Below are 72,089 nucleotides of genomic sequence, written 5' to 3'. Positions count from 1 at the left end.
TTTTACATGGGAGAAAGTAACTGGTGACAAATCGTTTGTATATCTGAACGGTCGCCTCAATTATTCACTAAACTCATAAATAACAGCTAATCTACATACCCCAGTTAAAAGTTTAAGTAACATAATAGGGGCTTAATGTTACAAAGAAATATTGATGGATTAATTCAAATTGTTTTTAATGATTAGAACCTTGGCAATGTGGAAGTCCAAACATATTAAAATATATTAATCAGATACAAACTAAAGAACATTCAGTTTCTTGGAATAATGGCCTTCATAACTCAAGGAATAAAGTAGAAATGTTTTGCTGGAGCATTGCGAGTGGTGAGATGGCTATACCTGAACTGGAAGAGGACCAATGTCATCGTGAGCAGGTTTGCTAGAGCTGTTGAGGAGGGTTTAAGCTAAGTTAGCAGGTGAATGGGAATTGAGTGATGTCAGAGGATGGGGCAGTTAATATAAAGGTAAGTACAATGTGTAGAGAGACTGTGGGGACGGATAGGCAGTGGATAGTGCATAAGTTGCCAGGTGGATGGGCTGAAATCTGTCAACCTTAATGTGAGAAGTATCAGGAAGAAGGCTGATGAGCTTAGAGCATGGATCATTGGTATATGGAACTACGACATTGTGGTCATTACAGAACCTTGACTGTCACAAGAGCAGGAATGGCTGACCAATGTTCTGGGAGGGAGGTAAAAGAAGTGGGGAGCAGCATTGCTAATCAGGGATAGTATCACAACTGCAAAAAAGAAAGATGTCATGGAGGGATTGTTTGCTGAGTCAGTGAGGGAGGCAATCAGAAACAGGAAAGAAGCAAACACTGTATTGGAAGTATTCTATAGGCCCACCAAAGGTAACAACAACACTGAGAAGCAGATCGGTAGGCAGATTTTGGAAAGGTGCAGAAATAATAGGCTCCTTCTCATGGGTGACTTCAATATCCCTAATATTGATTGGCACCAATAAAGACAAGGGATGGTGTTGATAAGGGGTAACTCTTTGCGTGCAGCTCTGAAGGGAATCATCAAATATTCCTGTACAGAACCACTACGGCTGAAATCCATGGGCAGTATTTCACTAAGCAACATCATTTCGAGGCATTTAAAAAATCTACTGATACTCAGAATTGATGGATCCCGGACTGCAGACTCAGGATGCCCCCGCCATTTCAGACACAGTGTGATGGCATCACCATTCTCCAGAAAGACAGATCAGTCTTTTAACGGTAGAGGAGGTGGAGTATTCTTCATGATTAACTCATCATGGTGCATAGACGTGGCAATTCTGTCTCAGTCCTGCTTACTCAACCTGGAACACCTAGTGGTTAAGACTCATCCATTTTATCTGCTGAGGGAGTTTTCTGCCATCATCCTGGTAGCAGTGTACATTGCACCTCAGGCCAATGTCAAGCAGGCACTGAGGGAGCTAAGCTCCATGATCAGCAGTCTCGGAACAGTGCACACTGATGCCTTCCCTATCAATACACCATCGTACCCTCAGTATTAATCAACAAGCTCCAAAACCTGAGCTCTGTACCTCCCTCTGCAATTGGATCCTTGACTTCCACACCGGGAGACCACAGTCATCTCCTCCTCAACACTGGCACAGCCCAAGGACGTGTGCTTAGTCCACTGCTCTACTTTCTCTAAACCCACGACTGTGTGGCTAGGCACAGCTCAAGTGCCATCTATGAGTTTGCTGACAGCACAACTATTGTTGGCAGAATTTCAGACGGCGATGAGAAGGCATACAGAAGGAAGATAGATCAACTGGTTGAGTGGTGTCGCAACGACGACCTTGCAACCGGCGTCAGTAAGACCAAAGAACTGATTGTGGATTTCATGAAGGGAAAGTCGAGGGAACACACACCAGTCCTCCTCGAGGGTTCAGCAGTGGAAAGAATGCAGTTTCAAATTCCTGGGTGGCATCATCTCTGAAGAATTATGCTGGGCCCAACACATTAATAAAATTACAAAGAAAGCACAAAAGCAGCTATATTTCATTAGGAGTTTGAGAAGACCTGGTCTGGCACCAATGACGCTTGCAAATTTCTACAGATTTACCCTGGAGAGCATTCTAACTGGTTGCATCACTGTCTGGTATGGAGGGGCCACTGCACAGAACTGGAAACAGCTGCAGAAAGTTGTAAACTCAGCCAGCTCCATCATGGGCACTAGTCCCCCCAGTATCCAGGACATCTTCAAAGGTGACGCCTCAAAAAGGTGGCATCCATCATTAAGGACCCTCATCGCCTAGGACATGCCCTCTTCTCAGTTCTACCATCAAGGAAAAGGTACAGGAGCTTGAAGACACACACCCAATGTTTCAGGGATAGCTTCTTCTCCTCTGCCTTCTGATTCATGAATGGACAGTGAACTCATGAACTCCACCTCACTATTTTTAAATTTATATACACTACTTACTTATTGTGTGTGTATATATGTGTGTGTGTGTATATATATATATATATATATATATATACACACACACACACATATACACACACATTTACAGTATATATACAATATGTATATGCGTAGGTGTGTGTATTTATTTATATAGTTATTGTATTATTAGTTTTATTTGTTATTATATATTGCATTGTACTACTGCCACAAAAACAAATTTCACGACATATGCCAGTGATATTAAACCTGATTCTGATTCTGATTCACTTCCTTAGTGCAAAAGCTTCAGATGAGGCAGAATTTGTTAGGTATGTTCGGGAAGGTTTCCCAACACAATACGCTGACAGGCCAGCTGGAGAAGAGACCATGTTAGATCTAGTACAAGATGAACCTGGACAGGTGATAGATATCTTGGTGGGTGAGCATTTCAGAGACAATGACCACAACTCCCTGACCTTTACCTTGGCCTTGGACAGGTAGGGGTAGACAGTAAGGGAAAGTATTTAATTGGAGGAGGGCAGATGATGATGCTACTAGGCAGGAATGTGGAAGCATAAATCAGGAAGTGAAGTTCTCATGGAAATGTGCAACAGAAATGTGAAGAGGGAGCACTTGCATGGAGTTCTGGATAGGTTTGTACCATTGAGGAAAGGATGGTAGGATGGAGGAACCATGGTTGACAACAGAAGTGGAATATTTAGTCAAGAGGAAGAAGGAAGCATACTTAAGGTTTAGGAAGTACGGATCAGATGGGGTTCTTAAGTGCCATAATTGTAGACAGGAAGGAGTTTAAGATGGACCTGGGAGAGCTAGAAGGGGACATGAGAAGGCCTTAGTGAATAGCATTATGGAAAATCCCAAGATATGTGAAGAACAGGGAGATGACTAGAATGACCAATCAGGAATAAGGTGGAAACATGTCTGGAGTTGGAGGAGATATGGAAGGTCCTTAATAAATACTTTGCTTCAGTATTCACCAATGAGAGGGACTTTGACAAATGTGAGGTCAACTTAAAACAAGCTGATTGTCATGGTCCGGTTCTGGTCCATGAAGTCCGCATTCTGGTTCACGGTCTGGTCCATGAACTCAGGACTCCAGGTCTCCCAGCTGTCCCTTGTTTTGTTTGAGTTAATCATAGGCACCTGATTCCCATCTTGAGGCTTGGAATATAAGTAGCCTTGGGTTGAGTGTGGACTACTGGTTTGTCTTGTCAAGATCCCCTGGGAGTAATCTGCCAGTGGAAGGCTAGAGCGGCAACCTACCATCTTTAGGCCACATTGGGAAACCATCCCCTCATGGAGCCTTGCTGTCAGTAGTCAGAGCTGTCTTTGCGGTATGGATTTGGCCATTTCCCGGGCCAGCTGAGTGGCTGTCAGCCACTCCAAGCTAGCTAGGGATCTGGCTGTTTCCGTAGCCAGCCGAGGTTGCTGGCCATAACTGTTACTCAGAGCAAGTCCGATGCAGAGATGGAACTGTCTGTCGTTCTTTGGTGTTTATCTCTTCTTGTCCTCGCCTCCATGGGGTAAGTCAGGCTGTTCTGCTGTTGCCCTGCGGGGAGACTGGTCTTGTCTTGTCCTCGCCTCCGTGGGGTAAGTTAGGCCATTCCGCTGTTGCCCTGCAGGGGGACCTGTCTTGTCTTGTCTTTGCCTCTGTTGGGTAAGTCCGGCCGTTCTGCTGTTACCCGATGAATGATCCTGTCCCACCTTGGTGTGGAGAAGAAGTTGAGTCCCGGCTTGTCTAAGTATAAGTCCTGGCTCTATGTCTATGTACTGTCCTGTCTCATGTTAGTATCGTGTTAAAGATGAGTCCCGGCTTTTTGAAGGATAAGTCCCGGCTCTATGTTGATGTACAGTTCCCAGTCTGTCTCTGAGCTCCAGCCTCAGAGTTATCAGCCTCCGCATTTCAAGAGCCAAGACCCCAGCCTGCAAGCCTCCAGAGCCAAGGCCCCAGCCTGCAAGCCTCCAGAGCCAAGACTCCAGCCTGCAAGCCTCCAGAGCCAAGACCCCAGCCTGCAAGCCTCCAGAGCCAAGACCCCAGCCTCAAGCCTCAAGAGCCAAGACCTCAGCCCGCAACCCTAAGCCTCTAGACCCCAGCCACGTCCTGTCCTGTAGTCATGTCATGTCCTTGCCTGGTTCTGGGGCCCCAGCCTGAGGCAAGACCCAGGTTCTGGGTCCTTGTCCAGTCTCTGGCTTGGAGCCCAAGCTCAGGCTCCTAGTCATAGTTCCTTGTCCGGGTTCCCTGTCTGGTCCATGTCCTAGCCCAACTCTGCATTCTTGTCCCTGCTCCTTGTCTGTATCCTGTCACGTCCCTACTCTAGTCAAGTCTTGTTCCTTGTACTTCAGTGTCTGTGTCTTGCATTTGGGTCCGCCATCAATGCCCCTCATTGTGACACTGACAGGCTAGAACATGTCAAGTTTAAAAAGAGGATTTGCTGGAACTTTTGAAAAACATTAGAATAGATATGTTCCTGGGGCCATTCGGTATATATCCCAGATTAATACAGGAAGCAAGAGGAGAGATTGCTACACCTGAGTACTATCAGATGATTGGACGGTGGCAAATATTACTCTTTTGTTCAAGAAAGGTAATAAGGATAATTCTGTGGATTACAGATCAGTGAGTCTTATTTCAGTGGCAGGCAAACTATTGGATAGAATTCTTGAAGACAGGATTTATTTATGAGCATTTGGAGAAGCATGGTCTGAATAGGGATTGTCAGCATGGTTTTATGAAGGGTAGGTCATGCCTCATGAGGCTGATTGACCTCTTCAAGAAAGTGGCAAAGCAAATTGACAAAGTTAGAGCAGTGGATGTGATGCATGTAGAATTTAGTAAGTTCAGCATGGTAGGTTCCTCAGGAAGTCAGGAGGCATGGAATGCAGGAAAAATAGGATTCGGAATTGGTTTGCCTACAGAAGGCAGAGGGTGATAGTAGATGGAGCATATTGTGCCTGGAACTGGGAGTCTAGTAGTGTTCTACAAACATCTATTCTAGGTCCTCTGTTATTTGTGAATTTTATGAATGACTTGGATGATGAAGTGGAAGGGTGGGTTAGTAAGTTTGCAGATGACATGGTGTAGTTGTGGATAGTGCAGTGAGTTGTAGGTTATGACGGGATTTTGATAGGATGCAGAGCTGGTCTGAGAAGTAGCAGATAGACTTCAACTTGGAAAAGTGTGAAGTGATTCACTGTGGAAGATTGAACTTGAAACCAAAAAGTACAAGGTTAATGGTAGGATTCCTAGCAGTGTAGAGGAACAGAGGGGCCTTAAGGTCAGTGTTCATAGGTCCCTCAAAGATGCCGTGCAAATTGATAGGGTGGTTAAGAATTTGTATGGTGCGTTGGCTTTCATTAGTCGGGGGAGTGAGTTCAAGAGCTGTGAGCTAATGTTGCAGCTTAATAAATTGTAGTAAAACCAGACTTGGAGTATTGTGTTTAGTTCTGGTCACCTTATTATAGGAAGGATGTGGAAGCTTTGGAGAAGCAAATCCAAATACTCTACCTCATTACCACTGATCAAAACCCATCTTGAAGGGTGCAGAGGAGATTTACCAGGATGCTACCTGGATTAGAAAGTCTGTCTTAAGAAGAAAGATTTAGCAAGCAAGGGCTTTTCTCTTTGGAGTGAAGGTAGATGAGATGTGACTTGATAGAGGTGTATAAGACGACAAGAGCAATAAATCAAGCGGACAGCCAGATACCTTTTCCCAGGACAGAAATAGCTAATATGAGAGGGCATAATTTAAAGGTAATTGGAGGAAGGTATTGGGGGGGGGGGGGAATGCCTGAGGTAGGTTTTTTACAGAGAGTGGAAGGTGTGTGGAGCTCACTGCCAGGGTTGGTGGTAGAGGCAGATGCAACAGGGACATTTAAGAGACTGTTACATAGGTACATGGATGAAAGAAAAATGGAGGGCTTTGTGGGATGGGAGGGTTAGGTTGATCTTGGAGTAGATCAGTGTAACTTTGTGGACTGAAGGGTCTGTACTGGTCTACGTTCTACCCTGAATTTGAAAATATGTGAGGGAGGAGAAGATGGTGGCGCGACGGCAGCGCGCGCGGCCTGTCCTGCGATGAATATCTGTTATCTGTCAAGTAGGGGACCGTGCACAATTCTGATTTGTTGGAGACGGACGTGAGAGTACGGAGGAACATCTGGAAAACTTATGAAATGCCCGCTTCGCTGCCGCTGCTACTGTGTGGTAACCGGAATCTCCGGAGCAGAAGGCCCCGAAATCCTCAGCTTTGCTTGTTTCAGTGGCTGGGGTGAGGTCGAAGGTGCTCGGCAGAGGATGGCGCTCAGGAGGCTGTATCGGAGGGGCTGGTCGGAGGCTTGAAGTTTTCGGACAGATGGACTCAGTGTTGGCTGTGGTCGGCTGCTTCCAAGGCATCGGCAAGTTGATGGTGCCTGGAGGTTTATGGCAGGGAGTTTCTCCCTTTTGACGCCTGCTATCGGGGACTCGGGAGTCGATCGACTCGGGGACTTTGAGACTTTTTTTTACTGTGCCCATGGTTTGTTCTTCATCAAATTATGGTATTGTTTTTCACTGCTGTAACTATATGTTATAATTATGTGGTTCTGTCAGTGTTAGTCTTTGGTTTGTCCTGTTTTCTGTGATATCACTCCGGAGAAACATTGTATCATTTCTTAATGCATGTATGCATTTCTAAATGAAAAGAGCACTGAGTGTTCTCATAATCTAAAGTACAGTTTTTAAAATTTATTAGTAACCCAGTTTCTATTCAGATTCTACCAACCGTCAGCAAGAAATGAAACCAATGGCTCTTCACTTAAAAATGGTAGTTTTCAATCATTGTTTGTTTGATGTCTCTGTTTCTTGAAATAATTTTTTAAATCTTTATTGGTGCTGGAGACTAGGCAGTAGTTTGGTCCCACACCAAAAACAAAAGCCCATCAATGATTTTAAAACATTTAACGATTTACAAATTAAATAAATTTTAGTTACTATAGCAATACAAGTTGAAGGCCTGGAGTTTGGGGTCAAATCAGCCGCTAGTCTGGGGGCTTGATAGCAAACATCAAAGTCCGAAGGCGATCATAAGTCTGCAAGTCAAAGCCTGATGGCTGAAGCCTGGATAATGGAGGCCTGTCTTGCAGTTGGAGGACTGTCTGAGTGTGTGGGCAGATGGGAGGGAGGAGTGAGAAAAGAAAGAGTCTTGTTTTGCCGTTGTTTTTTTGTTGCTTGTTGTGTTTTGTGTCGTTCTGCCAAGCTTTGAAGGTATGTTATGTTGGCACCAGAACGTGTGGGCTCGTGGGCTGTCCCCAGCACATCCTTATGATGCATTTCACCGAGTGCTTTATGATACAGTGCATCTATGATGCAGTATATGATAAATGAATCTGAATCCCATTCACCACCACTGATCCTCTGCCTGATACTGCTCTACATTGGTTGACAAGGTCTATCTGTGCAGGATCCGTGGACTTGACCAGCAGTAGGGAGGTGGGTGGTTTGTTCGAGCCATTAAGCACTCCATCTGCTATTTGCAAACGGCCTCCATGTATTCCCATCATAGAGACGCTTACTGCTCAATCTCCTACTAGATGCTACTTCTCCATTTTGGGCAAGCAAGTGCTAAGGGCTCCCCCCCAAAAAAAGATGTTAGTGCTACTTCTCCATTTTGGGCAAGCAAGTGCTAAGGGCTCTCCCCCGAAAAAAGATGTTAGATTGTTTGACAGAAGCTCTGAGAATGTTCCTTGAAGCATTTTCTTTCTCCAGGAAATCTCTCACCTAAAGGAGCTTGGGGTGGAGAGCTTACTTTGGTAATCTGGTGTTGACAATGTGGTTGAATGTGCATGATAATATGGATGGGTGATGTTGGTCTAGGAGAAGGTGTAGTCATTGGTTTACCTACCATGCCAATGGATTGGGCGCGTTTACCAGGATTTGTGTCGATGATATCTCACTAGTGATATGAGATGCCTACTGTAGGTTGTCTGTGAGTTAGAAACATACAGGAGAGCAGGTAGCACTGTTGCTCTGAAGACTATGAGCTTCAGTGCTCATTTTAATGTTCTAATCTCCAGAAGCTTATTCTCAGTTGGCCAATCGTTCACTGGAGGCAGTGGTGGATTTTGCCCTCAGCTGAAGGGTAAAGTAGGTGATCCACCTTTTCCAGGGTCCAGACATGCTTCTGACTGTTTGGGATCAACTAGTAAAAGGCCACTGCCCTTCAGAATATTTAATAGCCATTCCTTCTTCTATTTCAGCAACAGGGTCAATGATGACATAGAGCTCTGTGCTGCATGTACACCAACGCAAGTAGTGTCTCTGTACTAATGTAGGGCTGATCTTGGTTTAGAATAGAGTAGACAGATTGAAATAATAGTCCAGCCTTGCTTGGCTCCAGAAAGGACTAGGAATAGTGATATAATTGGTGAGAAGTATAGTCTGCACCATTTAGCAGAGAAAAGCAATTAATTTCTAAGTACAGTCAAGTTTGAAAAGGATTCTTCATGATTGCTCTTGATTTGAGGAATTGATAAGGTTGAGAAAGGCACGATTCATGCCGTACGTTTTTTCTTGGATTTCTCATGCAGTCAAAATCATGTCCATTGTATGTCGCAATAGATAGAATCTGCATTGCAATTCTGGGAAGAGTTCTCCAGCCACTGGTCAAAGGTGTTTGAGGCCAAAACTTACCACGACTTACCCATTGGTATTTAGTAACCAAATTGATGTAGATAGCAGATTGACTTATGCGGTGGTTCGACTTACCAAGCGAGTACTCCACTCTGACCCTGACTACAGTTTACACCACCAAAGGCAGATGTCAAGCTAGCACTCGATCTATCGAGTGCCATGATTAACAAACAAGAAAAGGCCTATCCTGAAGTCTTCAACATCCTTTCCAAGGACTTCATTCAGGCTTGCTTGAAGAAATCTCTGCCCAGTTACCAACAGCACATCATCTGCAGCACCAGAAGACCCAACACACACTAACTGCCATCAAGAATGCCCACTTGTCCATCTCTCGGGAAATCTGACCATCTGACTGTTCTCTCGTACCCATATATAAGTGGAGACTAAGTAAGGATAACAAAGAGATGGTCATGGGAGGCGGAAGAGCAGCTTTGAGTCAGTGGACTGCACCATGTTCAAAGACTGATCAGAGGACCTGAATGAGTATGCCATGGTTGTCACAGACTTTATAGACACTCATGTGTGTCTCCACAAAATCATTCAACGTCTTCCCAAACCAGTGGCAATTCCAAACTAAACTTGAATCACCGAAGGATGCTCAACAGCTGTGGCAGGGCTTGATTGCCATCACCTCCAAAAAACAAAATCAAACAACATAAATGACAACAAGGTTTTGCTCCCATTGTGAGCTTAATGTCTTTTCTACTCATTTTGACTGACAGAACATGGTGACATCTTCACAAACTCCCACAGCCCCTGGTGACTCTGTGATTTCAGCCTCTGAGGCTGACATGAGAGTCTCCTTCAGCAGGGTGAGCCCATGGAAAGCATCTGCCAGACAGTGTATCTGGCTCAGTAAGACCTGTGCTAATCAACTGGCTGGAATGTTTATGGACATCTTCAACCTCTTGCTTCAGCTGTCTGAGGTAACTATCTCCTCAAGCAAGCCTCAATCATACTGGTTCCCAAGGAGAACATGGTATTGTCTGATATCATTTACATCCACTGTGATGAAGTGCTTTGAGTCATTAGTCATTAGACATATCAACTCCTGCCTGAGGAGTGACCTGGGTCTGCTCGAATTTGTCTACTGTCACAACAGATTAGCAGCAGATGCCATTTCATTGGGCCTTCACTCTGCCCTGGACACTAGGATAATAAAGATACATACATCAGGATGCTTTTCATTCAACACTATCATCCCTTCCAAACTAATCAATAAGCTCCAAAACCTGGGCCTCAATAGCTCTCTGTGCAACTGGACACATGCAGATTGTTCAGATTGGCAACAACATCTCCTCCACAATCACCATCAGCACAGCCCCCCGATCTACTTGCTTTGTACCTATGATTGTGTGGCCAAGTACAGCTCCAACGTGATGTATAAGTTTGCTGATGACACCACTGTTGTTGGCCGAAATGAAGGTGGGGATGAATCAACATATTGGAGGGAGATTGATGGTCTGGTTGAATGGTACCACAACAACTACTTCTCACATCAGCAAAACCAAAGAGCTGAATATTGACTACAGGAGTAAGAGGTTGATGGTTCATTAGCCAGTCCTTATTAGGGGATTGGAGTTGGAGAGTGTCAGTAACTTTAAATTTCATCAGAGGATCTGTTCTGGGAGCAGCACGTAGGTGCCATCACAAAGAAAGCATGACAGCACCTCTACTTTCTTAGAAGTTTGTGTAGATTCAACATGCCACCTAAAACTTCAACAACTTCTATAAATGCGCAGTGGAAAGTACTCTACCTGGTTGCATCATGGCCTGGTATGGAAGCACCAATGCCCAGGAATGGAAAAGCCTACAAAAAGTGGTGGATACAGCCCAGTCCTTTGCAGGCAAAGCCTTCCCCAACATTGACCACATGCACAAGGAACGCTGCCACAAGAAAGCAGCATCCATCATCATGGAACCCCACCATCCAAGCCATGTTCTCTTTTCGCTACTACAGTCAGGCAGAAAGTACAAGAGCTTAGGTCCCACACCACCAGGTTCAGGAACAGTTCCACCTTACAGCCTTCTGAGCCGGCATGGATAACCTCACTCTCCTCAACTCTGAATGGATTCTGTAATCTATCGATTCACTTTCAAGGACTCTACAACTCACATTTAGGTATTATTTCTGTACTTACTTTTTATTTGCACAGTTTGTCTTCTTTTACACGTTGGTTGTTTGTCAATCTTTATTTATATATATATATATAGTTTTTTCATAAATTCTATTAAATTGCTTTGTTTTCTTGTGAATGCCTGCAAGAAAATTAATCTCAAGGTAGTAAATGAGGTGAGAGGAAAAAGATTTAAAGCGAAGCGGGGCAAGTTTTTCACATGGAAGGTGGTGGGTATGTGGAATGAGCTGCTATGGAGGTGGTAGGGAAAACAATCACAATGTTTAAAAGACATCTGGACATGGATAGGAAAGGTTTAGAGGGATCTGGGTGAAATGCAGGCAAATGAGAATAGCTTAGGAAGGCATCTTGGTTGGCATGGTGGAGTTGGGGTAAAGAACCTGCTTACATGGTATATAATTCTATGACTCTCTGATGAGTACTTTTTCCACGGAACTATTTGGTAAGGCACCAGTAGTTCATGATGGGGAGACCAACTGCATGACAAGAGTCCAGCTGATTTGACTCACATGTTTGCTTTGTAGGCCTGGCGTAGGTGAGGAAAATGTGAATGCATGCTAGCTGTTGTTCACCATTAAGCTGTAAAAAGGTCTTCATCAGGGCACATCTACTGTGCTCACTTCTGTTCTCCGTAGCATCCAGGACATCTTCAGGGAGCAATGAGTTAACAGGGCAGCTTCCATCATTACGGTCCCCCACCACCCAGGTCATGCCTTGTTCTCAATGCTACCAGCAGGAAGAAGGTACAGTAGCCTGAAGGCACACACTCAATGATTCAGGAACAGGTTCTTCCCTTCTGCCATCCAATTTCTGAGTGGACATTGAACCCATGAACTCTACCTCACTACTGTTTTATTTCTGTTTTTGAATTACTTATTTAATTTAACTATTTAATTCAAATTCCTAACTGGTCGCATCACAGCCTGGTATGGAAGCAACAATTCACGTTTTTTTTTCGATTAATATGTACTACGTTGTACTGCTGCTGCAAAGTCAACCAATTTCATGATTCATACTGGTGATATTAAACCAGCATTCTGATTCTGATTTGCACTGAAATGAACCCCCTAGAATGTTATCAGGGTTACTAGTGTAAACATGGACACACTCCCCCTCATTTGCCCCATTACTGGAATGTTCCCACGGCCAGTGATCTCTCTTTCAAGGACTCATTATCTCATGTTCTCATTATTTATTGCTATTTATCTATTTGCATTTGCACAGTTTGTTATCTTCTTAACTCTGGTTGATCTTTCACTGATCCTGTTACAGTTACTAGTCTAGCGATTTGCTGAGTATACCCACAAGAAAATGAATCTCAGGGCTGTATACGGTGACATAGGGTGTACTTTGATGATAAAATTTACTTTGAACTTTGAAATATTGCACAAATAGTTTTGTATTTCTGGAAATTCCAGGTCAAGTGGTGATAATCTTGGAACTTGTTTTTTTTTGTCAATAAGGGTACTGTGGAGGGATTAAACAGTCAATGCTTTAGGCTGAGACCCTTCGTCAGAACTGGAAAGGAAGGAGGAAGAAGCACTTCCATTCCAGTCTTGTGGGTTCTGAAGTGGCTGACGATGCCAATGTAGAAGTTTTCCACATGTAGTGTCCTGGTTCACATCTTTACTGTTATGCTGTAGGTATTTCATTTAGCAGTTCCGTAAGAGCTGTTTGTTCTGCCTTCAGCCTGTTTGGGTTATTGTTGAAGATGAGGGATGATGTGGAATGCGTGCCATCCAATTAGTGGGAGGTTTTCTTGGTGAGGGACAATAATGTTGGGCTCGGGGCTTTTGCTCGAGAGGAGATGAAGAGAGAAGATGCTGGGGAGAACTGGCTGTAGCATACAATCGGGTGGGAGACCCGTGTGTTCGAGATGGATTGTGAGCGACGTTCAGAAGGTGATGTGGGCATTCCCGTTGACCGAGGGTCCAGTGCTTGAGTGACAGAGAAGTTCAAGATGAGCTCCAACTTGTGCACGTTTGACTGTTTAATTAGCATGGACCCTTTCCTTTTTGTTATTCTTTACTAACCCTTTAGTTAAGATTCATAAATACAATTCCTTTAATCGCATGCAGTGTACTACCTATTATTTTGTGGCATTAATTTGTAACAGGGTAGTGAATTACACAGCATCCACACAAACTGGGGGTTTGGGAGAGGGAACTCGCACCTCAATCTCACACATTTGGTGGGGTGGGGCCTAGATTGTCTTCCGTAGACTTAAGCAGCTGAGACACCAGCATATTTCACACATGTGGGACAGAATGTGGCTAATGGGATGGGCATGTGAGTGAGTTTGTGGTCTACTTCTTACACCATTGGATTGAACTTCTGTGTGCTTGGGTGCATGGCCCTGAGGGTCTTTCTCAGTATCATTCTGAATGCTGCACTTTGAGGCTAGAGGCACCAAGAAGTCAGTGGGCATGTTGTGTTTCTTCAAGGAGGTTTTGAGCATATCCTGGAATCTTTCCCTCTGTCCACCTAGTTACCACCTCCATCAAAGAGCTTAGAACAGAGTATCTAGGGTCATCTGGGAGTCTAGGGTCATCCAAGCAAACAAATTGTTCTGCTCTGTAGAGTCTTGTGACAGTAGCCGAGGCCCCAATGCTTTAGATATTGGTCTGGGAGAAGATACTAAAGCTGGTTTGCTTGTCTGTTTTTAGCACCTCCATGAGGGGCAGAGCCCTCCCTACCATCAAGGACAACTTGAAGTGCCAGGGCAGGGGTTGTCCATCACTACCACCCTCACCATCTGGGATATGCCCTCTTCTCATTACTACCAACTGGGAGGAGGTACAGGAGCCCAAAGACCCAAACTCAATGATTCAGGAACTAACTCTTCCCCTCTGTCATTAGATTTCTGAACAGTCCATGAACCCATAAACAGTACCTCCTCATTCCTTTTTGTCCACAGCATTCTAAAGGGTGATGGTGAGCAGCCAAAAGCAGTGTTACTTATTGATACCAGCGACACAGGTAGGAAAAGGGATAAGGTCCTGAAGAGGGAATATAGGAAGCTAGGTAGAAAGCTGAGAAGCAGGATCTCAAGGGTAGTAATCTCTGGATTGCTGCCTGTGTCACACGCCAGTGAAGATAAGAATATGATGATTTGGCAGATGAATACATGGCTGAGGAATTGGTGCAGGGAGCAATGTTTCAGATTTCTGGATAATTGGGATCTCCTCTGGGGAAGGTATGGCCTGTACAAAAGGGATGGGTTACACTTGAAACTGAGGGGGACCAATGTCCTTGTAGGCAGGTTTGCTAAAGTTGTTGGGGAGGGCTTAAACTAATTTGACAGGGGAACAGTGAACCGGAGCAATAGAGCAGTGGATGGGGCCGTGGGTACGTCAGTAGATGCAGCATATATTGAGACTGTGAGGAAGGACAGGCAGTTGATAGAGCAAAATTCCAGTTAGTAGTATGGTTTAACTACTACTACTACGTTGACTCAGGCCTAGGGGGCGGGTCAGGTCAGGGCCTTGCCTTGCTACTGGTACCACGTAGCCCAGTACTACCTGTCTTGGGTCGGGTTGTCGGCAACTCAACCGGCACACCCCCTGGTGCACTTTGGTTAACCAGGGAGGAGGGTGTGTAGGCACTCAGCAGGACTGAAAACAAAACCTGTCAAAGGGCAGATGAACTCTTTGTGAGTCAATGGCTACCTACTGTCTGTGTGAGGAGTGGTGCGCCACACAGTCTTTCGTTTCGCACCTTGTAAGGCAAGTGTGGTTTGAAGTGTGTCTTTAAACTAAATGGGGGGGGGGGTTTGTGTGTGTGTGTGTGTGTGTGTGTGTGTGTGTGTTTTCAACAGTTTGAAAAAGTTATGATGAAATAAAAGGAGAGTGCTGGAAAGGTTACAAAGGTTTCCAGAATAAATAACTAGATAGATAGATAAACCAATAAATAGTTTAGAAAGGAATAAAAATTTAACTTCTGGTAACATGGAGGCAAAATTGAAAATGGTGATGAATACAGAACTAAAAGTGTCATATTTGAATGCAGTCAGTATATAGAATAAGATAGATGATCTTTCAGTGCTGTTAGAAATTGGTAGGTCTGACATTCTGGCATCACTGAGTCATACCTAAAAGAAGATCACACTTGTGAGCATAACATCCAAGGATACACATTGTACTGAAAGGGCAGGCAGGTAGGCAGAGGGGGTAGGGAGGCTCTGTTGTTAAAGAATGAGATCAAATCCTTAGAAAGCAGTGACACAGGATAAAAGATGTAGAATCCTTCTGGGTAGAGTTAAGAAACCACAAGGTGTAAAGACCCAAATTGGAGTTACATTCAGGCCTCCAAATAGTAGCCAGGATGTGGGGCACACATTACAATGGGAGATAGAAAAAACATGTGAAAAGGGCAATGCTACAGTAGTCAAGGAGGATTTCACTTTGTAGGCAGATTGGGAAATCTATCCACATATCCTCAGTGTATGTAGCTGAGCATCAAGGGCATTACTGATTATGCAGGGGAAAACAGGATTGGCTGTCCCAGTGATGCCTCCCTCCCTGACGTTCTAAACAACTTTTATGCACATTTCAAGCCATGCAACAAAATGGGGGCCACAAAAGCTGCTCCCCTCCCAGGTGTGCAGCCGCTGTCTGTAATAGCAGCACACACGAGAAGGATTCTGCAGAGAGTCAACCCCCGCAAAGCAGCCAGGCCAGACAACATTCCAGCCCAAGTACTCAGATTGTGTACACCAGCTCACTGACTTCTTCACCGACAGCTTCAACACTTCACTCATCCAGGCATGCTTCAAACCAGTCACCATCATCCCCGTATTGAGGAACTTTACATTTTCAGAACTAAACGCCTACTGCCCGGTGGCACTGACACCAGTCATCATGAAATGCTTTGAATGGCTGCTAGTGGCACATATCAAAGACTCCATTCCTGCCACCTTGGAGCTCACCAATATGCTTCCCCACAGAACAGCTCTACAATAGGCGCCATAGCATTTATTATTCACCCAGCCCAGGCACACCTAGAAAACAAAGACGCATGTCAAAAAGCTACTTCTGGATTTCTTTTCGGCATTCAACACTATTGTCCCTGCAGACCACGCTGAACAGATTCCTGCTCCTCGGTCTAAATGCACCATTGTGCAACTGGCTGTTGGACTTCCTAAAGAAAAGACGTCAGACAGAATGCATAACTGCTCCTCCCTCCCCATCATCCTCAACGTGGGCACCCCAGGGCTGTGTGCTGAGCCTACTGCTGTACACAGTGCTCACACATCACTGCACGGCCAAACACCCGAGCATTCGTAGCCATCAATTAGTTCAGTGGCAAGTCTGGCTGTTTAAAGGCACACTTAACTGAAACAACAAAACCCAACGGTTGTTGTTAAAATTTTCCTGCAACTGGTCTGAAAAGAAAAATGAGAAAATTTCGAAGGTTATATTTAATTAAATAACCTTGTATTTCAAAGTAGCAGCTGTTTTAAGCAGTTTTATTTATTCTTTCTTTGAAATGAGAAGACAATTCTATCAGTGTGAGAGGGAGCTGTGGTTAATGAAATATTCTGTAGGGCAGAATAGAAAAAAATGCAAAAGATCCTCTTGGTTAATTCAGCTTAAGAACAGGGAAGATACACAAGTATGAGCAACAATTGTCCAACGCTAATCATCTCCCGCATCCCAGAAGTCCAGAAGTTCCCCGAGATGATAATCAGAGACCAGATCTGGGATGCCAACCAGTAAACCTGTATGACAGATTATCTGTGTCTCACCTCAATCTCCGGAGGGCCTCTCTAATCCACCCCAGAAGCAACCTGGTGACTTTAGTCCGGGGAGCAGCAGAGAAAGAGAAAGAAGAAGAGTCCTTAGAGAATGATACAGAAGGCCTCCAAATGAAGTCAACCAAAATCACTACAGCAATCCCCTACATGAGCAGACCAATGGCTGTCACTTGTCTGGTTCTGAATATCATCGTCCCCGGGACAGGTATGCATTTCTGTTTAAATGTATATCAAGGTGCACTTCTTTATTGAGAACTTGTTTTGTAATTACATGAATGGCTTTGTTTGCTGTTGGAGTGTTGCATTCAAAGTGAAGTGCTTTGATGAAATTTTTAAAGGAAATCCTCTTGTGTATCCATAAATTCCTCAGTGTGGTCTTGGTCACAGTTCCTGGATCTTGCTGGTGGCCTGCTTTGATAGCTATGAATTATGAACCTTGGCAATCCAGCTATTCCTCCACATGATGCCTCACGCTCAAGTCTACATCTGATTATTACTCATATACCTGTATGTATCTTGATTCGGATGACGAAATTGATGGTTTTATGGCTAAGTCTGAGGATGATAGAGGGGCAGATACTGTCATGGAAGGCGAGTGTCTAGAGAAGAACTCAGACAGATTAGGAGAATGGGTAAAGAAATGGCAGGTGGAATATCATGTAGGGAAGGGTCATGCACTTTGGTAGAAGGAATCCAGGAGTAGACAATTATCTAAATGGGGAGCTAATTCAGAAATCAGATGTGTGAAGGGACTTGGGAGTCCTAGTGCAGGATTCGTTAAAGGTTAACTTGCAGGTTCCGTTAGTGGTAAGGAAAGGAAATGCAACGTTAACATTCATTTTGAGAGGATTAGAATATAAAAGCAAGAATGTAATGCTAAAGCTATATAAGGCATTGGTCAGACCACACTTGGGAGTATTATGAGCAGCTCTGGGCCCCTTATCTAAGAAGGGATGTACTGGCATTGGAGAGGGTCCAGAGGAGGTTCATGAGAATAATCCTGGAATGAAAGGGTTAACATATGAGGTGTGTTTGATGGTTCTGGATATGTACTCGCCCAGAGTTTAGAAGAATGAGGGGGGGATCTCATTGAAACCTATTGAATATTTAAAGACTTAGATAGAGTGGATGTGGAGAAAATGTTTCTAATAATAGGAGGGTCCAGGACATGAGAGCACAGCCTCAGAATAGAAGAATGTGGTCTTTCCAACAGAGATGAAGACAAGTCTCTTCAGCCAGACGGTGGTGAATCTGTGGAATTCACTGCCATAGATGGCTATGGAGGACAAGTCATTGGGCATATTTAAAGAATAGGTTGATAGGTTCTTGTTTAGTAGGGGTGTCAAAGGTTACAGGAAAAAGGTGAAGAAAGGGGATGAATAAATCAGCCATGATGGAATGGCAGAAAAGATTCCATGGACTAAGTGGCCTAATTCTTCTCCTATGTCTTATGGCTCATTTATTTATTTAGTAAATTTATAGTGATTTTATGTCTTTGCATTATCCTCTGATGCAAAACAATAAATTTCATGCATATAAATATGATTATGATTCTTGCATTTTCTAAATCCTTGAGAAGCCTGCTGTAAGATCCTGGTCACAGACACACGTAGGAGTTACTGCTGCCTGGTAGACCCTGAGTTTTATGGCAGCTCTGAGGTCTCGATCTTCAAATGCGACAGGTAATACATTTACTGTTTTTGTCTCGATCCTTCCTACCTACATTTCAAGTGAAGCAGCAATTAACTTTCACTTCATCCATTTTCATAATCACAGCCTGGTCTCCTCTGCCCTGTGGTAAGCAAATTCAAGTGTGGTGTCAGCTTTGCAGAGGATTTTCATTCCGTATGCTGAAGCAAGCCTGTGTATCCATTTGCTTGCTACCTTAATTCTTCACTCCCATTGTGACCGGTCAGTTTGAAACCTCCTGCTTTATCGAGGCCCAATGTAACTTCCAGGAACAATAGTTCACTTTTACTTTGGGCAGAGTGTAGTGTTTGGTAATCATTAATGAATTCAATAATTTCATGTAATCTGCTTTCTTTGTTTCTGTCACACCTAGCTAATCCTATTGTAAGTTATCCGCCTGTAAATTTAACTCTTTTTTTTGTCTTCATTGATACTGCCTGATCTGCTGGACATTTCCTACAGTTCTGACTGGATTTCACATCTCCCGCGTGTTTCTTATGCTCTTTTTTCCTGCTTTCCAACTGCCCTTCTTTATCTGGGAACCAGAAGGCTTCATCTTTAGCTCATCATTATGGCATCCTGGCCTCAACATCAGCAAAGTTAACCCCTTTTGTTTTTTTCTGTCAGTCCCACACTCTCTGCAAGTTCAAACTCTGACAAACCATATCTGATTGTTCTGATATCTCAATGACGTGAGATCTGACTCATTATTTTATCCACCAACCTGCTATTTACAGATCTGTGTGCTTGCATGTGGAATGGGAGTGGGGTTAGAGCCAGGGTATGGTACACCCTATATCACAAGCTAAAACTCACTGGGTTCCATTTCTTGAGCTCCCTCAAACTCACCAAACCTTAGTTTCTCACACCTCATTTTAAAAATCGTGTGTAGGAAATACAATAGTTTGGAAAAAACCGTCGAAGTCTTGGAGCCAGGTTATTTGAATTTTATTTCAACTTGTTTCTTTCCGAAGATAGATCTTTGACATAAAATATCACCAATGTTTTGTTTCTATAAATGTTGCTTAACCTGCCTAATGATTAAAGCATCTTTCGTTTTAATTAGATCGTCCCTGATGTTAGGAGGTTCCATATATAATCGGTTATAGCCAACGTTTGGCACTGGAAGACCAAGGCTGTGCACCGGTTTCAAATCTTCTCCAATTGTACCGAAAACAAAATATGCTGGGAGTGCTCAGCAGGCTAGGCAACACAGGAACGTAGTCCTGAGGCAGCGTCTCGGCCCCAAACGTCCACTGTCTGCTCTTCCCCACAGATGCTGACTGACCTGCTGAGTTGCTCCAGCATTTCGTGAGTGTTGTTCTGGATTTACAGCTTCAGCCGAAGCTTATATTTATGATTTGTGCAGGAAGAAAACGGAATTAGACAGTTGCTTGACTTACTACGCATTTTTATCCGTTTCTGCTTCCAGTGACGAAGTGCGGCACCTGCAGACGGCCACTCGCGACCTCATAAGCGGGGGGGCGGGATGAAGAGGAAAGGGCGGTGCTCGCGGCTCTTGGACTGACACCCGGGCGCCCAATCAGAGCGGCCGGTCCCCCCCCCGCAGCGCCGGCGATGCGGGAACGTTGCCGGGAGCCACCTTCCCTCCTTTGTCCCGGCGTCCAATTCCCGATTAGCTGGCAGGCCCGCGACCAATCAGGGCCGAGCTGGATGGGGGGGGGGTGCACGCGCCCAACGATCGTCGTTCGGAGGTTGTGGACAAAAGGGGCGACGCGGAGCTGAGCCATCTCCCGAGCTGCTTCTCACCTCGCAGTTCCCTGGACCGGGGTGTCGTGCTCGGACAGCGGCTTTGCAGTTTGCTTTCAGGCGAGAGTCGGTTTTGTGGTTGATTATATAACAGCTGCGGCCGACTCGTCCATTCCCCCCCACACCACCTCCTTCCCCCCTCCCCCCACCCCCTTCCCCGCCGATCGCCGCCCGGCCCGGGACGCCCGTGGAGAATGTCCTCGGCAGACTACTACGACACGGGCGACTACGTGGACGATTACTACGAGTCCTCGCACCACCCGTCCAAGCGGCTGAAGGTCGCCGACAGCGACACTGATTTCGACAGCGACGATGATGGGCGCCTCTGTGGCTTGGATGCCGGGGTAAGCCTGCGTTGCTAGGAGGGGTGGGGCGGGGGGTGGTGAGGGGTTGGGCTGGGCGGGTGGTGGAAGGTGGACTGGTTATGTTTCCTAGTGAAATAGAGTTATATGAACAGAAAGTAAGCACCGCTTGCTTTCCCCGACAGGCGACCCCCCCCCCCCCGGCTTACTGCACGTTGCGGCATTCATCGCCGATTGGTTTCATGCCCACCCGGTCTCGTAATATTTCACCATTCATACCCGCATAAAGCGTATCTTATTGACCCCCATCATCACTTCCATTTGCCTCTTCGCATTTGCACCAGATGTGTCAACTTGACAATTATTTTGCTGAATGCGTTGTTGGGTTGCCAGAAGTTCAGCTGCTGAAAGGGGATGAAATGCAATGTGTATGCAATCTTTAAGAAACTAGGAACTGCTGGGCTGGTGGACCTCTCCATGTGCTCTGGCTGGTTATCATTTGCTGCCACGGGTGTATGTAGAAGGCAATATCTTTTGAAACCCTGTGGTGTCCTAAACCAACGCAAAGTTCTTGATCACTTATCTCCACTAAGCTTTAAACGCCTTGCTGTGCAATAAAGATTTTCTTAAAAGTCTTTGTCGGGGTGTTGCTAATGTTCACTGTGACAGTTTACAATTAGGTCACTTGCTCTACGGCGTTTGTTAGGCCCACAATAACTCGTTGACGATCAAAGTATGAATAAACATAGCTGTTTTGTGATTATGCCTATGGTTATAGTGAAAGGTGGCGTGACGTTACTTTGCTTTTCAGGACAGGATGATTTCAAATTGATTAATGCAGTTCTTGTTGCTTAAACAAGATAAAGCTGTTGCACTGGGTAGTGGAAATTGATGTGCGGGCTAGGTAGCAACTTCTATGGGACATTTTTCTGTATGTGTAAAGTGTTGTATTGAGCAACAGTAAGGAAGAGGTACTGCTGGTCAGACTATTGAAAACCAGTATTTCCCCTCAAATGCACTTAAACATGCACTTCAGGAACCTTGAAGGCCAAAGTCTTTTAATTAAGACCATCATTATTTTATTGACCTAATTTGCTGGAATAAATCTTTCATGTAAGAACTCCTTTTCTGTAAGTTTCCATTCCTTTCTGATTTCCGATGACTCAATTTATTAAAACAGTTCACAAAGGTTTTGTTTAAAATAGCATCCCTAGTTCTGTGCAAATCCTATGTTGTTTTTGTTGCATTTGGGCAATTATCAGTATTGAAGATTAAATTTTATGATACAAAAGGATTCATTAAGCAGCCCACCACCCATCCCATAATCTCTTTGACCTACCATCAAGAAGAATGTACAGCAGCATCAGGACTAGGACTGCCAGACTGGATAACAATTTCTGCCCTCAGGCTGTGTGACTAATGAATGCCCTTCTGCCACCCAGATCTCATCACTAGATTAATGAGCGGTTTACTATTATCTGTGTTGTGCACTACATGCACTTGAGTTATGTCTTACTAACTTATTTGTGTGTGATATGTCTGTGGGTGCACCATATTTTGAAGAAAGATTTGTTTCATTTGTTTGTATATATGTACAGTCAGATGAGAAACTTGAACTTGATGGTTAAACTCTATCTGTAAACTGCAAAGACAAAACTTGCAGATGAAGGTTCCTGGTGAAGGGTTTCTGTGCAAACAATCAACTGTTTATTCATTTCTATAGATGCTGCCTGACTTGCTGAGTTCTTCCAGCATTTTCTGTGTTGTGCTGGATTTCCAATGTGTAGAGTCTCTTAAGGCAAAACTTGCTGTGTATTTGATTTTTTTAAAATAATGGTAAGGACTTTTTACAATTTGGTAAAGATTTTTCTCATTCCATTCAAAGCTGTCATTTTTTTCAGACGTTTGAGAACTTGCATCCTATTTGTATTTTTCAGAGGAACATGTGCTTCTGTAAAGGTTTCATCTTTGGTTTCCATGTTCTAGTAGCAAGAACAGCAGTATCTCTGATGTGCTCTATCCCATCATCTCAATATTCAGTGTTCCTTATCACTATGGTCTGTTCCAAAATAAAAGTAGGATATGCTGGGAACATTTGGCAGATCAGGAACCTTTTGGGTTGAAACCTTTTGCCGGACTGGGAAGGTGGGAAAAACAAGTTGTGGGGGTGGGTGTGCTATAAGTGGCTAGGAAACTGAATATGTAACTAGATCCTCCAGTTAATGAGGCTGGAAATACAAATCGGAACCTAAAATGGATGTGGGATGTATCCAGCAGGTTGAGCTGTGTTAACAGGGAGAGGAAAACCTGAGCCAGTATCATAGATGGGTGACTTCAGCAAGAAATTACCATTTTTGAAGCAGAGAAAGTGAGTTACATGAACTTTAAGATTTTTCCAATGAGTCTAATAGGCAGCAGTGTTCCCAGGTGGAGGATGTTTCTGTTCCTCACCTTTGGAGTGGGTCTCATTGTAGTGGTGCAGAAGGCCATGGACAGGTTGAGTGGGACAATAGTTAAGGTGACAGGCAATTAGAAACAGTCATGTCTGTGCATGGAAGTTGAAGCTCCACAAAGAGGTCACCCAAACTGCATTTATTTTTTCAGATATAAAGACCACGTTGTCAATGCTGAAAGTAGGATACTGCTTAACCTGAAAAGACTCGAAGGGTGGGGTGGTCGATGATGAGAAGGAAAGAGGTGAAAGGGCAGATGTTGCATTTCCTACAGTTGAATAGAAAAGTTCTATAAGATGGAAGAGCTAATGTTGGGATGGAAGAGTGAGTCAGGGAGTCAAAAAGGGAGCAGTTACATAGAAAATAGGTGCAGGAGTAGGCCATTCAGCCCTTTGAGTCTGCACTGCCATGCAGTATGATTGTGGCTGATCATCCAACTCAGAACCCTGTGTCTGCCTTCTCTCCATACCCCCTGATCCCTTTAGCCACAACGGCCATATCTAACTCCCTCTTAAATATAGCCAGTGAACTGGCCTCAACTGTTTCCTGTGGCAGAGAATTCCACAGATTCACCACTCTCTATGTGAAGAAGTTTTTCCTCATCTCGGTCCTAAAAGGCTTCCCCGTTATCCTCAAACTGTGACCCCTCGTTCTGGACTTCCCCAACATCGGGAACAATCTTCCTGCATCTAGCCTGTCCAATCCCTTTAGAATGTTGTACGTTTCAATAAGATCCCCCCTTCAATCTTCTAAATTCCAGAGTATAAGCCTAGTCGATCCAGCCTTTCATCATATGAAAGTCCTGCCATCCCAGGAATCAATCTGGTGAACCTTCTTTGTACTCCCTCTATGGCAAGGATGTCTTTCCTCAGATTAGGGGACCAAAACTGCACACAATACTCTAGGTGTGGTCTCACCAAGGCCTTGTACAACTGCAGTAGTACCTCCCTGCTCCTGTACTCGAATCCTCTTCCTATAAATGCCAGCATACCATTTGCCTTTTTTACCGCCGGCTGTACCTGCATGCCCACTTTCAATGACTGGTGTATAATGACACCCAGGTCTCGTTGTGCCTCCCCTTTTCCTAATTGGCCACCATTCAGATAATCTGTTTTCCTGTTCTTGCCACCAAAGTGGATAACCTCACATTTATCCACATTGAATTGCATCTGCCATGAATTTGCTCACTCACCTAACCTATCCAAGTCACCCTGCATTCGCTTAGCATCCTCCTCACAGCTAACACTGCCGCCCAGCTTCATGTCATTCGCAAACTTGGAGATGCTGCATTTAATTCCCTCGTCTAAATCATTAATATATATTATAAACAACTGGAGTCCCAGCACTGAGCCTTGCAGTACCCCACTAGTCACTGCCTGCCATTCTGAAAAGGTCCCGTTTATTCCCACTCTTTGCTTTCTGCCTGCCAACCAATTCTCTATCCACATCAATACCATACCCCCAATACCGTGTGCTTTAAGTTTGCATACTAATCTCCTGTGTGGGATCTTGTCAAAAGCCTTTTGAAAATCCAAATATACCACATCCACTGGTTCTCCCCTATCCACTCTACTAGTTACATCCTCAAAAAATTCTGAGATTCGTCAGACATGATTTTCCTTTCACAAATCCATGCTGACTTTGTCCAATGATTTCACCGCTTTCTAAATGTGCTGTTATTACCGATGTCAGGCTTACCGGTCTATAATTCCCCGGTTTCTCTCTCCCTTTTTTAAAAAGCGGGGTTGCATTAGCCACCCTCCAATCCTCAGGAACTAATCCAGAATCTAAAGAGTTTTGAAAAATTATCACTAATGCATCCACTATTTCTTGGGCTACTTCCTTAAGCACTCTGGGATGCAGACCATCTGGCCCTGGGGATTTATCTGCCTTTAATCCCTTCAATTTACCTAACACCACTTCCCTACTAACATGCATTTCCCTCAGTTCCTCCATCTCACTAGACCCTCGGTCTCCTACTGTTTTCAGAAGATTATTTATGTCCTCTTTAGTGAAGACCGAACCAAAGTAGTTACTGAATTGGTCTGCCATCTCCTTGTTCCCCATGATCAATTCACCTGTTTCTGACTGTAAGAGACCTACATTTGTCTTAACCAATCTTTTTCTTTTCGCACATCTATAAAAGCTTTTACATCAGTTTTTGCGTTCCCTGCCAGCTTTCTCTCATAATCTTTTTTTCTGGTTCCTAATTAAGCCCTTTGTCCTGCTCTGCTGGACTCTGAATTTCTCCCAGTCCTCAGGTGTGTGGCTTTTTCTGGCTAATTTGTATGTTTCTTCTTTGGAATTGATACTATCCCCAATTTCCCTTGTCAGCCACGGGTGCACTACCTTCCCTGGTTTATTCTTTTGCCAAACCTGGATGAACAATTGTTGTAGTTCATCTATGCAATCTTTAAATGCTTGCCATTGCATATCCACCGTCAACCCTTTAAGTATCATTTGCCAGTCTATCTGAGCTAATTCACGTCTCATACCTTCAAAGTTACCCTTCTTTAAGTTCAGAACCTTTGTTTCTGAATTAATTATGTCACTCTCCATCTTAATGAAGAATTCCACCATATTATGGTCACTCTTACCCAAGGGGCCTCGCATGACAAGATTGCAAACTAACCCTTCCTCATTGCTCAATACCCAGTCTAGAAGTTCCTCTGAAATTCTAGATGGGGATGGAGGATTGTTCAGTTTAATGTCCTCTTTCAGTGCCTGCCAGGCTATGATTGTTCTTAAAATTATGATTTGAAATTTGTGTGTCCAAAAGGTTGCTATTTAATTGTGGGTAGATTAATATTTGGTTTAGAGCTACTGCATAGTAACAGGCCCTTGTAGCCCAACGAGCCTGTGCTGCCCAATTGCATCCGTATGACCAATTAAACTACTAACTTGTACATCTTAGGAAAGTGGAGCACATGGAGGAAATCCATACGGTCACAGGGAGAAAGTACAAACTCCTTGCAGACAGCGCCCACAAAAATTAACTTGGCAAACTTTCTTAATTTTGTTTTGGGTGTAAGCTTGCTGATGAAAAGAAACTTTTAAAATTCAGAATGTGAATTAACAGTACAGTCATGGATGTCTCAGTCAATGCATGAATGTTTCAAGCTTTATTTAGTTATTACAGTTTTTGCTGTAGTGAAAATGTTGAACTCTTACAGAATTTGCATTACCGGTTTAACCTCTGGTAGCAATCCTTTAGCTCTGTAAATTCTTTTGAACTGGTGAATGTTTCTCAACTCATCTGTCATTTTATTCAAGCTATTTAAAATGTGTGTGATACTGTTTCTTACACAATGTAACATGTAAGTAGTTTATCAACATCTTTTTGCATTGTTCATTGTTCACAGGTGCAATATTAATTGGTCCTCTGCTTAGAACCTGCCTGATCTTTTAAAAAAATATGTATTTTTTAGCCATCCCAAAGATTCTCTTCCCCTCAGGCAAAACTATATTTTTACTTTTGGCAGCATCTTGTTTGGCTGTATTCTTCTGCATTCTTCCTTGTGCTTCCTTGGTACAAGATGCCAGGATGAAAAGCAACTATTATTTAGCAGATGTGTTTTATTTCATGCTATTACTCTTTGAAGGCCATTTAAGCGGCTTTTCCTGTTTTTAATTCTCAGTGTTATCAGCTTTTTGAGTGGCTGAATGATTTAGCAGAAACTGCCAGATTGGTTTGTATGTAAATCTTGGCAATTTCTGAGAATCCATGAGTTTTGAACACGTTTTTTGTACAATTAATTTACAGAAACTTAAATGTATGCTATAGTGTACTTTGTGCCTACTCCGCCATTTAACGTAACAGCTTTTTTTAATCTCTGCATTTTGGATCACTACCCCATTATTTCTCCAATATCTGAAAATCTGTCTTTGAGCATGAAAGATGAACTTTTGGAGGAGAGAATGCCAACGGTTTATTGCCCTTCGAAGAAATTTCTACTCGTGATCATGAAAAGCTTACTCCTCATTCCAAAACTGTTCTGTGGCCCTACATTGCTCGGTGAAGGGAAAGCATCCTCTCTGCATCGAGCCTCTTCAACCCTTTTAAGTTTCAATGAGACCTCCTTTCTAAACTATGGAGATTGTCATCCCAGGTTACTCATCCCAGGTTACTCAATCTCCTTGTACAGAAAATGTATCATATCTGGAGCTGATCTAAAATATTTGCACTTTGTCTAATTAAACTAGATCTTAATGTGTTCTCCAAATGCACTCTTGACAAAACCTTGTGCAATTGCAGTAGGCCTTCCTTTCTACCATATCACACTCAATTGTTGGGGGAGGGGGAATAGGACAAGGCAATTTATTGGCACCTTCTTCGCCTCCATGTTGCACTTCAGTGACTGGTGGGTGAGCACACCAAGATCTCTGAACATGTGCTAGATTACTGGGCATTTAGGATGTACTTGGACCAGAGACCTCCAATGCCTCTCATCTATGTACAATGAGAATCAAATTTCTTAAAAGTTGAAATCTAACCCACATTCACTACTCCTGCTGGCAGCTCGTTTTGTACTCACCACTCAGTGAACAGGTTCATTCTCATATTTCTCTTAAGTATTTCACTTCTCACCTTTCCATGTAACTCGGGTCCCGAGTGCCAGCAACATCCTTGTAAATTTTCTCTGCACTCTTTCAATCTTAGTTTCCTGAAGGTGTGTAACCAGAACTTAACATAATAATGCAAATTAGGCCTCACCAGCATCTTTATACATCTTCAGCATAACATTCCAATTCCTGTACTCATTCTTTGATTTATGAAGGCAATGTGCCAAAAGTTCTCTTTATGAAACCTTCTACCGGTGCTGTCACTTTCAAAAAAAATTGTGGATCTATATTCCCAGATCCCTCTGTTCTAACGCACTCCTCAGTGTTTTACTGTTCGCTCTGTGACTCCTGCCCTGCTTTGTCCAACCAATGTGTAATACCTCACACTTTTCTGCATTCATTTAACTGTTTTGCTCACTGATTTCAAGCACTCAGGCTCGGAGATGCCAGGAATGGCCGGGAGTGAAAATGATTTCACTATTTCAACGAATTGGGAAATGTGAAGAATCTGGTATCGACAATCATCTTGAATAAAAATGAAGATTGTGGATGCAATCATTGATAGTATTGTATGAAGGCAGTCCATTATCTACATGCGGTGTCTGCACTGATTTTGTTCATTCTAAAGTCAATCAAAAGAATGTGGCAATGTAGACTAATTCCTCTGATAATTATTAGGAACTAAGACTCTTTTACAGTGCTATAGTAGTATTGATGGTGTTGTAATTTATTCTACATTTCATTGACAATAACTTGTCTATTTTAAACATTTTTAACTATTTTCATGAAACTTCAGCTAATTGGGCCAAAATGTACTGGTCCCAATTAACCAGAATCCACTCTACTGAATATCAATTTAAGCTCTGAACTTGTTACAAGTGAAAGTATTGGTTTTAATTCCAACTTGAGAATTAATTGTTTTACAAGCTGATAGCTAATTGAAAGCGTGTCTTTGTCAGGTACTATTGCATATGCTATTTGCAATTTTTGTGTAACTGGATCTAGCAAAGTAACTCTTTAGTGTTAGTTGGGGGTGGGATGGCCAATTTCTATTGTAGTTATCTCTGAGGTTCCAATTGAATTCAGGCTTGTTTTGGTATCAGGTGGAAGAGCAACATCTTGTATTCTTTCTGAGTAGCTACCAAATTCAACAGCATTTTCTAACTTCTGGTAATTTCTCTCTTTCTCTCCCCGCCCATTCCCCATTTTGGTCTCTTCTAAACCCCTTCTCACCTGTGTATTGCCTCTCTGGTGCTCTCCTTTCCCTTTTTGTTTCATGGTCCACTCTCTTCTATCATATTCTTCCTCCTTCAGCCCTTTAGCTCTTCTTCCATCACCTGTTTCTCACTTTATTTCTTCTCTTTCCAGGCTTTGTGCTTTGTCTTTACAGTGAAACAACTGAAAGCATCTGCAGAGGTGATCTATTATAGACTTTGAGCTGCTCTTTGCATATGTTTGCATATATAGGTTACAAATGCCTGACTTGTGTACTGTGGGTACATATAAACACTTATTTGGGAGTTTGGCAGGATGGATTTATTAGCTGTTTTGATGCTGCAGGCACTTGATTCATGGCTGCATTTCTGATTTACAAACTGGGTTCTGAACATTTAACGTGAACCCTGTATGCCCTTACTGCTTACTCAAGTTTTGAAACAATATTTTCTTCAGAAACTGCAAAGACGTGTATTTATGTGGCTTGTCACCATCTCAGTCTCAAGCTTCTTATAACTGTTAATCCCATTTTTGTAAAGGATATGCAGCAAATAATTTGCAGAGAAGCACTCCACAAATAGTAATGCGGCATGACCAGATAATTTGCAATTGATTTATTGTCGCATGTGCTGAGATATGGTGAAAAGCTTATGTTCACATGCCATCCAGACACATCACTCCATGCAACAGTACATCAAGACAGTTATAAGACTGCAGAGCAACACATAAAAGTTGCTGGTGAACGCAGCAGGCCAGGCAGCATCTCTAGGAAGAGGTACAGTCGACGTTTCAGGCCGAGACCCTTCGTCAGGACTGCAGAAGCTGGTTGGAAAATTAAGCATTGGGTTTAACACTAAAGAGCTGACTTTTAGACATGTATTACTGGCATTTATTGACCATCTAATCACTCAAGTAGCAGCGTTATTGTTTTGAGCTGCTTGCTCATACTGTTGGACGTTTGCCATTTTTTTTTGTTCCACTGAAGGGCTATTTCAAATTGTATTAGGAAATGGTGCTCACAGGTTCCTAGAAGATGAACGAAATTAACAGTTGAAGTATGGGTGATTTCCTGCACTTATTTGTAGATGTTGCATATTGCTACCACAAAATGTTTGGGGGGGGATTATTTAGAATAAATAATGGAGTATATGTCTTCACCTGCTTCTTGCTCTCAATTCCACTTTGGAGTTGTTTCTAATGGCTCAGATTTTATCATGGTTACTAATTTTCTAATACTTAGCTTACTTAACTGCAATATCCCACAAAGAAAGAATGGATGGTTTGTATACAATGTGGGATTTTGAAGAGATGACTGCAACTGCAAAAGTTACTATTAAATTTGAACATTTTAGGATCACGATGGAGATCGGGATCGTGATAGAGACAGAGATCGGGATCGACCAAGAAGCCAGTACAAGACTGCCCCATCACCCGTAGTTCATGTCCGTGCTCTTTGTGATTCTGTCATTGAAGCTGATCTAGTAAAAGGGGTTGATCGATTTGGACCAGTAAGGTAAATGAATCACTTAACTCTGCTTAAATTGGTTGGAAACAAAATAAGGATGTGAGATGTAGCAGAAGATGCAACAAGCAGTCTAGCATCACCAGGCCTACAAAATTAGGAGGAAAATAGTGTAGGCTTTTCCCCTCAGTCCTTATTAGCAGCTTTTCATAAGCTAATATGACGCACTTCTTTAAGGAGAGTCAGCCTGAGATGAGCAAGTTAAAAATATTTCTAAGGGCCAACATAAATCATCATCAAATCAGTTAATGTTTCAGGCAGTTTTTCCTCTTCCCTTCTAAGTTGTATTCTCTGGAACCTCGACACTATCAGTTTGTTGTTTCATATATTAAAGGTAGTATGTTTTCAATAAATTTCTATTCTAAAAGTATTGCATAAAATGTTGAAATCTGATTCAAACATTTTAATGTCCTAGGGTGATGCACATTCTGACCCCAGTGATTGTAGGGATCCTTTGGGGTGCAGTGCTGTTGAGGTCTAACCTTTGTTGCCATCTTTTTTCCTTGGGGTTAAATGGGAGATAGGTGTTTGTAGGGGAGAGAAGATGCCAGCTAATGATCAAGGCTAGAAATGAACCAATTTCCAGCTTCATGGTTTCTGAGATATAGCACTTTGGAAATTGGTGATATTGTTGCTTGATGAGTTCTTATTAATTAGGGAGCCCTGATTCTTAATGCACGAATGGAAGGATTAGCAACCCTGTAAGTGTATACTTGCATACATGCAACACATAACAACACTCAAAAAAAAATTGTAAAAAATAAACTTGAGGTTAAACCATGTATATGGAATAAAATATCGATAAATACTACAATGTATTTAAAACATTAACAGTATTATAACACTTTTAAAAACATTTTTTAAATAGCTCTATAGTGCTTTACAGAAGGGAGCTTTTGGAAATGGATGTTTGCTGGGTGGGTAGTGTCCCCAGATACTTTTTCTCCCCCCTGCCCCCCCCCAAGATACATAACAGATCATAAGGTGATGGTAGATTGTAGTCAATGACCTTATCTGCTAACCAGACAGTTTGTTGAAGTTTCCATATATTATGAGTGGATGCTGTGCCAAACCAGACAGTAATGGTTGATGGGCAAGACTTTACAGTTCAATTGTAATATCACAGTCAATAAAACGAAACCTTGGGTATGAAATCAATTTATCTCATTGTCATACTCAAGCTTTACCTGGTGCATGTTCATGCTGTGGCAAAGTTAAAATAACCGCCTTGTTTTAAAATTTTGAGAACAATAGCATTGGGTTGGCAAAATTTATCCATCTCAAATTGTAGCCCTCAAATGACATTTTAGATTTGTCCATCCATGCTCTTGTTCTTTCCTGATGCTTTTCCAAACACTTCACATCCTTTGAAACAATTTTTAAGAGTTCCTTTTGATGACTATGCTCAATTTTTATTTTGTCTTGTATGGTTTATTATCCAAAGCAATCACAGTAAATCAGGTTGCAGGCATTCTGCCTTTTATCTTTCTAATTAATTCTAATCTCTAGCTGATCATTGAATTTTATTGGCTGAACTCAGCTGAGATACCTTTTGAACTAATAATTTTTTGTATCTTGAAAGTACTTTTTAGCGCAAAGACATATAGTAAATTCATAGTGATTTGTGCCCTATTTCTGGTATGTGATTTGGATGTTTGATCTTTTGCTTTTTAGACTTTGAGCTACAATTCTAAATTTCCTGTTAACTAATGCTAGCTCTTCACAGCTGAACTTTTTTGTTGCAGCTATGTGATGATGTTGCCAAACAAGCGGCAAGCCCTGGTCGAATTCCAAGATTTGCAGAGTGCCCAGAAGTGTGTTGCCTACTCTAGACGACGCTTAGTCACAATTGCAGGACACCCTGCTTACTTTAATTTTTCTACCAGTCAGCGCATCACCCGTCCTGGGGGTCCTGAAGATCCAAAGCACATCAACAATGTTCTTTTTTTGTCCATCCAGAATCCTTTGTATCCAATTACAACAGTTAAGTCTACATTTTTTTAAAACTTGTCACAGTTAATTTCACATAATTGCTCTTAATCCTTTGCAGTATGGTGCACATTGAAAATTTCCTGTGGGCTGGTGTTTATCCTTCAGAATTAAACACTTGTTCAGTCATTTTTATGTACAAGTGAAGAGCAGTTGTTATGAAAAGAAATCTTAAACCTGTTGCAGTTTGCTTGCAATTTTATTATACCAATTTGTAATTTCTTTTCCTTCAGGATGTTTTGTACACTGTCTGCAATGCATGTGGACCAGTACTTCGTATCGTAATATTTAAGAAGAATGGGATACAAGCTCTAGTTGAATATCCTTTTCAGAAGTGGATAAGTGAATTGTCCAGAAGAATAACTTGGACACGTGTACAATCATCTTTGGAGTAATGGGATATGTATGTAGTAGTTTTGATTTTACTTGGGAATTGCTTCTGAGTCCTTCAGCTTGCTTAATCTATCATTGACCTGTACCTTCTGTTGTTGCCAGCTCCAGCCAAGATTTTTCATTCATTGTCTTAAGGGTCCAGTCTAGAAATTATGCAGGCTGACACTCCAGTGGCTCTATTTGGGGGGGCCCCTAGATCATCCGTGGTGTTTTTGTTTGAGTGGCTGTAAGTATTCCCATATCACTGAAAGAAAGAGAATCCATTTAATCTTAAACTTTTATCACTTGAGGCCTTTAGTGATTTATTTCTTGCTTCAAGCAAGTCAAAGGGGCATTGGCGTTCTCTGCAAAAGATTCTGTACACAGGTATGCATCTGTGTAAGAGGACATGAATTAAACAATATGGTCTCGTGTTTACTGTGTTACACATTATGCTACACTTGTTCTGTGCCCAAACCTACTCATTCCTCAGAATTCATGTTTATTGATTAACTACAGCTCTGTGGGATCAATAATGTGTTAAGATTCTCAATCGTTTGTAGCAGTTGTCCTTCATCTTAATGTTTTACTTCAGAGTAGATCTATTTTTATATAACAGTTTGGTGGGAAGGGGATGCAAACTTTTACCAGCAGTGTAAAAATTTACCATTAAAGATTAAACAAATGTTTACTGAAATCCATATTCACTCCTTAACTCTATGCACATTTGATTCAGTCCAAAGTGCCCAGAAGGCAAAAGCTTCTCTAAATGGAGCAGATATTTACTCCGGTTGCTGCACATTAAAAATTGAGTACGCAAAGGTAACTTGAAATGGTGTTCTTTATCTAAATGACATTTCCACTCAGTTTTTCTTGCATATTAAAACATGTTTTTCATCAGCCTACTCGACTGAATGTATTCAAGAATGATAGCGAATCCTGGGACTACACTAATCCTGATTTAACTGCACGAGGTAATGTATGCCCCAATTAATTTGTAGGCTTTTAAAACGTGTGCAAGTGAGCAATTTTGTATACTATGTTAGACCTCCAGCAACAGCCCCTGAGTTTCTAATGACTGAGCTCAAAATTGGAATGACTGAGGTTTTGCTATGGTACAACTACTTTTTTCATATTTGCAATCAACTCTGCCACTGGATATAAGGAGCTTTTAAAGGATGCACCATGAATTGTACTTTCAATAGGTGTGCACAAATTGGACTGGCTGCACATTTTTTAAACAGTGATACTGCATATCTCATTTTGGTTTAAAATGGCACAATTAATTTTCTGCCCTTGTACTACATGGTTTAGTAACAAATAATGTTCATATTTGTAGGAAAATTTAGTGTCTCGTGGTTACTGATCACCTCTAAATTCTTACTGGCACAAGCTACTATATATTGACATTATAATCAGGGACTGAATATTAAAATACATGAAGAGCTTGGGAATTTTGTATTTTGAAAAAGTTCCATAAGAGTTTGTGTGTCATGGATAGTGATGTAAAAGGTGGTGGTTCCTGAGTGAAGCAATTATGGAAGCAAATCCTTAAGTCTGTGATTTCAGAAAAGAGCCAAGAATTTTAGTGGTAACCCATGTCATTTGAGTACTTGTGATCAATCTGAGCCACTCAACTTCTCCCTATTAAGTAATGAGCATCTTTGATTTTTGTTAATGAAATCGCAACTTGCTGATTACAGTTGGGACCGTTTAAAATAAATCCTTATTTCCCTGTTCAGCTTTTACTTTGACTTGTTCCTGTTTTGTTGTTTGTTTCTTTTTAAGCTATTCTCCAGTCCGTTTTGTGAAATCAAATCTCTTCAATAAGAAGTCCAAGTATAAACAACCATATTTGCTTATAGTGTTTGGGGGTAGTGGTATCATCATTCTAATAGGATGAAGATATCTTTTATAGCTTTTTTTCTCATATTGAAGCACATTTAGTCATTATTGTAACAAAATGATATTTGTATGTTTGTACAGTAATTGCTGGTAGTCTAACATCTGTTTGGAAATGTATATTGGACAAAGGTATAGCCACCTGTCTGACCTGCTATGGATGTTTTGAAGTTCACTCGCATCACTTACAGCACTATAGCTACAGGTCACCTACATGAGCTGTACATGCAAACAAGGCTACGGCACAGAAAATCGCAGCTTTCAAAGTCGCACGCAGTACTCAAGAACATTGCACTCAAAGGGGAAAAGAGAACCAAGACCTCAGTTGCAGAGATATTAAATCTTCAGAGCTACATTCACCTTCTGCAGATAAATATCGTCACTGCCGAAAGGATATTGATCTTTCTTGTCCCCTCCTTACTGGAGCAAGACATTTTCACGGGTACATCAGCGAGAGTGAGCACCACAGAGAAGAGGGGCAAGCCAGGCAAACTCAGCATTCATGCACCCTTGCCAACGAATGCCAGCACTTCGCATTTACAAATGACAGCAACCCTGCCTTCAGAAACAGAACAGACTTTTATTAATACTCAGCTCACCTAGACTGCATGCAAACACATCCTCAGGAAACTTGATCAGGAAGGACACATTTTATTTTCTCTCACCACATTCATCGGTGCACAGAGGATATGTTTGCAAAGTGCCTTCGTAAGACCCTGAGATGAAAGTCTGTGTGAATACGTTAAATGCTGTGAAATTAAATTATTAAAGGAAAGACAACTCTTGTAAATTTGAAATGAAGAGGAGAAATCCCCTTATGACTTAAACACAAAACTGGAGACTCCTGTGATTGATTGAATTTGAAGCTGGAGTAACTTGAACTTTTTGACAAATCCAGGAATCGCTGCTAGAAGGAGGACTGAGGACTGTCTGAAAATTGTTACTTCTCAAAGTTAATTGTAAAACTATGTAACCGATAGCAAATACATTATTAAATTGGATAACATCAGTTGTACTGTAAAATGGCCATATTCCTATGCACTTAATGGTATATACTACATGCTTTTAAGACCTAAAATATGAGAATTAAGATATTTCCAGAAGGCCTAATTGATAGCACTTATGCCTGGATTAGAAATTTGTAGTTTCAAGGCCCCACTGCAAAGTTTAGAACCTGTAATGCAAGCTTACATTTTGAGGTGCTGAGAATGAATTGCACTGTTGAAGCATGTTAGTACTTGCAGAGTTATTAGATACAAGTTCTTGTTGAGGTGTTCTTCATTCTTCAAAATAATTTCTTTTAAGAACTCCAAATGTAGTTGTGTTCTAAATTTTATAGTGGCACCCTTATGTGTAATTTAAGGAAGTAAGAGAATAGACATTAATAAGGCAAGCTTAGTGAATGGTTTACTTTTAGGAAGTGCATATGAGCTGTTTGCAGTGGATAAGATCAGGGTATTTCAATGACTGGGTTGAGGCTGCAAGGGTGGTGTTGGGGGTGAGAAATCTGAGTTCTGTAACAGATACCTGTATAGACGGTGGGGTAGAGAAAAATAACACATGTTCCAACTTTGTTATGGAGTGGAATTGAGGTAGATTGAAGGGCTTGATTAATTGACCTAGGAAGAATAGAAAATGTCTCGTCTTGCTGGCTTGCATTGTATTTAGTATTTTTAGGCTTAGTAGGTTAATTTTTACTATACTGTATCTCTAATGCCCTACACCTGTGCAGATTTATCTGTGAACTGTTGTTTTGCAGCTACAATCTTTATTTGATTATCTTGGTTTCGAAGCATGGCTATGGAGAGAAACCAGAGTGTATGTACTAAATATAAAAATGAGAAAAGTCACTGCTGAAGCAACCTGTAAATTCTTTTGGCTTCCTATTGTCTTCATTCCTGTTGCTACAGAATGAAGATGTAGTTCTTGTTTTGCTTTTGCATCAGTGTGGGTTAGTGCTTAAGATCTTTAACACCGCCTGGTCACCATTCCACCAGGGTTCCCTTATTTGGATGAAAGATTAACTGCATTGCACCAGTCTTGACATGACTCAGTTTGGTCTGATTAATTGCTATACTTTCACATCAGTGTAACAGTATCATAGCCTATTTGATTCTTTTTCACAGCCTATTATTAACCTAAAACTCTTTGGTAATAAAATGTGGTGGGGTGACAAGTTATGTAAAGACATCAACTTTAAAGAACTGCCTGATTATTTGGAAAGGCAGGCTATTTTGGGTCTTAAAAGTGTTGGAAACATCACAACTGTTTTGGCCACTGATTTCTGCATTATATTAAACCCTTTCTGGATTTGAGCCAAAAAGTTCAGTATTGGTTGACCAAATCCTTTTTCTTTTAGTGCTCTGGTTTCAATGCATAAATTGGATAGAAGCTACTCATGAGATTTATGATTATTGATTTCTGATTAAAGTAATACTACTTGCAATGAGTTTGAAGCATTTGAATTTGGGCAATCAATGGTGTTCTCCTGATTTGGATCCATGTGAATTTTTTAAATAACATGACGTATATTCATCTTTTTAAACTCTGTATTCACTGATTGTAAAACTGTAATGCAGGGGCGAAGTATCTCGCTTTTGCTGAATCCTCCTGCAAGTTATTAAGAAGGCCTCTTTGAAACTGCTCTATCTTGCTGTTTGAAGCTTATGGTACAAAAACAGGTACTATTTTTAAAATTGTATTTCATCTCTTGTAAAGTTGACAACATACAAATGTACTTTAACTTCCTGTACAATATGATGCAAAAATATTCTTAAATGAGGTTTAAGTTTTGGTATAACTGAGCCTAATTGTTTTGTAGTGTTTTAAACTTCTCTTCCTTGTTTCCAGATGAACGGAGGCGTCAAGGACAGCCAGCCCTTCTAGGAGATCATCCCTCAACATATGGGGGTAATTGTTGATTCTGAGATCTTTAAGGGATTAGTTTTGCTTCTCCTGCCTTACCTTTAATGTGATCCATATTGAAATGAAGAATCAGTGAAATCCAGTGAATGTCACATTGCTGAAGCATGGAACTTGTTTTCTGCCAAGTCTGGAACAGAAAGTGATGGGATTTTTTAATTTGCATTTGCTATTTGATAGGACTTTTTTCCTTGCAGGATAAGGTTAAGTCAGTTCATAAATCTACGCAAGGGGAATTTAATTTTGACTGCAAAACTTGAATCACATTGAGCCTATCAGGTTCATAGTCAAATTTAAGTTACTGTCATCTGTGCAAGTACATCAACGCACAAGTATAATGAAAAGCTTATTTGTGGGGACTTCCGGGTCATCAAGGGAATGACGGCATAAGGAAAAGGTCTCTCGACAAAAAAGAAGGTAAACTGGCCCAAAATTGAATTTAGACAAATACTTAATATTGCATAACTATATCAATAAAAGGGGCAAGGATGATGTCTAAGAACAAGATTAAAAAGTCCGCTCCGAAGGCTGATAAACATAAAGAGACGCAGCAAGGCGATGGGCCTAGCTCCCCCACGGCAAGCCAGGACGGAGATAATGAGCAGGAATCGGTGACTCTGTCTTTGATTCTCGGAGAGATTCACGAGTTCCGACAAGATAACAGCAAACAGCTGGAAGATATTAAAGGAGAAATAGTAAAAACTAACTCGCGGATAGATGAAGCCGAAGCGAGGATTGTTGGAATTGAAGAGAAGCTACAAAACGCAGAGGAAGTGATAGCAGAAATGCTGAAGCTACAAGACCAGCTCCAGTGGAAACTAATAGATCAAGAAGGCCGCTCGAGAAGGGAAAATGTGAGGATTTACAGAGTTCCCAAAGGAACTGAAGGTAAACCTGGATTGATGATTCCCATGGTGGAGAAGCTGCTTAGAGAGAACCTTGATATACCGGCTGCAAAAGACCTACAGATAGAAAGGGCTCACCGCACGTTAGCACCACAGCCTCCGGCAGGTGCCCAGCCCAGATCGATTCTGGTCAGATTTCTCAGTTAACAGAACGAAGGAAGAGGTGCTTAAACGGGCATGGCAAAAGAAAGGTTTCATGTGGGGCAACTGTAAAATCGGTTTAGACCATGATTACGCACCGGGGATCCTTGCCAGACGGAAGGAATATACGGAAACACGGAGGGTCCTGAAGGAAAACAACATCAGATTCCAGACCCTGTATCCAGCTCGGCTGAGAGTCTTTTACGACGAAGGGACAAAAACTTGCGCTACGGTGGAGGAGGCAACGTTGGACCTGGCGGACCGGGGACTACCTATTAAAGTTATCACCCAACCGGAGTCGCTACTGGAGAGGATTCGGCAGAAGTCGTGGCAGTTAGTGGGGTGAGGACGCTCCACACGAACCAGAGTGTCAAACTACAAGGAAAAGCTGCAAATATTCAGATGCGAATGTACAGAGAATACAGACTAATTAAGAGAAATGACTGAAAAGAGTAAATCGGACTTGAAGGTAAAATGAAAACTGGTAACTGAAAATAAACTAGGCAGAATAACTTGAATGAAGCAATTTGGTCGAGACATAAATAGGAGAAAATTCTCTATGATTATTCAAACTGCTGAGGGCCCTCTAACACAGGGTGAAGATAGAGGTTATCCCTCTGAACTGAGGCGGGTCGGTGCTCAGGCCTCACTGTGGGAAGTCGGGAAAAATTTTCAAATGTTATACGTTCAGAAATGTCTAGAGTGTGGTTATATGTCTTGGTTTACTGTTGAGAAGGGATTGCTTACTGTTTGGTTAGAAAAGGAGAGTTTTTTTTCTACTAGAGAAAAATGCAAACTGAATTGGTAAAAATAATTTCCTATAATGTTAATGGGGTTTTGAATCCAATTAAAAGAAATAAGATTATGTCTAAATTGAAAAAAGAGAGGGCACAAATAGCTTTCCTCCAGGAAACACATATGAGCCAATCTGAACATGGAAAATTAAAAAGAATGGGCTTTAAGCATGTATTTTATTCACCATATAAATTGAGTCACAAAAGAGGGGTAGCTACTTTAATATCAAGTACTCTAATGAACATATTTCAGAGACTAAAGATAAAGATGGATGGTTTGTAAAAATTACAGGAAGAATAGAAGGTACAGAAATAACACTGCTGAATGTTTATGCTCCTCCAGGTTGTGAATGGTCATTTTATAGACATATTTTTGACCTAATGGTCAGTTCTCAAGGGGTAGTAATTTGTGGAAGGGATTTTAATATTAGATTAAATCCTGTATTAGATTCTTCGAGAATAGTTACTCAGAATAAACCTGACTCAGAAAATGAATTTATTGATGGAGGAGTTGGGAATTATAGATGTGTGGAGGGAATTACGCACCACTAGTAAAGATTATACACATTACTCTTTCCCTCATTCAGCCTATTCAAGGATAGACTATTTCTTTATCTTTAATACAGATAGACTCAGGATAAAAAACTGTAATATTGCAACAATTGATCTGTCGGATATCAACAGTCTCTGTCTCTAATCCTGGAAAGGAAAATGAGGAAAACACTATGGTGGCTAAACTCACATATACTCAATAACCCAAAAGTAATGGAGAGATTAAGGGGAGAAATCAAAGAATATCTAGACCTTAATGACACGGGAGAAACACCACCAGTGATCTTATGGGATACATTGAAAGCTGTACTGAGAGGGAAAATTATTTCCATTACCACTCACATGAAAAAAACCAATGCACAAAAATTAGCAGACCTTCAAGGAAAATTAAATCAACTTCAAGTTGTAGATAGCAACAAAAGTAATTCAAATCGAAAACAGGAAATTAGGAAATTGCAAAGTGAAATTGACGATTATGAAGTAGGAGGTAAATCAGCTAGATTATTAGCATATAAATTGCGAAAACAACAAGCAGACAATACAATTCATAAAATAAAGAATCCAAAGACAAAGCTTGTGGAGAGTACAATAGGGAAAATTCAAGAGAGTTTTGAAACATATTATCGAGAGCTGTACTCCCAACCCCGGGCCCCCAATGAGCCCTATATAGACAGTTTAGTGAATTCTTTAGATCTACCTAAATTTACCGATTTACAAAATGAGAGTTTATTAGAACCAGTAACTGCCAAAGAACTGAACGTGGCCATCTCTGGGTTAAAGGCTGGAAAGTCCCCGGGTTCTGATGGGTTTACCTCAGAGTGGTACAAGTCCCTGAAGTCACAGTTAGCCCCATTATTACTTTAACACCTTTAATTGGATCTTGCAGAGAGGAGAAACTCCACCTTCCTGGAGAGAAGTGATTATTTCAATTATTCCTAAAGAGGGTAAAGATAAACTAGAATGTGGCAATTATCAGCCAATTAGTGTTCTTAATTTAGATTACAAACTATTTACATCTATATTAGCGTGCAGATTGGAAAAGCTTTTACCTGGCCTAATCTATTTAGACCAGACTGGATTTATTCAACAAAGACAAACACAGGACAACACAAGGAGAACTCTACACATATTAGAACAGGTTAATAAGAACGAGACAGAGACAATGGTAGTAGGATTAGATGCTGAGAAAGCTTTTGATTCAGTTAGTTGGGCATTCCTATACAGAGTGTTAGGAAGATTCAGCTTTCAAGAAAAGTTTATTAAAGTAATTCAAACTCTATATGACAGCCCTACAGCCCGAATTAAGATAAATGGGGACCTCTCTGACTCTTTCATCTTAGAGAGAGGCACTAGACAGGGATGCCCAATTTCTCCTCTCCTTTTTGCGCTATATATTGAACTGCTTGCCCAACTAATAAGACAGAGCGAAATCGTAAAAGGTATCAAGGTGGCAGGGATTGAACAGAAAGTGGTGTTATTCGCAGATGATGTTTTGGTCTATCTGAGTGAACCAGAAAAATCATTTATAGGATTGTTTACACTGTTGGATGACTTTGGGGAAAATATCAGGTTATAAAATAAATGTAAAGAAAACCCAGGTTATGTCCCTAAATTATACACCATCCAAAAAATTGCAAGATACATACGATATTAAGTGGGAAGCTAAATCATTAAAATATTTAGGAATAACCCTGCTGAAGGATCTTTCAACGCTGTCACAGGTAAATTATGGGCCATTAATCTCAGAGATAAAAGCAGATATGCATAGATGGAATCTTATCCCCTTTTTAAGTTTAAATTCAAGGATAAATACTATAAAAATGAATATTCTTCCTCGGTTACTGTATCTTTTCCGTACTTTACCTGTGGAGGTGGATGATAATCAATTCAGGGAATGGGACAAATGGATTTCCCGCTTCATTTGGCAAGGAAAGAAACCTAGAATTTGATATAACACCTTACAGTTAGGGAAGGAAGGAGGAGGTATGGTTCTTCCTTGCCTGAGAAATTATTTTTATGCCTCACAGATAACCCCTCTATTATATTGGTGTAATAGGGAATATAAGGCTAGATGGAAGGAAATAGAATTTGGATTAGTTGACAGTTTTCCTCTACAGGCCTCAATAGCTGACAAAGGATTGATGGCCCAATTGGAAAAATTTAAAAACAGCTGGATAAATCTTACATTAAAAGTATGGCAGAAGGTGATTAATTTGTTTGGAATTAATAACATGTTAAAACTCTTCAGATGGTGTGCATATGATACCGAATTCCTTCCCAACAGAGGAGATAAAAGATTTAAATTATGGAAAAAGAAAGGTCTTACAACCTACCTCTCATTTATAGATAAGAGTATTACAAAGTTTCCAAATCCTGCAGGACAAACATGGCCTAGAACACAATGACTTTTTTAGGTACCTTCAAGTACGAAACTATGTTAACCAGAGTTGTAGATATACAGACCTATCAACAGTAGAATTAGAATTTTTCAAGATCCTGAATTTGGCTTGCAGTTCAATACCTAGTAAATCAGTTTCTCGATTATATAATGCACTCTCCCATGCTAAAAATGTAAACACACTGTATATTAAAGAGAAGTGGGAGAAAGAAGCGGGGTTGGTACTTTCAGAGGAGGCATGGGGGAAAATATGCAGCTTTCAGTGGTCCTCAACTAATTCTGTGACTTGGAGAGAACACTGTTGGAAAAATATTATAAGATACTTCAAGACCCCATATTAGGAAAAATATAGAGATACAAACGTGACGTGTTGGAGAAGGTGCGGCTCCAAGGAGGCAAATCATTTTCATATTTTCTGGGATTGCCCTAAATTAAGTATATATTGGGAAAGTATTCATAGAACATTAGTTAAGGTACTTAGGTCCCAGATACCTCTGAACTTTGAGACACTCTATTTGGGGCATGTATTGTTTCTTGAACAGAAGAAAGATATAAAGTTGCTGCAGGCCCTCTTAGCGGCAAGTAAGAAATCAATCACTAGAAAGTGGCTAAATCCAATACCACCTACATTAGAAGATTGGCACGAAATTATCTTGGAAATATTTAAAATGGAAAAGTTGACTTACTCCCTGAGAATTCAAAAAGAAAAATTTTATCAAATCTGGAATAAATGGATTGAATATATAACCCCAATGCCAGCAGACTTTAGATGACTCTCCTAATGATTTATACTGCTCTTCTCATCAACACAGTAATATTGCTAACGTAAGCACCCCTAGTCTAAATGTTTACTGTTTTTGTTCTCTTTTGGAAAATAGAGAATTAATACAAGTAAAGGAAAAGATTTGGGAAAGGGATAAAAAATGATAAAATTAAGTAAATAAGTACATAGGGATTGGATAATTATGTCTGGGGGCAGGAGCAAGCATGAACAAGTTAGGATATAAACACCTACAATGGTTGTTACATAGGCTTACATACAACATTTTGGACTAGAAGAAATGGTCCACAAGGGATTTATGGAAACTATTGTTACTATGTTTAACAACTAATACCATTACTTAGCCTAATAGATTAGAATTACCACTGTACATAATTATCTATTTAAGTGTCTAATTTGCTTTTATATCATCTCAATGTGTACTTAAGAATGTATAAATAATTATAGTTTTATACATATAAAAAAATGGAAAAGGTTGTAAGTGTGGGAAAAAGTACGCGATACTTGTGAATTCCTTATCCAAATAAAAATAAAATTTAAAAAAAAAGAAAAGCTTATTTGCAGAAATATCACAGGTAAACTTCATATAAGCAGCATTTGTAAGAAAAAAAATTAGACATACTCTTACAAGAAAAATAAGAAGTCCTTTTTAATGCAAAGTGATCTTAGTGGTCAGTGTCGCTAAACTCTAGTGATTAGGGTTGTGCCGGTTGGTTCAAATGTGGCTAAAGGGAAGTAGCTGTTGATGAACCAGGTGGTGTGAGACCAGGCTTCCAGACCTCCTGCCTGTGATGGTAGCTATGAGACAATGGCATGGCCTGGATGGTGGGGATCTTTGGAAATGGTCTTGAGGCAGCCCTTTGTGATAGTAGAGTGATTGTGCCCATGATATATTGGGCAGAGTAAACAGTAATGATTCCCACACTTTCCCCTTGGAGTGCTTATCCAATTTATTAGGAGTTTTTAGTTTGTTTTATCATTCTTCTTCAAACAGTGAATTTCAGATTGCTGTATAAAGGTTTTCCTTATTATATGTCAGTTTCGAGCTGATGGGGCATCAGCCATGGTTGGCAGCTCGTCTTGGAGAAGGAAAACTCTGCTCTGAAACCTTTGCTGGCTTGCGGCTATACCCACTCATGGGGAAGGCTTCGGGAGTAAACCCAGAGAGAACGGTCCAGAGCTGGAGTCCCTAAGGCAGTTCAACATTGAGCTCAATGCTGACGGTAGCTCCTGTGATGCTGTGATACTAAACTGTATTGATTCCTGCCATTCCTTTGGGTTCATCATATGCGTAGAGAGGGGGAGCTTGCTACATGGGCAACAGTTTGCTCTAGATATCATACTGCCCAGGCTTGTGTATCTAGACAGCTAGGACAGAATATCCATGGTTAGCTCTGATGGATGCCCTCACCTCACCTTGCGTATTTGGCAGTTATGTTAAATATGTCTTGTCTGGCTACTGACAATAAAAACTTTTTTTTATCCATTCTTAAACTGTAGGGTTTTAGGGTATCTTACTGTTAAACTTGTAAACTATTACACTGCTTTAAGTTTGTTAGATAGAATTATAGATAATTCCTAGTTTATTTTGCCTCTACATAGGTAAAACTCTTTACCCTAGTGCCATGCAAGTGAATGTCCTTTGTACCCTTTCTTGGATCTTGACACCCAGACTAAAACAAAGTGCTCTATCTGGGACAGCTAGTGGCTTTGGTTTGGCATAACTTTGGTACTGTTTCCCTGTGCTAAAAGCCTCATGGATTTTGTGACAATTTTCACAACTTACCCTAATTCTTTCAAAGACTTTATACCTTGGTCTGTTTTTGTATTGCCTTTGCACTTGCACTGCTCACAGCTCACAAACAGCAAACAGTGAATTCTCGTAATCTGTGATCTTTGCACCTAAATTCAGACCATGTCTTGGAAATATTCAGCAGGTCAGTGGACATTTTTTGGAAAGATTTCTCTTGTTTGGAACATGCTGATGAGGACAATAGTTCATGTCTTGGGAGTTGGTTCTCCTTTGTATATAAGATGGGATATTTAAGTAGTGCCTCAATATTTTTGATAGTCTACACTACATGTCTTGCAATTTATCTAAAGATTTGAGTCTTCCTATTGTCTGGCTTGTGTGTAGCGAGGAAAGAAGCAATGTGTTTGTTACAAAACTTACATATTGGTAATAGTGGAATTATCAAAACTATCCTGAAATATTAACTTAAACATAGGATTCATTTTTTGAGCCTCTCAATTTGGACCTTCTGAGGATCCCAGGCACACACTCTTTTTCTCTCTCTCTCCTTTTTCTCCCTCTGACTATACCCCTTGTCCATCCTCTGGGTTCCCCCCCTCCCCATTTTCCTTCTCCCTGGGCGTCCTGTCCCATGATCCTCTCATATCCCCTTTGCCAATCACCTGTCCAGCTCTTGGCTCCATCCCTCCCCCTCCTGTCTTCTCCTATCATTTTGGATCTCCCCCTTTCCCCCCCCCCCAACTTTCAAATCTCTTACTATCTCTTCTTTCGGTTAGTCCTGACGAAGGGTCTCGGCCCGAAACGTTGACTGTACCTCTTCCTGGAGATGCTGCCTGGCCTGCTGCATTCACCAGCAACTTTGATGTGTGTTGCCTGAAATATTAACTAATTTCTTTCTGAACAGATGGTGCCCTTTCAAATCATTGGAAAATACTTAGCCTGCAGATATGGTAGCTATAATCCAGCCTGGATCAATAGCAGATAATCTTTTTCCTTTTTCTCTTTACTGAATACACATTAATTGGATGTAAAATTAACTCCTTTTGAGGCTGTTCTTTATTGGCACTGATCCCATGTGGCTGCTGCTCACCAAACGTACGTGATGTGCAGGTGCATTCCATTTCTGTTAAGTCTGCCTCTGTTTTTTGATCTTTTATTCAGAGGAGTTTCTCTAACAGTTCTCGATTTGCCTTGAATACCTTGACCAATAGTCTGCACTCTTTATTTTTGACCATGATTCTACAGTGGTGTTTGTGTGTAAATGGGGAAATGTATGCTAGACCCACAGCAATCAATTTCTCAGCTTCCCTCAAAGCCTGTAAAATCTGTCAACAATCCATCTGCTTCCACTAAAATCATGGAATAATTTCAGACATTGAGTAAACCCACTAGTGTGTTCTCCCTATCCTGGTCTTGCTTCGGCCAGTAAATCGTGTGCATTAACAGGTGTGAGTTTCTTTGTAACCAAGTTATCAGGGCTTTTTTTAAAAAACCAGCTGGCTTTGTGATCATTACCCACTACCTGTGAGCTCCATTGGCATTGTTTTTCATGATTGTTATGGTGAACAAATCAAAGCTTATTTTCTGCAGGAAAATATTTGCTTAACAAAGAGCTTTATATATTGTGCATTAAGTAGTATGGCAATCTTTTATACAGGTTTTCAAGCAAACCCTTTGGTACTGGCACACAGAATGGATTCTCGTGCTTCCAACAACAGGCCCATGCATCTCTACTCAGCTCCTGATTATGACTTTGTTTCCCAAGGCAAAGTTATAATGATTTATGGACTTAATCCACACAAAATGAATTGTGAAAAAGTCTTCAACCTTCTCTGTCTTTATGGCAATATTGAAAAGGTACGACGTAATCTTTTGCTTTTATCTTGGTTGTTAATGCCCGTCTTCATCACTAGTCCAAGTTGAAGCTTGCTTAAAATATGCAAACAGTAATTGAACTTCCAGTGCACTGAAGTGCTTTATTTGGGATAAATTGGAATCCTGGTTTACACCTAAAATGGAGTGAACAATAATCTGATGCTGCACTTGAGAATCTGTGCTGCCCTGAGAATGTTTCATCCAAGTTGGGGAGGAGTATGGCAGAACATTCCAGCAAAGAACTTTGAGTCTTTTTCTTGCATCAAATAAGCAAGCCTCTTTCTTTAATCATCAGGGTATTGTACCTTGGAAAAAGTCCTAATGTGCTTAATCTGTAAGTTTCTTTGCTTTTAGGTTAAGTTCATGAAGAGCATGCCAGATGCCGCCATGGTTGAAATGGGGGATGAATTTTCTGTGGATCGAGCTATTACTCATTTAAATGGTGTAGAGATGTTTGGAAAGAGAATTAATTTGTGGTAAGTGTTTCTAAAGATCTTTGCACAGCTGTGAAGTGATATTTTAGTCCTCATGAAGTGGACAGTATAATTTTCTGTATTCTTACTTCAGCGTCTCTAAGCAGGCATCAATTGTTCCAAGTCAGTCTTACGAGTTGGTAGATGGCACTGATAGTTACAAGGAGTTCGCCAATTCGAGGAATAATCGCTTCACCAATCCAGGGCAAGCAGCCAAAAACAGGATCCAGCCCCCTTCCAATGTGCTTCATTTCTTCAATGCTCCTCCATGTGTTACAGAGGAATACTTCCAAGAGGTAAAGATATCTGATGGGAATGGAATAGTAGGAATTCTCTTATTCCCAACCCTCAAAAGTGCACTTCAACAGCTGTTGCATTAATTTGTTGCTACTATACCCTGCTTGAAGTTTAGTGATAGAGGGAGTGGATAAGCAATTTGGGACACCAGGTAAGAAATTGATGTATCCTTGGTTAGTGGTTTTGGGCAGTGTTGATGGAACCAGTCTAGTCAGAGATGACACATCCACCCCCACTATTTTTATTGAATATTGATGGGATATGCAAGAGGGAGAGATACTGGTAGTCTGTAACCATCTTATTCTGGCTTTATGATTTCAGTTCTGAACTTGATTATTTGTATATCTTTTGAAAATTGACTTCTGACTTGATGAAAACGAGGTTGGGTGACATGTTTTTGACATTGGAATTACAGTGCCTTAAAATTCAACACACAACTATTTTCACATTTTCCTGTCTCATTTTATAAATCTAAAATATATTGAAGTAGGTTGTTTTTTTTTGAGCTAATCTGCAAAACATTTTGGATAACATCAAAAGAAAATTCCAAAACCTGTCAACAATTTGCAAAAAAAAAACACAAAACAAAATTCAGGCTGAAAAAGTATTCATCCACTTCCTAATTACTGTGGTAAATTTCCTCAGGTGCAATTCTGAATATTACCTTACCAACTTGCCCAAATTTATTGATGTAGAAAATTGGGGGAATCACCTGGATAAATACTTCCTCTCTCTGTAAGGTCCAATAGTCTGGTGAATTTTAATAGTGTCAGGTACCCCGTGGCGGGAATAAATAACCAGCAGAAATAGAAAACCCTTTGGAGTCCAGTATTGCTATTAACTAATAATATTTATTAGTAACTACACAATATAAATATTAGTAATATAAATGTAGATAAATCACAGGTTAGCAATGATTTTGTGTGTATGTGTTATATAATATATACACACACACACACATATATATATATACACACACACAAATACAAACCCCATTTCCAGAAAAGTTGGGGTATTTTCCAAAATGCAATAAAAACAAAAATCTGTGATATGTTAATTCATGTGAACCTTTATTTAACTGATAAAAGTACAAAGAAAAGATTTTCAATAGTTTTACTGACCAACTTAATTGTATTTTGTAAACATACACAAATTTAGAATTTGATGGCTGCAACACAACAAAAGTTGGGACAGAGGCATGTTTACCATTGTGTTACATCACCTTGCCTTTTTAATAACACTTTTTAATCGTTTTGGAACTAAGGATACTAATTGTAGTAGATTTGCAATTGGAAATTTTGTCCATTCTTGCTTGATATAAGACTTCAGCTGCTCAACAGTCCGTGGTCTCCATTGTCTGATTCTCCTCTTCATGATGCGCCATACATTTTCAATAGGAGATAGATCTGGACTGGCAGCAGGCCAGTCAAGCACACGCACTCTGTGTCTACAAAGCCACGCTGTTGTAGCCCATGCAGAATGTGGTCTGGCATGGTCCTGCTGAAATGAGCATGGACGTCCCAGGAAGAGACGTCACCTTGCTGGCAACATATATCTCTCTAAAATCTTAATATACGCCTCAGAGTCAATGGTACCTTCACATACATGCAACTCACCCATGCCGTGGGCACTGATGCACCCCCATACCAGCACAGATGCTGGCTTTTGCTGATAACAATCTGGATGGTCGTTTTCATCTTTGGCACGGAGAACTCAATGCCCGTTTTTTCTGAAAACTAGCTGAAATGTGGACTCACCTGACCACAGCACACGGTTCCACAGTCTTTCGGTCCATCTGAGATGAGCTCGGGCCCAGAGAACTCGCCGGCGTTTCTGCATAGTGTTGATGTATGGCTTCCTCCTTGCGTAATACAGTTTCAAGTTGCATTTCTGGATGCAGCGACGGGCTGTGTTGAGTGACAATGGTTTTCCGAAGTACTCCCGAGCCCAGGTGGCTATAATTGTCACAGTAGCATGACTGTTTCTTAGGCAGTGCCGCCTGAGGGCTCGAAGATCATGCGCATTCAACAGTGGTTTCTGACCTTGCCCTTTACGCACTGAGATGTCTCTGAATTCTCTGAATCTTTTCACAATATTATGTACTGTAGATGTTGAAAGACCTAAATTCTCTGCAATCTTGCTTTGAGAAATATTCCTTTTGAACTGACTAACAATTCTCTCTCGAATTTTGGCACAAAGGGGTGAGCCACGACCCATCCTTGCTTGCAAAGACTGAGCCTTTGGATACTACTTTTATACCCAGTCATGATACCTCACCTGCTACCAATTAGCCTGCTTAATGTGGACTTTTCCAAACCGGTGTTACTTGAATATTCTGTACACTTTTCACTCTTGTATTAACTCTGTCCCAACTTTTGTTGAGTGTGTTGCAGCTATCAAATTCTAAATTTGTGTATATTTACAAAATACAATTAAGTTGGTCAGTAAAACTATTGAAAATCTTTGTACTTTTGTCAGTTAAATAAAGGTTCACGTGAATTAACATATCACAGATTTTTGTTATTGCATTTTGGAAAATATCCCAACTTTTCTGGAAATGGGATTTGCTTACGTATGTGCGTACAAACACGCGTACACACACGCGTATATACACACACACACACACACACACACACACACACGTAAGTGTGGAATATATGTATGAAGAACCAAGCTGCTTTAAGTCTAGGGGTAAAAAGATACAGCCTGACGATGATGAGTGAAGTTCAGTTCAGTTCAATTCGTAGTATTTAGTTGAGTAGTGATGGAGAGAGAGGGGGAGAGATTTGAGTCTTCAGGTGAGCTGACGCCATCGGTCTTCTCGTTGTCCTTCGAAATCCTTTCGAAGTTACTGACTGTGACTTTAACAAAGGGGACCGGTTTTCTGTGGTGGAGCTATCCTCCAGGCAAGGGTGGACACATGGACAACTCCCCACCAGGCAACCCCTTTCCTCTTTTCACTGCAAGAGCAGCTGATTGATCGATCCGCCTGATCGACCTTCCAAAACCCACTTTTTCTGCGGGCACAACAATGCTCATTCAGTGTCCAGAACACGTGTCTGAGGTCTATCATCTGACCTCCTATTTTATCTTCTCGTGCTGAGCATCAACTGTCATTCAAATAACTCCTCCTTCCTCTCTCTGTGAAGAAATGCAAGCAGGCAAAAGTCCTTGAATTGTCAACGACCTGCCGAAAATCATAACAGAGTGTTCATTAAATTACACCGCCTTCGGTCACTGTAGCAACTTACGAGCTGCTCGGTGCTATCTCCAACTCAGCAGAAATCCAGAAGTTACTTCCAGTGCCTTAAAGTGACAGTCCAACAGTTAGTCTTCGCCTCTGTGTCTCTAGTTCATAGGGGTAATTCAGGACCCCGTCACAATAGAATGAACAAATTGGGACAAGGGCATTTAAGACAAATCAGGAAAATAATCATAAAGAAGCACAAATGTAGGGAAGGGTACAAGATCTCAAAGACACTGAACATACCTCTGAGCTCAGTGCAGTCCATTGTGAAAAGCCACACTGCACATGTCAATCTGCTGCTCTAAATTTAGTTGCTAGAGAAAGGTGGGCCTTGTGAGAGGCTACTGTGATGTCAACAGTCATTCTGAATGAGCTGCCGAAGTCACTGGCTGCACTGGAGATGAAGTTCATGGCTGCACAATCTCTTGAGGATTACACAAAAAGGTATTTACAAAAGGGTGGCAAAGAAGAAGCCCTGGGTTTTTTTAAAAAAAGAAAGCAAATGTGTCAAGACTTTGCAAAGTGTCACTTAGGTACTGTAAAGATATGGAAAAGGTCTTCTGGTCAGATGAGACTAAAGTAGAATTTCTTAGCCTCAACACTAAGTGGTATATGTGGTGTAAATTTGATACTGCACACCAACCAGGTAACACTATCTCTACTGTAAATTATGGCAGAGGTAGCATCATGCTGTGGGGATGCTTTCCAGTGTCAGACTGGAAATCTGATCAGGATTGATGGGAAGGTGAATGCTGTTAAATCAGAAATCCTAGATTTAAAAACCTGCTAGCCTTTGCCAGAAAACTTAAACTGAGAAGGAAGTTGTCTATGAAAGTTCTCGGGCAGCAATAATCAACTGATTTGATTTACTACTGGGGAGGAAGTTCCTTTAGCAGGATAGTGGACAAAAGCACACTGCCACAGCAGCCATGGAGTGGCTTCAAGTGAAGAAAATTGATGTCCTTGAGTGGCCCAGTCAGAGCCCTGACCTTAACTTGATCAGATATCACTGGCGAGACCTCAAGATTGCTGTCCACTGCCTCTCCCCAACTAACCTGGCACAGCTTGAGCAATTCTGCAAGGAGGAATGGGTAACTCTTGCTCCATCACGTGCAAAGCTAAGAGACTTTCCCAAAAATACTAGGGGCGGCAAGAGGTGGCACAACTAAAGAGGGATGAATACTTTTGAACTGCTGACATTTCAGTTTTTGAATGTTTAGCTTTGCGTGCTTTACAATTTTATTCTTGGGCTCTACTATGAAAAAGCATGTGATTTGCAAATTCTCAGTCAAATTTATCAAAATCCTTGGTTATAATATTCATTTGTGTGAACAAAGGGTTGAGGGCTCTTACAGGGCACTATACATGGAAGGTCTCTTGGTGTAAAAAGTAACCAGTTTTGAGCTGATTTTTGTTAGTGGTCTTTGCAACCTTTCTTGACAATAATGCCACAGCAAATGGAACTCCTTTATTGTTTTCATATTGGATGGCTATTATGAACTTGAAGCTGGTGTATTGTGAAAGCAAGTTCAACTGTACTTGCGTTAGTTTCGTAAAACAGTCCTGGCATGGCCGCTGCACTGATCATGATTCTGTCTGGGTTGGCTTTTTTGTGTGGCAAACACATAGTACCACTGGACTTACTTTCCAGAAAAAAAGCCTGACAAAGTGTATTATAGAACGTTGTGTAAAGCAAGGAAGGAGCTTGCTACTGGCCATCTGAGGTGGGGAAGTTACTGGATGGGATTCTTTGGGTCAGAATTTATTTGAATTTGGGAAGGCAAACACACATTGGGAATAGTCAGCATCGTTTAACTGAAATACTGCATGGAAATGGGCCCTTTGGCTTGGCCCGTATATGCTGACCAAGGTGCTTTTCTGGGATAGTCCCATTTGCTTGTGTTTGGCACGTATCCCTCTAAATCTTTCCTATCCATGAACTTTTCTAAACACTTTTCAATGTTGTAATTGTAGCCACCTCTACAACTTCTGGCCAGTTTGTTCCTAGTAACTGCCACCCTCAGTGGAAAAATTTGTTACTCAAGTTGCTCTTCAGTGAGGTGCTGCAGGGATTGGTGTAGGGCCCTCTATTGCTTGTCATGTGTATTAATTATGGGGAAGAAAAAGTAGTTAAAATTATTAATCTGCAAATACTTCCAATTTTTGTGTATAGTGTTTTGTGTTTATAGTGGACAATGAAGAAGGCTAAGATTGCAACTGAATCTGGGTCATCTGGGAAACTGGGCAAAAGAATGGCTAGTGGTGTTAAGTGGTGCATTATGAAAAATAAAACTAGCAGGACTTAAACAGCGAATGACAGGATCTTGGAGTGTTACTGAATAGTGAGACCTTGGGATAAAAATACATAGATTCCCACCTTCATCCCCATCCAACCTAACTGAAAGTAGCGATGCAAGTAAACAGAAGTGAAGTATGGTATGCTTGCCCTTGGCCAGGACATTGAATGCAAAATTTGGGATGTTGGCTAGGCCATACGTGGAATATTGTGTACAATTGGTCACTACCGTTTAGGAAGGATGTGATTAAGCTCGAGCTGGTGTAGAAAAGTTTTACAGGAATATTGTCTGTACTGGAAGTCTGAACCCTAGGGAGGGATTATTTAAACTGGACTTTTTTTTTTGTCTGCAGTGAAGGAGGCTAAGGGGGTGATGTTAGTATAAAAAATTTGTGGGATGTAAGACAGTAGATAATCATGGTCTTTTTCCTAGGATAAGGCAGTTTAAATGGAGGCTGTAAATTTAAGGTGAGAGGGGAAAGAATTAAAGGGAATCTGAGGTGCAAGTTGTTCAGAAGATGATGGGTATAGGGCTAAGCTGTCAGAAGGTGGTAAAGGCGGGTGCAATGATAACATTTAAAGTCATTTGGGCAGACACATGGATAGGAAAGGTTTAGGATGTATGGGCAAAGTTCAGGCAAATAGAATTAGTGTATGTGAACATTTTGGTTGTTGACATGGCTGAATTGAACCAAATGGACCTGTTTCCATGCTATGCAACTAAATCTGTGGAAGGTCCAGGCAGAGGGGAAAGAAATTTGGGAATGGTGATAAATGTGTGAAAGTTTGGCTAGCTGTAGTACTGTGGATGACTATTGAGGGTTTTTGGTCAGCCAGTCCTTAAAACTATTCTGCTTCGCCACTCTGGCAAAGCCTATGCCAGTTATTGTCCAGTAAGTTATCTATTTGTTTGGAGAGGTTTGAACTATCCCTACAAATTGCTATACATTACTGCATCCGAATTCTGTAAAACACTGTCCTGAATATACCACCCCACCAGCCTCCACGTCCAGCACATAATTCTCCAAAATATCCGCCACCTCCCAAAGGATCCCATGACCAAGCACCACCTCCTCCCCCCCCCCCCAAATCTCTGCAAGTATCTACGTGACTCCCTTGTCCATTTGTGTCTTCCCACTGATCCCCTCCTGGCACTTATCCTTACAAGCAGAACAAATGCTACACCTGCCCCTACACCACCTCCCTCACTACCATCCAGAGCCCTAAGCAGTCCTTTTAGGTGAGGTGACACTTCACCTGTGAGTTTGTTGGGGTCATTTACTGTGTTAGGTTCTCTCTGTTTGGTCTCTGTACAGCGGTGAGACCTGACATAGGTTGGGAGATTGCTTCACTGAGCATCTACACTCTTGTCTGCCAGAAAAACAGGATTTCCCAGTACCCACCCATTTTTAAAAAAATTCTCATTCCCATTACGATAAGTCCATCCATGGCCTCCTCCACTTGGGTTGGAGGAACAACACTTTGTATTCAGTCTGGGTATCCTCCAACCAGACGGCATGAACATTGATTTCACAAACTTCCAGTAATGATTCACCAATCAACTTACTAGCTCTTTACTTCATCCCTCCTCCTCCAGGTTTCACCTCTCACCTGGTGGTTCTCTCTCCCCTCCCCCACACCATTTAAATCTGCTCTGCTTTTTTCTCCAGTCCTGCATAAGGATTTCGGCCTGAAATATCAACTGTACTTTTTTTCCATAGATGTTGCCTGGCCTGCTGAGTTCCTCCAGCATTTTGTGTGTGTTGTCCTGAATGTGACAGTGGATTTGGGTTTGGTTGGTTTTGATAGGGGGGGTGGGGGAAGAAGAAGAAAATAATTATTGTACTGTCTACTGGGTGCCAACGTTATTGCAAATTGAATTCCCGGTCTGAGAATCCTAGAACTTCAGTGGTTTGCAAGTTATCTAATTAGAATTGCCCTATGGTTTTGGTTTGTCACATTTTCCTTGTACAGGAGTGTTTTAACTTAGATGTGTCTGATGTTTTTATAGGTTTGTGAGGAGTGTGAACTGAAGCCTTTTAAAACTATCAAGATGTTTACTGGAAAATGTAAGTAATAAGGACATGCAAGTGGCTTTTGAAGCAGTCCTAAACTAAAAATTACTGGCCTATTCCATATTTCTCATTTGAAAGCCTAATTTTACCTGTGCCGTAGATTTAATTTTAAAATCAATGTGCATTAAGCTGAGAAACAGCATGGAATAAGTGGAACTTGAAGGATTTTCCTGCTGGTTTTAAGTTAGAACTGGAAAGAGAACTGGCTGGGCATGGAAACATGTCCTTTAGCCCAACTGGTCTGTGCTGACCTCAATGCCCTTCCAAGCAAGGGCAATTTGCCTATGTTGGGCCCATAAACTCCTAAACCTACCTATCCATGTACCTGTCCAGCTGTTTCTATTGTGCCTACCTCTATCACCACCTCTGGTAGCTCATTCCACATACGTACCACCCTCTGTTCTTAGTTCCTATTAAATTTTGCTCTCATCTTAAACCTGTTAAACCTGTGGGGGGGGGGACGGGGGACTGCATTCACCCTATTTATGCTCCTCAGATTTTGTTCATCTCTAAGATCACCTCTCAGAATCCTACACTCTGAGGAGGCAGAGGATGGTAGAAAATCCTAGTCTGACTAACCTTTCCCTATAACTCCCTTTCACTTGAGTTCCCATAATATCTTTGTAAATCCTTCCTTCACTTTTCCTGTTTAATTGCATTTCCTTGGTGACAGAAATTTGCCTCACAAGTGTCTTGTACCTCTCAACTTCTATACTTATTGTCCAGACTGAAGGCTGGTGTGCCAAAAGCCTTCAAGGTCTGTCTACTTGTGACTCTATTTTCAGGAAACCATGTACCTGAACTTTTAATGAGTCGCTATTCTACAACAGTCCTGTGAAAGTCCTACCTTGATTTGACTTTCCAGAAAACAACACCTTGGACTTAAGTGAATTAAACTTCATTTGCCATTCCTCAGCTCACCTATTCAGCAGATCAAGACCCCCTCCCCCACCTACCCCTTTGTAATTTTTAATAATGTTCGCTATTACTAATACCATCTCTTTTGGTCAATAAGAGACTGGGGATAAGGTTGTGCTCACCTCACGTACTCAGTTGCTATCAGCCATGTGATATTGTAACCTGACTGGTCCTGTCTCTATAATGGATGCTCAGTAAATGTATCTGTAAGAAGTCTTTCACCAATCTGTTGTCTTCCAGCTGACAGGAGTTTATCTGGCCTGTTGGAGTGGGAATCCAAAAATGATGCTGTAGAAGCACTGACAGTACTGAATCACTACCAGATGAAAAACACAAGTAAGTATAGATGGGACGGTCAGGGTTTAATTTTAAAAGTTGGATGATAATTGGCAGGAATTTTCATCTCCCTTGCTCCTTTTCTTGAAAGGGAAAGTTTATAATTCTGCAACGACTGATGATGTACTAAGCCTGAGAGTGGAACATGAAACTAGCTGCTTGGTTTTGTCATAGTCAGCACTAGCTGTTTGGCCTACAGAGATGGAGGAACAATTGGCCAAACAGCTGGTGCAGAAAGTATTTTTGTAAGGTTTGACAAGGGTAACTAATTTGCTTTCCCTGGCTAGAAAACTTAAACCTCCTTGGGGTAACAAGGTAACATTTTCAAAACAAGATGAGATTCTCTTAAGGTGTGAATATTTGGAGTTACCAACAAAAGGGCTGAAGGATGTCAAGAATTTTGAATAGATATGGGTAGTGGGTGACACTAAGAATTAAATGATAATGGGGATGTATATTGATGTCACATTTCTAACAATACTTGTTAGTGAGTTAGAGCTGGTGTTATGTTTGTAAATTTTCTATTAAAATTCAACTGCCATTGACCTGGCCATTGGGGTTAATTTATTGCAAAGTAAGTGCAGAAAGAATATTTATACTGGAAGTGGTTTCCAGCTATGTGTACAACTATAAATGTATCTATAGTTGAAAGATTGTTACGATTTGAGACCATAAAACATGATTCTAGCTTGTCCTAATTCCCCTAATAATTTTTATTTCTCTTGTCAAGATGCTTTGAACAGGTAATGAGGTTAGTGTGTAGAAAATGTGTATGTACTCCAGGATGTTAAGAGTGATTGTTTTCTAATCAGTAGAAACACTTCCAGTGTATTCCTGTTTTGATATTGCAGCTGGGATTTGAAACTAGCTAAATTATAGGAAGTTGGACTGTTTCCAATTTAATTAGATGAAATTTGAGTCCAAGCTAACCTCTGAAATATTCAGTTTGGATTCCTACACCATAAGGCTGAATGTTGGTTCACATTCAGACATTTGACTTGGATTAGTGCTGACAATTTGCAAAGAATTTGACAGGTTTGGAAGTAAATTAAATTTGCAGGTACAGTGCATGTGGTTTAAAAAAATAAAAATAAAAAAATAATAAATTTGGAGAAAAATAGCTAAAAACCCTTTTGTTTTCAGATGGCCCGTACCCTTACACCTTGAAGCTCTGCTTTTCCACCATGTCTCATGCATGAAGACACAGTTTGAAGAAAATTTGGAATTGATGCTATAGGTCAGCTTGCCAAATTGAAGGAGCGAAAATATAGGTCTTTAGTGTCAGACTTGCACTTGTAAGTGGAAGATACTTTCAGCTTATTGTAACTTTCTGAATTGTATCGATGTAAAAGTTAAAACAGTTAACTAAGTTTGTTCCTTTGTTAGGTTTTTTGCAGTCAATGAGATATTAGAACTTAATGTTTATGCAAGTGACCTTGTATTTTAGAACTATGCAAGTGATGGGCAACCACTTGTGGCATATCTATTTAAGGCACTTAAACAGTGATAAAAGCAGGATTGTTTTTTTTTGGAAATGTAGTTTGCAAGATTTGTTTTAATATAACTACATGTCGTGATCAGGAGAATTCTTTGTACTGCTGAAGTGCCCAAATGGTGACTTTTGAACACTATACCTGAACTCTGGTATATTTACAGCTTATTTCCATGTGTTTAATTCCTTGCTGTGTTTCAGATATCATTAAACAATTATTTCAAATATCTGTGATTTATCTTAATAAAGGTTCTAAACTCAAATTTGTGACTAACTTGATTATCATTCTGTTTTTTTTTCTTCCTCTTACTCTAGACTCTCCCTTTTTGTATCTAATACCTTTGGTGACATTGTTGTTGTGAGAAGATGTGGATAGGTATCTGCAGTGTGGGCTTTGCACCTTATTTCCCCTTGGATGAGCTTTAGTTTGCTCGTATTTAAGTGCTGGTTTCCTATGTTGAGGGTCAGGAGGACTGCATTTGGTGCATGGCGAATCTGGAGTGGCCAAGCTCGACTTTGCAGAGCACTGCTGAATGTCTACCCTGCAGTAGCCCCTGCTTTGGCTTTTATTTTGACTAATTAGCCAAAGTAGTTCTGATATTCTATTGATAGTTATGTCTGGTTAGGAATATTGATTTCAATTAATACTTTTTTCTAGAAATGACTATTTTAATTCCATCAGACAACGGTAACTGACAATTATGTTCTCATGAATGAAAGCAGTTAACAGTAAGAGAATCTCATAGGGTTTTCTACATTGAGATTCCTCACACTAGTTCCATTGCTCGTGCTTCTTGGGTGGGGAGGGGGGAGAAAGGAGGAGAGAAACTGTTTCTCTGGGTCTTTAAGGAGTAAAAAATTTTTAAAGTGAATACTGTATAATCAAGATCACTATCAATTGAATGCTTACTACCTGTTATGCTGCTGGCATTTGTAGCAGCAATGAAGGTCCTCCCTCTGGTGGTGTTCAGAGCTTCCTTCATGTCAGTAGCTCGGTTTTCACTGTCAGTCTTGAAAGTCCCAGGTGGAAACTGAGGAACACTGTCGCACACAGATGTAGAAGGACTCATCATTTGCTGTTTATGTAACAGTTTTTTTAATCAGTCAGGGTTGTTATCCCTGAGCATCAATTGAATAGATTTTTTTTAAAAACCTGGTGATAGCAATTGACTTAACTGTTAAACTTGTCCACCTAAATGCTACTTTGACAGTTTCTGTAGTACATGGACAGTGCTGAAAGGAGAGATGTGCTTTAATGTGGAAATTAATTTGCACCCACAATCTCATTGTCAGCAGTAACTAGATTTTTAAAAATTTGCTTGTGATGCAAATGGTGACTCAGACACCAAGATCTCCTTTGCCATTCAAAGTAATGTTAAGAATCTGAGGCAGTGTGACTGCTAAGAATCCCAGTAAGATGCATTTTGAACTAAATGGTGTGCAGTGCTGTGATGCACAGAAAGCCGGTAAGTTCCCCGCAACATGAAAATTTGCCATGCCTGAGCAAGTTATGGTGAATTTTATTAAATGCATTAGGGCAGTCTTTTTATGCATCTTCAGTCATGAATCACCTCCATGATGGAAGGGTTTTGGTTTCTGGATCTACCAGCCTCTATGGAGGACAGAACTAGCCCAACTGGATGGGCTCCATTCAAGCTGGCACTGTTGCATCTCTTCCAGAAACTCTGCACCTCCCTCATCTGAGATTTGTCTTTTGGAGTGGTCAGTTTCTCTTCTGACTTTTTTTTCACTTCCATGTATGACTCGTCCTTTCTGGATTCCTGCAAAGTTTCTACTTGACAATTAGAATTCACCTTTGATCACTGGTATATTCAACATATCAAACATTTTTCAAGGCACTGTTATTGTATTCTAATTGCTTGAAATGTTAGCTGTTTTTCTCTCCTGTAATTCTGTGTCACCTTATTGGTTCAAGCACATTCCATTGTAATTCCTCTTAAATTAAGCTGATACCAATCTGTTGAATTGGATAGTTGTGCTGTGGTATAGGACTGGGTGGAAAGGGTAATATAGAACATTACAGCACAGGAACAGAACCTTTAGTCTTGGTGATGCCAACTAAAACTAATTTTACCTACTGCCACATGTTCTATATCACACCATTCCCTGCCTGATGTGTCTACATGCCTCTTAAATGCTGCTTGTATTTGCTTCCACTTCCCCTGGCAGCACATTCCAGACATCGACCAATTTTTGCCTTGTAAATCTTTATTCTTAAAGCAATTGGTATTTGACCCATTTTCACTCTGGAGAAAAGACTACCCTATCAATGCCTCTCATAATTTTATATACTTCTATCAGGTCAGCCTTTTGCTCCAGAGAAAAGTTTGCCCAACTTCATATCTAATACTCTTAATTTGGACAATATTCTGTTGAACTTCTTGAGCCTTCTCCAAAGCCTCTCCATTCTTCCTATAACATGGTGACCAGAACTTGACAGAATACTCCAAATGAGGCTTAACTAAATTTTACACAGTTGCAGGCTTCAAGTAGGGGGAACAATAGATTTGGTTTAGATTTTAAGGGGAAAAATGATACAGGTATTGGTAAAGCAGGTAAAAAACACTCTACATAGGACAGTACAGCACAGCAACAGCCCATTCAGCCCATAATATTCTGAACTAATTAAACTAGAAACTAAATGCCTAGCTAAACTATTCACTTCTGCTTGCACAATGTCTGTAACTCAATATTCATCAGTCTATCTAAGAGCCTCTTGAATGTCTGTGGTACATTCTTTGACTGCCACCTTTAGCAGTTAATTTCAGACAACCACCACATTCTCTGCAACTTCCACCATCATCTGTGGAATCCTACTACCAAACACATCTTTTCCTATCCCCACCCCAACCCCCGACTTCCCACTTTCTATAGGGTTTGCTCCCTCTGATTCCCTTGTTCATTTTCTCCTCCCCATTAATCTCCCTCTTGGCACTTATCCTTGCAAGTAAAAGAAGTGCTACACCTGCCCGTTCACCACCTCTCTCATCCTCATTCAGGGCATCAGAGTCCTGCCAAGTGAGGTACCACTTCACCTGTGAATCTGTTGGGATTGTCCACTGTATCTGATGTAGCCTCTACATTGGTGAGACCCAATGAAGATTGGGGTGCAGTTTTGTGGAGCACCTTGCTCCATTTGCAAAAGGCAGGATTTCCTGGTGACCAAACATTTTGATTCCAAATGTTGGTCCCTGACCTCTACTGCCATGCTGATGCCACTTGGCTTGGAGGAGCAACACCTCAGACTGAGTCTGGGTAGCCTCTAATTTGATGGCATAAGCATTAATTTCTCTAACCGGGTAATTGTGCTGCCACCCCCTTCTGTCTTCCATTCTGGCTCTCCCTTGCCCCTTTCCATCTGCCTATTGCCTCCCCCTGGTGCGCCTCCTTCCCTTTCTCTCTTGGAATCTTATGGGCAAGGAGAGTGGACCTTCTCCAGCCCTTAACCTTTCCCACTAATCACCTTCCAGTCTCTTTCTTCATTCCCCCCACCCTCCAGCTTGTACTCCTGCTTCTTCCCCCTTACTTTCCAGTCCTGATGAAGGGTGTTGGTCCAAGAAGTTGACTTTTTCATTCCCATAGCTGCTGCCTAACCTGCTGAGTTTCTCCAACACTGTATGTGTTACCTAACATAATCTTTTAAACTTGCTCTGTGTATCTCCTTTGAACTCATCCTCTAAGTGCATGCATACTAACTAGTTCTAGACATTTTGAGCCTGAGGAAAAACATAACCTGCTCTTAATTTCCAAATCTTAAACTTCTGCTAGGACTCCCCTCTGCCTCTGTCACTTCAAGAGAAAGCAGCCCCAGTTTGTTTCGCCTCTTCTCCATATTACATGTCCAATAATCCCATAAGCATCCTGTTGTGTAGCCTCTCTAAAGTCTCTGTCAAACCAGAATGGAATGCAATGCTCCAGATGTGTTGAACAGCAGCCAATCAGAGTTTGGAGGTGAAAAGCAATGGTGTCTTCACTCAGGTCTAGGAAATCGGTGCTCTGTAGCCCTTTTTTCTGACTTGGAACAATGGCCAAGCAGAGTCCAGATTCACTAGCAAGGTAAAATAAAAATAGAGTATGGGAAATTATTTAATGTGTACAGTGAAACAATATTACAAAAAATAGACATCTTGGGAATCAAAGTTGGTGGTGAAAACATCAATAATTTCAGATATGCAGATGAAACTGTTAATTGCAAGTATGGAGGAAGAACTACAAAACTTAATTGATAAAATTGTTGAAGAAAGTGCAAAAATGGGTCTATCAATTGCAAAAAGACAATGTATGGTGCTATCCAAAAAGGAGGATCCTATCTGTAGGCTAAGAATAAATGGAGAAGACATAAAACAAGTAAAGAACTTTTGCAACTTAGGAAGCTGGGTGACATCAGATGGCAGGTGCGACTTGGACATAAAAAGAAGAATAAGGATGGCAAAAGACACTTTGACGAGAATGAAGAGTATACTGACCAATACTAAACTAGGCATGACAACCCGCCTCAGAGTACTGAAATGTTATGTTTATCCAGTTATGTTATGGCTTAGAATGTTGGACAATATCTAGTAACATGAGGAAATGAATTGTAGCAGCAGAGATGTGGTTTTTGAGGAGGATGCAAAGAATTTCATGGACAAAATGAATATCTAATGAGTATGTCATGAACAGCCAACACAAAAAGAAATGTATGAGATCATGAAAAGGCAACGTAACTTCATTGGACATATGATCAGGAGAGAGGAGTTGGTGTGCACGGTAATTATGGGAAAGATTGAAGGGGAGAGAGCATGAGGAAGACAAAAACAAATGATGATGGAGACAGCAGCCAGAGAACTGGAAATGAATACCAATGAATTGATCCACTTGACCCAAAACAGGAGTGTGTGGGCCATGGTAGTCAAAGCTCAAACTGTGCATAGCACCTGATGATGATGAGGGGAAATGGAGCAGCCATTGTCGGAGTGGGACAAAGATGAGAAAATCTGCAGATGCTGGAAATCTAAGCAACACACTCAAAGTGTTGGAGAAGCATATATAGAAAACGCTAAACAGTCAATGTTTTGGGTCTCTGCCTGAAATTTTGACTGTTTTCTCTTTTCCATAGATGCAGCCTAGCCTGCAGAGTTCCTCCAGCATTTTCTGTGTATTGGTAGTGGGGAGACTTGGTATTGGCTCAACAGGTGTGGGTGACATAAGTATCTGGTAAGCTTTTCTTGCTCATTTTTCTTCTGTAACTGTATAGTTAGGGCAGTAAGAATGGCTCCAGGGTCTGTTTTGTTCTTTGTGTGACTTGTGGGAGATGTCCAGCCTCCCAGATAACCAGGTGCATTGAGCTGCAACTCCTCAGAATGTGTTAAAGAAGGGCAACTGAGAACATGATAGATAGGAGCTACAGGGGGAATAGATGGTCACCCCTAGACTGCAGGAGGCAGGTGAATAGGTCACTGCCAGGAGAGGGAAGAGAAATAGGCAGCCAGTACAGAGTACCCCTGTGGCTATCCCCACAATTACAAGTATACCATTTTGGATACTGTTCAGGTCCGGTGGGGGGAAGTTAGTGGCGAGTCACAGTGACTGGGTCTTTTGCACTGAGTCTAGTGCTGTGGCTCAGAAGGAAAGGGGGTAGAGGAGGTGCGGTGGTGATAGGAGGTTCCATAGTTAGAAGAGTAGATAGGAGAATATGTAGAAGTGATGGACTCCAATGGTGTGTTGCCTCCCAGGTCAGGGATGACTCGGATTGTATCCATGACATTCTAAAGAGGGAGGGTGAGCTGCCAGATATCTTGGTACATATTGGAAAAGAGAGGAGATAGAAAGCTGAAAAACAGGTCTTCCAGGGTAACAATCTCTGGACTGCAGCCTGTGCCACATGCCAGTGAGGGCAAGAATAGGATGATTTGGCAGATGAATGTGTGGCTGAAGAACTGGTGCAGGGGGCAGAGTGTCAGATTTATGGATCATTGGGATCTCTTCTGGGGAAGGTATGATATGTACAAAAGGGATGGGCTACACCTGGACCCCAGGGGGACCAATATCCTTGCAGGCAGCTTTGCTAGAGCTGTAGGGGAGGGTTTAAACTAATTTGGTAGGGGACTGAGGATAGGGGTACTGGTTTACATGCGGAGTTACTGTATAGAAACATAGAAAACCTACAGCACAATACAGGCCCTTCGGCCCACAAAGTTGTGCCGAACATGTCCCTACCTTAGGAATTACCTAGGGTTACCCATAGCCCTCTATTTTTCTAAGCTCCATGTACCTATCCAAAAGTCTCTTAATAGACCCTGTTGTATCTGCCTCCACCACCGTTGCCGGCAGTCCATTCCACGCACTCACCACTCTCTGCGTTTTTTAAAAAAAATACCCCAGACATCTCCTCTGTACCTACTCCCAAGCACCTAAACCTGTGCCCTCTTGTGGCAGCTATTTCAGCCCTGGGAAAAAGCCTCTGACTATCCACACGATCAATGCCTCTCATCATCTTATGCACCTCTATCAGGTCACCTCTCATCCTCCGCTGCTCCGAGGAGAAAAGGCGGAGTTCACTCAACCTGTTTTCATAAAGCATACGCCCCAATCCAGGCAACATCCTTGTAAATTTCCTTTGCACCCTTTCTATGGTTTCCACATCCTTCCTATACGGAGGCGACCAGAACTGAGCACAGTACTCCAAGTGGGGTCTGACCAGGGTCCTATATAGCTGCAACGTTACCTCTTGGCTCCTAAATTCAATTCCACAATTGATGAAGGCCAATACACCGTACGCCTTCCTAACCACAGTGTCAACCTGCGCACTGCTTTGTGTGTCCTATGAACTTGATCCCAAGATCCCTCTGATCCTCCACACTGCCAAGAGTCTTACCATTAATACTATATTCTGCCATCATATTTGACATACCAAACTGAACCACTTCACACCGATCTGGGTTGAACTCCATCTGCCACTTCTCAGCCCAGTTTTGCATCGTATCAATGTCCCGCTGTAACCTCTGACACCCCTGCGCACTATCCACAACACCCCCAACCTTTGTGTCATCAGCAAATTTACTAACCAATTCCTCTACTTCCTCATCCAGGTCATTTATAAAAATCATGAAGAGCAAGGGTCCCAGAACAGATCCCTGAGGCACGCCACTGGCCACTGACCTCCATGCAGAATATGACTCGTCTACAACCACTCTTTGCCTTCTGGACAAGTCTGTTCTGGATCCACAAAGCAATGTCCCCTTGAATCCCATGCCTCCTTACTTTCTCAATAAGCCTTGCATGGGGTACCTTATCAAATGCCTTGCTGAAATCCATATACACTACATCTACTGCTCTTCCTTCATCAATGTGTTCAGTCACATCTTCAAAAAATTCTATTAGACTTGTAAGGCACGACCTGCCCTTGACAAAGATATGCTGACTACTACTAATCATATTATACCTCTCCACATGTTCATAAATCCTGCCTCTCAGGATCTTCTCCATCAACTTACCAACCACTGAAGTAAGACTCACTGATCTATAATTTCCTGGGCTATCTCTACTCCCTTTCTTGAATAAGGGAACAACATCCGCGACCCTCCAATCCTCCGGAACCTCTCCCGTCCCCATTGATAATACAAAGATCACCGCCAGAGGTTCAGCAATCTCCTTCCCTGCCTCCACAGTAGCCTTCTCATCTTGTCCCGGCGACTTATCCAACTTGATGCTTTCCAAAATCTCCAGCACATCCTCTTTCTTAATAGCTGCATGCTTAAGCTTTTCAGTCTGTTGCAAGTCATCACTACAATCACCAAGATCCTTTTCCATAGTGAATACTGAAGTAAAGTATTCATTAAGTACCTCTGCTATTTCCTCCGGTTCCATACATACTTTCCCACTGTCACACTTGATAGGTCCTATTCTTTCATGTCTTATTCTTGTGCTTTTCACATATAGAGTGAGACTGTTAGGAAGGACAAGCAGATGATAGGGCAGAATTGCAGTCAGTGGGATGTAGAAGGAACCCAATATTGAAGAGGATGACAAATACTGGACTGGAGGTGTGTATTCAAAAGCTCGCAGGATGTGCACTTGGAGATTAGCAGGTATGACGTTGTAGGTATCGCAGAGTCATGGCTGAAAGACTGTTGTATTTGAAAGCTTAATATCCATGGATACATAATCTATTGAAAGGACAGGCAGGTAAGCAGAGGAGGAGTGACTTGGTTGGTTTAAAAAAAAATGAAATCAAATCTTTAGGAAGAGATGACATAGGATTGGAAGATGTGGAATCCTTATGGGTAGAGTTCAGAAACTGCAAGGGTAAGAAGAGCTGTGCCTGATCTGTTTTGTTTTTTTTTGTGCGGGAGGAAGGATTTTGGGGTGTTGATGTGCCTGTTCCATTTTTGTTCATTTTTTGTGTGGGGAGGGGGGATTTGGGTGTTGTGCCTGTTGTGGTTTTGTGTTTTTTTTTGCAGAGAGATGGGATTTGTGGGTTGATCATCGTGCTATTTCTTTCTTGGTTTCATGGTTACCCATGGAGTTGAAGAAATGAACCTTGATGGGAGTTATTTGCAGGCCTCTGGACAGTAGCCAGGATGTGGTCTATAAATTACAGCAGGAGATAGAAAAAGCATATCAAAAAGGCAATGTTATATTAGTCATGGGGTATTTCAATATGCAGATAGATTGGGCAAATCAGATTAATGCTGGATCCTAAGAGAGAATTTGTGGAATGCCTCCGAGATGGCTCTTGGGTGCAGCTTGTGATTGAGCCCACCAGGGGATCTGCAATTCTCGATTGGGTGTTGAGTAATGAACCAGATATAACTAGGAAGCTTAAGGTAAAGGAAACAGTGATCATAATATGATAGCATTCACCCTGCAATTTGAAAGGGAAGAGCTAAAATCAGATGAATCCTGCGCCTTCTGAATTGCCCCTGACAAACTCCAGCTATTGCTGCTCTGCCATCATCCCTGCTAGTGTCCCCTTCCAATCAACTTTGGTTAGCTCCTTCCTCGTGCCTCTTGAATTCCCTTTACTCCACTGTAATACTGACCAATATCCTGGCAGGGAGGTTTGCTAAGATTATTAGGGAGAGTTTAAATTAGAATTCCTGGGGGGTGGGAACTGAGCTGAGAAGACGGAGGAAGGGGTGGTTCAGTCAGAAATAGAGAAAACTTGGAGACAGTGCGAGAGAGAGGATAGGCAGGTGATAGAGAAGGGATACGCTCAGACCGATGGTTTGAGATGTCTATTTTAATGCAAAAAGCATCATGAACAAAGCAGATGAACTTAGAGCGTGGATCAGTACTTGGAGTTATGATGTTGTGGCCATTACAGAGACTTGGATGGCTCAGGGACAGGAATGGTTAATTTGAATGCCAGGCTTTAGGAATTTCAGAAAGGACAGGGAGGGAGGCAAAGGAGGTGGGGGCATGGCACTGCTGATCAGAGATAGTGTCACGGCTGCAGAAAAGGAGGAAGTCATGGAGGGATTGTCTACTGAGTCTCTGTGGGTGTAAGTTAGAAACAGGAAGAGGTCAATAGCTCTACTGGCTGTTTTTTATAGACCACCCAATAGTAACAGGGACATCGAGGAGCAGATAGGGAGACAGATTCTGGAAAGGTATAATAATAACAGGGTTGTTGTGGTGGGAGATTTTAATTCCCCAAATATTGATTAGCATCTCCCTAGAGCAAGGGATTTGGATGGGGTGGAGTTTGTTAGGTGCCTTCAAGAAGGTTTCCTTACACAATATGTAGATAGGCCTACAAGAGGAGAGGCTGTACTTGATCTGGTATTGGGAAATGAACCTGGTCAGGTGTCTCTCAGTGGAAGAGCATTTTGGAGATGGTGATCACAACTCTATCTCCTTTACCATAGCATCGGAGAGGGATAGGAACAGACAAGTTAGGAAGGCGTTTAATTGGAGTAAGGGGAAATATGAAACTATCAGACAGGAACTTCGAAGCATAAATTGGAAACAGATGTTCTCAGGGAAACGTATGGCAGTAATGTGGCAAATGTTCAGGGGATATTTGAGTGGTGTTCTGCATATGTATGTTCCAATGAGACAAGGAAAGGGTAGGGTACAGAATCCGTGGTGTACAAAGGCTGTTGTAAATCTAGTCAAGAAGCAAAGAAAATCTTACGAAAGGTTCAAGAAACTAGGTAATGACAGAGATCTAGAAGGTTATAGGGCTAGCAGGAAGGAGCTTAAGAATGAAATTAGCAGAGCCAGAAGGGGCCATGAGAAGGCCTTGGCGGACAGGATGAAGGAAAACCCCAAGGCATTCTACAAGTATGTGAAGAGCAAGAGGATAAGATGTGAGAGAATAAGACCAATCAAGTGTGACAGTGGAAAAGTGTGTATGGAACCGGAGGAGATAGCAGAGGTACCTAATGAATACTTTGCTTCAGTATTCACTATGGAAAAGGATCCTGACAATTGTAGGGATGACTTACAGCGAATTGAAAAACTTGAGCATGTAGGCATTAAGAAAGAGGGTGTGCTGGAGCTTTTGGAAAGCATCAAGTTGCATAAGCCACTGGAACTGGACGAGTTATACCCCAGGCTATTGTGGGAGGCGAGGGAGAAGATTGCTGAGCCTCTGGCAATGATCTTTGCATCATCAATGGGGACGGGAGGGGTTCTGGAAGATTAGAGGGTTGCAGATGTTGTTCCCTTGTTCAAGAAAGGGAGTAGTGATAGCTCAGGAAATTACAGATCAGTGAGTCATACTTCAGTGGTTGGTAAGTTGATGGAGAAGATCCTGAGAGGCAGGATTTATGAACAGTTTGGAGAGGCATAATATGATTAGGAATAGTCAGCATGGCTTTGTCAAAGGCAGGTTGTGCCTGATTGAATTTTTTGAGGTGGTTCATTTTGGTAGGTCAAATATGATGACAGAATATTGTATTAATAGTAAGACTCTTGGCAGTGTGGAGGATCAGAAGGATCTTGGGGTCTGAGTCCATAGGACACACAAGCTGCTGCGCAAGTTGACTCTGTGGTTAAGATGGCATACGGTGCATTGGCCTTCATCAACTGTGGGATTGAGTTTAAGAGCCGAGAGGTAATGTTACAGCTATGTAGAACCTTGGAGTACTGTGCTCAGTTCTGGTCACCTCACTACAGGAAGGATGTGGAAACTCTAGAAAGGGTGCAGAGGAAATCTACAAGGTTGTTGCCTGGATTGGGGAGCATGCCTTATGAGAATAGGTTGAGTGAACTCGGCCTTTTCTCCTTGGAGCGATGGAGGATGAGAGGTGACCTGATAGAGGTGTATAAGATGATGAGATGCATTGATCGTGTGGATAGTCAGAGGCTTTTTCCCAGGGCTGAAATGGCTAACACGAGAGGGCACAGTTTTAAGGTGCTTGGAAGTAGGTTCAGAGGAGATGTCAGAGGTAAGTTTTTTTACGCAGAGAGTGGTGAGTGCGTGGAATAGGCTGCCCGTGGCGGATCTTTTAGGATCTTTTAAGAGACTCTTAGATAGGTACATAGAACTTAGTAAAATAGAGGGCTGTGGGTAACCCCAGGTAATTTCTAAGGTAACTGCATGTTCCGTACAGCATTGTGGGCAGAAGGGCCTATATTGTGTTGTAGGTTTTCTATGTTTCTATGAAATTCTTTAGTCAAAGAGTGGTGAATATGTTGAATTTGTTGTCACAGGTCGCTGAGTAGGCCAGGTCATTGGGTGCATTTAAGACAGAAGTTGATGGGTTCTTGATTATTCAGGGCGTGAAAGGTTATGGGGAGAAGGCAGGAGAATGGGATTGAAAGTGAAGTAGGTCAGCCATGATGAAATGGTAGAGCAGACTTGATGGGCTGAATGGTCTAATTCTGCTCTTATATTTTATGTACTCTGGACTATGACTTAATCTAAATCTTGGACACCCTTGCCGAATAGCACTTCACCAAGACAATTGCTCTGGTTGAAGGCTGTGACTTGATCACCTTCTCAGTGACAAGTAGGAGAATGAGCAATAGATACTGGCCTTACCAGTGCTCCCCAATTCACTAAAAAAAAATTAAAAATTGTGGGCTTGAATCAAAGAAGGGACGATAAATTTCAAAATTCTGAAGGTTTTACATGCAACAGAAAGGGGTCTCACTGCCTGAAAGGTGAGTAACGACCTAAGAGATGGCAAAATAACTGGAGGTTTTTGAAGAGAAATGACTTACGGGTGCTTATGATTAGGAGTGCTCTGAAAGTCATGAAACATTCAATAATTTCAAGAGGTAATTTAAATAAGTAATTAAGAATTTGTAAACCTGCAGAAAATGGGTTTAATTTGATACTCTCTTGAAAACCCACAGAGGCCAAATGGCCTGCATTGTGAGGTTCTATATTCCTGAGCTAATTTGCTTTGAAACCCCTTATGTTTCACCACTAAGCTATAAGTAGAATCACTGCCTTCTCATTGCTGCTACTCAGAGCGAATCATGTTTCTAAGTGGTTAAGCATGAGTAATCAGTGGTTTACTGAGTCGTTTAGCAGCAAGTAACATCAAATCCAGTTCTCTCTATTTAGCTATTTGTGTCTATTTTGTTATAAATACTTTGTGCATTCAGATACCTCTATTTCATTTAGTTTTCTTTTACTGGTGTACTATTGCTATTGAAACAACGTTATATTTCCAAGTAGGAATGGTGTGTGATTTGGAGAGAAACTGGTGTTTCTGCGGACCTGCTGTCCTAGGCCTGGATAATGGTTGTGCATTTGGGGTGGCTGTTAGCAGACCGGGCTGTTAACTGTAGGTTCATGTTGCAGCAACTGAGTGCTTATTTATAGAGAATGAATGGTTAAGGTGACTGAAAGGATGCTGCCTAGGCTGCTTTGGCCTGGTGGGTGTTGAGTTTCTCAAGAATTGTTGATGCATCACTCATCCACAGAAGTTTTCAGTCATGGTTCTGGCATATTTCTTATAGACGATGAAAGGCCTTTGAGTATCAGGAGATGAGGAAGTTCCTAGGGTTTCAGAATTTCTGTCACCTTGCTGATCATTGAGAGTGGATTGATTGGGCTGTTACTTGTATTGGATTTGTGAGTGGTACCTATCAACAGTTTTCCAAATTGTTGTATTGATGCCAGTATTATAACTGCATTGGACAGCTTGGCCAAAGGCAGGGATAGTTTTGAAGCACAGGTCTTCAGTACCATAGATGAGATGCCTTTTGGTCTCAGCTTTTGATATATGTAGTACTCAACTGTTTCTTGATCTTGTATGGGGTGAATTGAATTGGCTGGAGAGCAGCTTCTGTAACAGTGGAGAATCTCACAAGGGGCCAAATTGGATTAGCTATTGAGCATCTCTGGCTGGGTATGTTTGCAAATGCCTGTGTATGTGTGTTAAACCCTACTGTTGATGAAGATGGAAATGTTTTTAGATCCTCCCTCAAATAGCTGTTCAATTGCCCACCACCATTTGTGACTAAATATGTGAGGACTGCAGAGCTTGCATCTGATCCATTGTTTGTGAGGTTGCTTAGCTCTGCCTATTGAATGTTTCTGCAATCCCAATTTATAAGTTTCTTATCATAACTTGCTCAAGTCTGATAACTACAGTGAATGCTGCCACAAGAAAGCAGCATCTGTCATCAAGGACCCCCAGCATCTAAGCCATGCTGTCTTCTTGCTGCTGCAAATAGGAATGAGATACAGGAACCTTAGGTCCCACACCGTCATGTTCAGGAACAGCTATTACCGATAACCAACAGGCTCCTGATCCAGTGTGAATAACTTCACTTATCTCAAGTTGGAACTGATAACCCATGGACTGACTCACTTTCAAGGTTACTACAGCTCATGTTCTCAATATTATTAACTTAGCTATTTATTATTTTTTATTTGCTCAGTTTGTTTTTTACACATTGGTTGTTTCTCAGTCTGTGTGTAGTTTTCATTGATTCTGTTGTATTTCTCTGTTCTACTGTGAATGCCTTCAAGAAAATGAATCTCAAGGTAGAATATGGTGACACCTGATGGTTTGAATCATCTTTCTGCAGGTCAACAAAAGAGGACTTGTACTTAAATGGCAGCCTCATGTTTCAGGGCAAAGGTGCTTTGCAATCATTGAAGCAACTCTGAGGTGAA

At 41.5% G+C, this 72,089-nt stretch overlaps 1 protein-coding gene across 1 annotated transcript; it reads left to right on the top strand.

Annotated features, from left to right (window-relative positions):
• The first annotated feature begins 19,616 nt into the window (after nucleotides 1-19,616).
• On the top strand, nucleotides 19,617-58,263 carry LOC134350734 (heterogeneous nuclear ribonucleoprotein L-like). Its single transcript, XM_063056350.1, has 13 exons — nucleotides 19,617-20,771; nucleotides 30,313-30,473; nucleotides 32,228-32,465; nucleotides 32,705-32,792; nucleotides 33,571-33,665; nucleotides 33,745-33,817; nucleotides 37,596-37,655; nucleotides 46,649-46,848; nucleotides 47,221-47,342; nucleotides 47,434-47,635; nucleotides 55,191-55,248; nucleotides 56,413-56,508; nucleotides 57,652-58,263. The coding sequence occupies exons 1-13, from the start codon at nucleotides 20,622-20,624 to the stop codon at nucleotides 57,705-57,707; spliced, it is 1,599 nt and encodes a 532-aa protein (XP_062912420.1). The 5' UTR covers nucleotides 19,617-20,621; the 3' UTR covers nucleotides 57,708-58,263.
• The last annotated feature ends 13,826 nt before the right edge of the window (nucleotides 58,264-72,089 follow it).

Source organism: Mobula hypostoma, chromosome 8, assembly GCF_963921235.1.
Source record: "Mobula hypostoma chromosome 8, sMobHyp1.1, whole genome shotgun sequence".
In the NCBI taxonomy this organism is placed as follows: domain Eukaryota; kingdom Metazoa; phylum Chordata; class Chondrichthyes; order Myliobatiformes; family Myliobatidae; genus Mobula; species Mobula hypostoma.
The sequence above is the reverse complement of the archived record's forward strand: the minus strand, read 5'-3'. Positions and strand labels throughout refer to the sequence as shown.

Bases quoted from the DNA above. Each gene is read 5' to 3' on its own strand.
- LOC134350734 (XM_063056350.1), top strand. From the start codon at position 20,622: ATGTCCTCGGCAGACTACTACGACACGGGCGACTACGTGGACGATTAC. The intron at 32,466-32,704 runs GTTAAGTCTACA...CTTTTCCTTCAG, and splicing joins CTTTGTATCCAATTACAACA to GATGTTTTGTACACTGTCTG. The intron at 46,849-47,220 runs GTACGACGTAAT...CTTTGCTTTTAG, and splicing joins TTTATGGCAATATTGAAAAG to GTTAAGTTCATGAAGAGCAT.